This window comes from Dipteris shenzhenensis, chromosome 15, assembly GCF_047967505.1.
Source record: "Dipteris shenzhenensis isolate YYH24624 ecotype China chromosome 15, Dip_SZ_1.0, whole genome shotgun sequence".
NCBI lineage: Eukaryota > Viridiplantae > Streptophyta > Polypodiopsida > Gleicheniales > Dipteridaceae > Dipteris > Dipteris shenzhenensis.
In genome coordinates, this window is record NC_141610.1 from 55,008,026 (window position 1) to 55,068,973 (window position 60,948).

At 44.5% G+C, this 60,948-nt stretch overlaps 2 protein-coding genes across 2 annotated transcripts; one reads left to right on the forward strand and one right to left on the reverse strand.

The window, feature by feature from the left end:
• The first annotated feature begins 18,994 nt into the window (after positions 1-18,994).
• On the forward strand, positions 18,995-20,531 carry LOC147894009 (gibberellic acid methyltransferase 2-like). Its single transcript, XM_087386557.1, has 3 exons — positions 18,995-19,540; positions 19,673-19,954; positions 20,068-20,531. Exons 1-3 carry the CDS (start codon positions 19,019-19,021, stop codon positions 20,416-20,418), a joined length of 1,155 nt encoding a protein of 384 aa, XP_087242683.1. The 5' UTR covers positions 18,995-19,018; the 3' UTR covers positions 20,419-20,531.
• Positions 20,532-42,030: 21,499 nt separating this feature from the next.
• LOC147894010 (coiled-coil protein) lies at positions 42,031-60,566 on the reverse strand. Its single transcript, XM_087386460.1, has 6 exons — positions 60,211-60,566; positions 52,472-52,599; positions 47,673-47,776; positions 42,908-42,995; positions 42,641-42,702; positions 42,031-42,515 (listed from the first exon to the last, which is right to left on the reverse strand). The coding sequence occupies exons 1-6, from the start codon at positions 60,321-60,323 to the stop codon at positions 42,363-42,365; spliced, it is 648 nt and encodes a 215-aa protein (XP_087242586.1). The 5' UTR covers positions 60,324-60,566; the 3' UTR covers positions 42,031-42,362.
• Positions 60,567-60,948: the final 382 nt, after the last annotated feature.

Genomic DNA, 60,948 nt, shown 5'->3' on the forward strand with positions numbered 1-60,948 from the left:
GCGTATGGTATGATTTTCTCCTACTTGGCTAGACGAACTTGCCATGACTAATGCCCTATAAGAATCAAAAAGTTTTTGACATGATAATCAATTCACACATAGTTGTAGATATTCAAGGTATAGATACAAAATTTTAAAGATGCCCAAGAAATAGATACATGAACAAGGGAAAATTAATGATGCTTAGAAACATAAGAAAGATTTAATCACAAAAGTATTCTTGCTAGTTGAAGCATAATACTATTTGCATTTTCATTTTATATAAAGAAGATAATATTTCAAAAACTCGATCAACATGTCAATCTAGCCAAAATGGAAAAATACCAAAGATCTATAATATCATACATGATTAGATCTCAAGGAATGTTTTTCATGATACAAAATAATTTAGTTACAAGTATTTGCTCCCAAAACCATTGCAAGATCCATTTCATGTTGAGGACACATGGTAAGAAACCCTTTGAAACCAAGACCTGCAAAGAAGTTGTCCACTTGTTCTAAAGAGTAACGAATACGTGGATCTCCATTCATCACATTGTCTATAATCCATTCTTTGACCACATTTATAAGCTAGATATTTGAAATTCTAGACACCTTCTCAAGCAAGTATCTAGAATCCTCATAAAAGAGCCACATCTCTTTCAGAATCCAACCTAATGCATAGACATCCGTTGCTCGAGAATAGCATACACTTTTCAATGGATTATGTAGTTCTAGGGCTATTCACTTCATTCCACACCTCCTTTTTACTTCTATTGCAACACGAGCTTGGAAAGTTTCATCACTCTCTTTTTCATTCTTTCTCATTACATCAAATTCCACTCTATCCTCTGTAACATCAAGTGCCCTTCCCCAGTCTATGATGCCTATTCTAGAGCTCCCACTAGAAGTGAAGTCGAGGATGATGTTGCTTGCATGCAAATCAGTATGCATCCATTGTCCATCATGTAATGTGTTCATTCCTTGTACAAGGGCATGCAAGCAGCTTGGTAAAGCCTTACCAAAATTGCAAATTTGCTCAAGGTCCTTTGGTGCAATCTCTAGTTTAGGAAGCTTCCATTGAAACCCTTTGAACTTTCTTTTTTCAATTCCTTTTCTACGGGTGTATTTGATGTAACTCCCCTTGCTGAATGGAATTTTAATCATGAATTGGTGTAAGCTTCCTCCATTAAAGAATGGCTTCATGATTGAAATTGCATCATCCATTTTCTTCCAAAATTGTTAACTCTGACACATGTTTGTAATCTGCATATACTCTTGACGTTTAACTTCACCTTTCTCTTTTGACCAGCAATCACATCTTGAGAGTATAATGTCTCAACCACAAATGGATGCAAATCTTGTAAATGCCTCAACATCAAATAATTTTCATATGATTATTTAGAGAATGGTACCAGTGCCATTCTCCACAACTTCATCTGATCTTATTTTAGAGGAACCTAACACATGATGTTAGGAGAATGCACTGGTTCCATTCTCTAAATAATCATATGAAGTTATGGAGAATGGCACTAGTACATGGATTGTGGAGAAAGGCACCAATGACATTCTTCATAAACTCACAGGGAGATTTGTATCAATGCCATTCTCCATGTAAGTTTGTAGAGAATGGCAGTAGTGTCATTCCCCATAAGAGTTTGTAAGTTTTTCATTGAGAATTTGGAAAACCCTAACACATGATGTTAGGAGAATGGCATTGCTTCCATTCCCCATAACTTCATCTAATCTTGTGAAGAATGGGGTCATTATTTGCTTGGGTGTAGCCATTTTTTGTGAGGTTCAGGGACTTTTTTGTATATCGGTATCTTGCATGACCCATAACTTATGCATTGCTCAATGGAATTCAGCAAACTTTATCTTCAAGTTATAGTAAACATTCCAAATTGAACATGAGAGCAAAAATTTATAGAATAAGGATTTGGAACAATACCGTTAAAGCATTACAAGTGCTATGTTGCAAATGTGAAGCATGCATCCCAAAGACTATAGGATATAGCAATTTATTCAACATCAAATTATTGTTCTATACATACATGCAACCAAGTAATCATTCTAAAGTACACTACGTGAGCTTCTTCTCAACCCAAGAACACACGTAAATGAGATCATTGTGCATGGGTTAATGGGCCTCCAAAGTTGTGCTCAAGTGATTTGAGGGCATGCTCCGTATCTTTCTTTTGATTTATTGAAAACCAAAATGGATTGAAATTTTGGAATTCAAACTATTGGGACTAGTGCATGGTGGTCTTAAAACATTGATAATTGTTGGTATTGGTATCTAGATTCACCCTAAAATGGAAGAAGTTGAAAAAGTGCAATTTGTGCATGTGCAAATATATTTTAATAAATTCAACACTATTTACAATTTTGAATTGTTTCTTTTTCCATGCACTTGCTTGCTATATGGTTCATAAGCATGCCAAAGTTCATTGCATTTAATAATACATAGTATCAAACCTGCCCTATTTGTGTTTTTAAGCATTTTAGGCCACATTGCACTTGTTTGAGATATCCAAGTCTGCTGACGCGTATCGCTCGACGAGAAAAAATCGGCAACTGAAATTTCTCTTCTCTCGTGAATTTTGAATTTTCACACCTCCCTCCCATTAAATCTTCAAGATTAAGTACCTGCAACCTGCCCTCGCCTTGCAACCCACACGCACCTCGACCTGACCTTGCGCAGACTTTGGTTTTCCATTGTCTTCTTTTGGGTAAGTTGTCTTCTATTCTTTGCTTGCCTCACCAACTAGCTTCTCTGGGTGTATTCTAGATCGTTCGATGGTGGCCATGGTATCAATGGCAACATGTAGCTCGCCATGGCTTGCAAGAGAAGCAGACAGAGGTTGCGAGACAGAAAAGCCAAAAAGCCAGGTCAAGGCACAAGGAACAGAGTGCGAGTCGAGGAAAGCACTGGCACGGTATCGAATCGAAAACGGAAGACACTTTCGTAACATCTATGAAGGGAGAAAGAATGAGAAGAAAGAAGACTCCTTGCAGAGCAGCAATAAGAAGCGGTTGCAGATGCATGCATTAAATCATTGCCATCTGAGCGAAGAATACGAGCCATGGTGTCATGATTGGTAGGAGCATTTGAGGCAGCAACATCAGGCCATTGAGGTGATTACCAGTCTCTAGTCTTCACAAGCTTTAGCCTGCTGCACCCTAAAGTTTAAAGAGTGACAACACTACCAACACCTCAGGAGATGCATGCCCAAGAGGCGATGCTCTCTAACCTAAGAAATGGCCTACAGAAAGTGAAAGGGGTGCATAGCTTAGATCAACTAGCTACAAAGAGTGTGACATTAGCTATGTTGGTGTCCCCTGAAACAAAAGAGAAACGGCTTGGGCAAACAATGTCAAAAATGTTGTCAATCAGAAGAGCTCCAATGGTTGAACGTAGAGCAGAAGCAATGCACGATCATCCCAATCCAAGAAGTCTATGGGCTTTAATAGAACACAAGAAAAGGAGAGACAGCCTAAGTGCGGAAGTCATTGCTACAGTGATGACATTTTGGCATGAAAATACGAGAGTTTCTCCAAAAAGAAAGGACATTTGTAAGAAGCGGACGAGATGCAATGTTTGAGGAGCACATCATAAACATGCTAGATACAACACAAGTCAGTGGTGCTTAAACCATCTTGGTAGTTGTTTGTGATTGAGCTTTGGGATAGGGGTCATTGTTTGCTTGGGTGTAGCCATTTTTGGTGAGGTTCAGGGACTTTTCTGTATATGGGTATCTTGCGTGACCCATAACTTATGCATTGCTCAACGGAATTTAACAAACTTTGTCTTTAAGTTGTAGTACACATTCCAAACTTGAACATAGAACCAAAAATTATGGAATGAGGATCTGGCATGAGACCGTCAAAGCATTATAAGTGCTATGTTACACGTGAAGCATGCATCCTAAAGACTATAGGATATAGTAATTTATTCAAAAACATCCAAATTTTGTTCTATACATACATGCAACCAAGTAATCATTCTAAAGTACAATATGTGAGCTTCTCCTCAACCCAAGGACACACCTAAATGAGATACTTATGCATGGGTTAATGGGCCTCCAATGTTGTGCTAAAGTGATGCATACCCATTTGAGGACACACTCCATAACTTTCTTTTGATTTGTTGAAAACCAAAAAGGATTGAAATTTTGGAATCCAAACTATTGGGACTAGTGCATGGTGGTCTTAAAACATTGATAGTTGTTAGTATTGGTATCTAGATTCACCTAAAATGAAAGAAGTTGGAAAAGTGCAATTTGTGCATGTGCAAAGATATTTTAATAAATCCAACACTATTTATAATTTTGAATTGTTTCTTTTTCGATGCACTTGCTTACTATATGGCTCATAAGCATGCCAAAGGTCGTTGCATTCAATAATACACAGCATCAAACCAGATAGCATGTCCTTTGGCATGTTTGTGTTTTGAAGAATTTTAGGCCACATTGCAATTATTTGGGATATCCAATTCTACTGAAATTTCTCTATTCCTGCAAATTTCAAATTTTCACACCTCCCGCCCATTAAATCATGGAAGATTTAAGTACCTGCAACCTACCTCCACCCTACAAATGCCCTGCAACCCGCATGCACGTAGACTTTTGTTTTCCATTGTCTTCTTTCGGGTAGGTTGTCTTCTATTCTTTGCTTGCCTCACCAGCTAGCTTCTCTAGGTGTATTTTGGACTGATCATGGCCATGTCGTCAATGGCAACATGCACCTCACCATGGCTTGCAGGAGAAGTAGATAGACCGGTCAAGGAAAGCGCTGGCACGATATCGAATCGGCAACAGAAGACACTTTTGCAACATCTGCGAAGGGAGAAACAATGAGAAGAAAGAAGAATCCTTGCAAAGCAGCAGAGTAAGAAGCGGTTGCAGATGCACGCATTCGATCATTGCCATCAGAGCAAAGAACACGAGCTGTGGTGTCACGATTGGTGGGAGCATTCAAGGCAGCAACATTAGGCCATTCAGGTGATTACCAGTCTCAAGTTTTCACAAGCTTTAGCCTGCACCCTAAAGTTGTAGAGTAACAACCCTACCAACACCTTAGGAGATACATACCCAAGAGGCGATGCTCTCTAACCTGAGAAATGGCCTACAGAAAGTGAAAGGGGTGCACTGCTTAGATCAACTAGTTGTAAAGAGGGCGACATTAGCTATGTTGGTGTCCCTTGAAACAAAGGAGAAACGGCTTGGGCACACAATGTCGAAGATGTTGTCAATTAGAAGGACCAATGTGGCTCTAGTGATTGAATGTAGAGCAAAAGCAATGCACGATCATCCCAATCCGAGAAGTCTATGGGCTTCAACAAAATGCAAGAAAAGGAGAGACAGCCTAAGTGCGAAAGTCATTGCTACAATGACGACATTTTGGCATGAAAATAAGAGAGTTTCTCCAAATATAAAGGACATCTGTAAGAAGCGGATGGGATGAAAGGTATTTGAGGAGCACATCATACACATGTTAGATACAACATAGGTCAGTGGTGCCTAAACCAGCCCAGTGGTTGTTTGTGATTGAGCTTTGGGATAGTTTACTTGTTTCATTTCTTAAACTAGGCTTGGACTAAATGTGATTGTCCTAAACTAGCCCATGGTTAGAACATCATGCAATCATAGGTTGGTTCAGCTCAATCACCAGTGATGTGATTGTCCTAAACCAATGTGGTTGAACAGACATTAGTTGTTGTCCAGCTCGGTGGCATGGTTGAGCAAAAATTAACATCAATATATTTCGTAATATATTGTTATTTTACTAAACCAGCCCAGTGGTTAGAACATCATGCAATCGTGGCTGCTTCAGCTCAATCACCAGTTATATGATTGTCTTGAACCAGCGTGGTTAAACGGACATTAGTTATTGACCAGCCCAGTGGTTGAAATTATTGTGATTCTTAGTACTTAAATTCATTAAATTTAATTTTCTGCTATTTGACCACTGTTAAATTGTGGAATTCACAAATGAAAAGCAATATATTGTTATTTTCTAATGGCGAAATTTAAAAATGAAAAGCAATATACTTGTTACTGTCTAATATGTGAAGTTGAGACCGTCAGGCTAAACCATTCCGGTGGTTAAAACTGTGACAGTGTCCTAAACCATCCCAGTGGTTGAAATTGTGACTATCCTAAATGTGTCCTAAACTAGCCCGGCTATTGAAATTGTGATTGTCCTAAACCAATGCGGTGGTTGAAAATTGTTTTGCTTCAATATATACTTTAATTAGACTATGTTTTGTATTCTTTTAGTACTAGCAAAAAGGGAGCTCATTGTTCTATTGTTCTCACATGTTGGGTTAGCAAAAGGAGTTGTATCTCAAGTTTGTGGATCGGAATCCGGACATTTCAATTGGGCAGAGGAGCTTTGAGCATTCTAAGCCCTAGAATGACAGGAAACTCAAAGACAGGAATGTTTGTTGTTGCAAAATACACATAGACTTTCCAGCAAGCTATGAATGACTTGAGATTTGGTCGTGTTGGAGCATTGCTCCATGGGGATCGATGCCCATGCCTTCCCAATGATTGCGCAGTCTGTAGGCCATCTAGATCCTCATCATGTGGTATTGCAAGGGAGGGCAGGTTTTGTAGCCTAAGGTCTCTGTGGGAGCAAGTGGTTTGTTGTCCAAAGGGAGACCGTGAGTGGCACAGGATTGAATGCATTCACAGCACATGCAAGCATTGCAGTTTGAAGCTGAAGAAGAAGACATTCAATGTCTGTCTAAATGAAATGAGGGAAGACAACCACGTTGCTCTAAAATGGAGGAGATTTGAAAATCTCAATTTTCAAGGATCCAACAAAAAGAGATGGCTATTGTCATATAAGAGCACCAAGCCAAGGGAGCTTGTAGGTCACATAGTTCAATCCATCCCAAAATATGTGCTTCACAATTTCATGGCCAGGTGGCAAGATAAGCAGTTCAAGATGTGCCTTGCCAATTTTCCCCATGACACTATTGTATCTGTCATAGATTTTGCAAAAAATTATTCATTTCAAGCCTACAAGATGAGATACAAAGTGCTCACTAGTACAACAAGCAGATAACAATTGTTGTGCATATCACGTACAATCATTTGCTTGATTCTTCCATGCCTGATGCCAATCTACTTGCTGACTCATAGGAGTCCAGGTCAGTGCAACGCACTTACCGTTTCTACATTTCAAATGATCATGGAACATGACACCCTATTTGTGCAGCATGCTTTTCTACTGCATTGGGAATGGCTGAAAAAGGAAAATCCCCATGCAAAAAATTTAAAAACAACATTGGGTGTGGTCAGATGGTGCTGCCTCTCAATTTAAATCAGCACGTGGATTCTACTTTGTCTCAAGGTTCAAATCCCTGACCAGGTCTAGACATGATGTGGAATTTCTTTGGGTCTAGCCATGGCAAGGGTGAACATGATGGATGTGTTGCTGTTATTAAGCAAGCCCTGTTTAAACACCAATTAGCATGCCCTTAAGAAAAGCTCAATGATGCCCATGATGCTGTAACATGGCTTACAGCCAACCTCTCCACAGGCGTGCATTCAACATATAGTAAACAAAGCCTTAAGACTACTATAGTATGCAGAGTGTTCCATGAAGTGAAAGTGGATGAAGTGCAAAGGAGAAGACAGCACAATTGCAAGAAAATTAAAGGAGTTTGTGGTTTGCACAGCATATGGGGCTTTTCAAACAACCAACTGATTAAAACGAGAAAACTTTGTTGTTTCTGCAGTGTGTGCATCATAGGAGATCATGACGATTGTGAGAACATTGCAACTGCGAAGACATGGGACCGAGTTCAAGTTTTTCCTCTATGTTAAGATGGAGTCACAAACAATGGAGAGACAAATGACTCGCCACCGTTTGGGGAGAGATTCAATCACCTCAGTAACTATCTGGAAGAGGGGGATAACTTTGTAGTTGTCACAGATTCTAGGGAGAATGAGGAAGATGACCCATACTTCCTATTGCAATACACAAAACCTAAGTACAAGGTTGAGGAAACATTTAAGGATAATTGGGGAACAACCTATGAGAATTGGGATGTAGTAGTCGGACCTTTTGGTACAAAAAAACATCCAAGAGAGGCCGCAATTACAAACTGCTATATAAGAGTCCACAAACATGTGTGTACTCTCATCTAGTAAGCGCTATTAAGTTCCAGATGCAACCTGTGCCACAACAAAAGAAGGGCAAGAGTGTCTTCAAATTGGATTCAGACACACATGAGCACATCTTAGGGTGTCTTGGAGTGGTGGACGAGGGGAGGAGTGAGATAGTACTAAGAAAATGTATGTAGTCTCATTGCTAGGAAACAATATTTCCACTTGTCCTACAAAATGGAATTTGTATTGAGACTACTTTCTTTTAGTATATCCCAAACAACCACCATGCTGGGTTTTTTTAATTATTTTTGTAAATCCCAAACAGTAAAACACATGCTTGTTTTTAGTATAACCCAACAACCACCGTGCTGGTTTTCCATAACGAATCCACATATTCTACAAATCCATTCATCTTGTAATAATAGAAGCAAACCACCATGCTAGTGGCTATTCATATCCTAGTGCAAACCAACCACTGTACTGGCGATAACTTATCCTACACTACTATTACCATGCTATCCCTACACTACTGCTGTGCTATCCTAAAATTTGTTGCACAGTGCTATACTAAAACAGTGCCCTTTACACTATTTATCATTTCGTTAACCATCAAATTGCATCCCACGCTTGCTTTTAGTATATACCAACAACCACCTTGCTGGTTTCCCATAATGAATCCATTCATCTTGTAATAATAGAAGCAAACCATTGCACTGGTGGATGTTCATATTCTAGTGCAACCAACCACTGCACTAGCGATAACTTATCCAGCACTACTACCATGCTATCCCTACACTATTCATGTGCTATCCTAAAATTTATTGCACAGTGCTAGTGCCCTTTAGACTGGGTATAGTTAACCGTCAGATTTCAACCATTGGGCTACTTAAAACATTTAAGTACTAACATGCAAGCAGGTCGATACAAAATCAGGTATTACGAGCACCATGAGAATATCCACAAGTTCAAGAAATGTCTCAATGTTTTTATTATTTCAAGGATATACTTAATGATAGCAGAAAGACAAGAGCCAATGGTTGCAAATGGTTGCAACCTCTACATTTAGAGGGATGCGAGTCTTGTTTATGGCATATCACGAGATGTGTATTGGCAACATTATGTTAAATCATAGTGGTTCTTAATTGTTCATGTAGTGCAAATTGGATTCTGGTGGTTTGGGACCTTGAAGAGAGCCATTGTTGGTTTGTCAACTTGACGGTAGGCTTCCATGACTTAGTGCAAACATAAGTGTTCTATTAATATGTTCTTACTTACATGTTATGTATCTTATGCAATAGACACACTAAGTTTTTTTAATATGTCATGATGGGTAGGTCGGTCAAAAAGTTAGTATCTACTATCAGAGAAATAGGAAAGTACAAAGACTTGCCAGATTTCCAAAGGCATTTAGTAGTGGAGCATGAGGATGGGCAAAGCTGTGGGTGGAGAGTTGCCTATAACTACATGTTGATCTTCAATGAAAAATTCTCACTGAAGCCATAGGTCTCATCAAAAGAACCTTCAAAGCTCAAATATTCAGAGGATGATCTACAATTGTTTAGGGCTGAAACTATTCCAGACTTAATTGCTACCATTGGAAAATAACATGCAACTAAAAGTAGCATCATAGCTTGCAAAGGAGGAAGACTCTGACTCTACTCTAAAAGCACTACATCATGCACAAGAAGTAGAGACTCAGTGTACACCCAAAGCATCACAGCCTCCACTCGAAGCATCACGATAGCTATGATGCATGTATGATGTTATTTTTGTATAATGTTAATTTTCTTGTAAATTTTATGAAATATAAATTTGCATGTCATCTTATTTAAATGTTATTAAAGAAAATAATGGAATCATTGTTCATATTAAATGAAAATTTGCATGTCATCTTATCTAATTTTAAATGTAATTAATGAAATTAATGAAAGCATTGTACATATTAAATGTAAATTTGCATGTCATCTTATCTAATTTTTAAATGTAATTAATGAAATTAATGGAAGTATTTTTCATATTCTCATGATGTTCATGTGTTGTTCAATGCCATTAATGTCTTATCTCATCTCATATTATTTTAAATGTAAGTTAAAATATCATCCCATTTGATTATTGAATGTAAATTTAACTGTAATGTTGTGCTACTTTTTTAAGTGTGAATATCCTATGTGAAGCACTTTATAGCAAATCTTTTACATCACTTTAATAATTATATATAAAATGTCTCATATCCTGAAGCACAATAATTATACAAGTCAAATTCCAAACCATCTCTCTCTCTTTACTGTCTGCTATCTTCATCTCCTTTCCGATTTCCTTTCTTGTTTCTCTCATCTATGTTTTCTCTTCTATAGTGTTATCATCATCTCCTTTCCTATCTCTTCTCCTATTTCTACTCACATAGTCAGTTCAATTTGCATGTCATCTTATCTAATTTTAAATGTAATTAAAAAAACAAATGGAAGCATTGTTCATATTAAATGAAAATTTGCAAGTCATCTTATCTAATTTTTGAATATAATTAATGAAATTAATGAAAGCATTCATATTCTCATGATGTTCATGTGTTGTTCAATGTCATTAATGTCTTATCTCATCTCATATTATTTTTTATGTAAGTTAGAATGTCATCTCATGTAATTATTTAATGTAAGCTTAAGTGTAATGTTGTGCTACTTTTTTAATTGTGAATATCCCATGTCAAGCACTTTATAGCAAATCTTTCACGTCACGATAAGAATTATATATAACATGTCTTATATCCCAAAGCACAATAATTATCTTTGTCTCCTTTCTATAGTGTTATCTTAATCTCGTTTCCAATCTCTTCTCCTATTTCTACTCACATAGTCAGTTCTCCTCATCTCCTCTCCTATCTCCTCGCTAGCTTTTCTCCTCTTTAGTTCTTCCTCTCTCATATTTCTACTCACATATTTAGTTAATTTCTCCTCTCCTATTTCGACGGGCATACTTAGTTCTCATCTCCTCTTCTATCTCCTCGCTATCTTTTCTCTCCATTCTTTAGTTATCATCTCCTATTTCTACTTAGTGCATACTTTGCAAATGGTAAAAGTCTTGTAATTATCAGTTCTTTTGAGCACACGTGACATAATCAACAACTTATCATGGATTTGCTAAGAACAAAAGATAGTTAGAGGAGCGGATCAAGGACCATTGACACAATATGAGAAAGATGAGTTTGCTGCCCAGAAGCAGCTCGAGGTAGAAGAGAACAACAAGATAAGACATTGCAGAGAAGAGCTACGAAAGTACTCTTTAAAAAGAGAAGAGCTTGCACATCTATTTGGAGAGATGTCTTATAGAGTGGCTCATTCTAGACAATATTCAACAAACCAAGCTGAAAGTATTAGGAATAGACAAGAAGCATTGAAAGAAAGACTCTTTGATTCTTTGTGCATCTTTATGTATTATAAGTATATTGATGAAGATGAAAAAAATGATGCAGAGGATGGTGTAATCGAGATGAGATAGAGATTGCTAATTTGATGGCAGGATTGTAGCTTATGTCTACTACTAAAACGTGTTTTTTGACACCATATGGCACTGAGATTTACTTGTACTTGGATTTACTTACACTTGGATCCCTCAGTTATATCATAAACTACTTTCACAAATGTGATGAAGTCTGTTTTTAATGTACTCTACTTTTTATAACATATCATGTACGCTTTCTTAATTTGAATTTTCTTTAGCTTACTTTTTGCTTCAATATTTTGTTTCAAGAGCCTCTCTCTTTTTCCATTTTTTATCCAAAAGTACCTCAAAAAATGAATTTGGACACTGCATCAATCTAAACGAATTTGGACCGGTTACCAGTCCAAAATTAATGAAATGGGTGTTGTTTGCCTTTTTGACCAAATGAGAAAAAGTTATTGAGCTTGCCCTCAAATGGATACAAACAATTGCAACGCAATGTTAGAGACCCCATAAACCATAGCAAAGGTTCTCAACTGTCTCCTTTGGCTTCTGGCAAGCTCAAGTAGTACACTCTTCAAATAAACAATTGCTACCATATATGTATAGAACAGTTATTTGATATTTTTTTTACATTTTGGATATCCTAAGAGGTCCAAGATGCATGCTTCATAGGATTATAGCATTTGCAATAGTTTAATGATCTCATTCAAGATGCCAATTGTGTAATATTTTGATCTCAAATTCAAGTTCATAATATGTAGATTAGTTTAGACACCAAGCTTATCAAATTATTCCATTGAGAAATGCATAACTTACGGATGGAGCAAGTTAGCCATATGCAGTATATTCCCTAGCAACTTCACAAAAAATGGCTAGACCTAATCATGCATCGGTCCAAAGGAGCTTACACACACAAGACTTCAAGGAGAAGGCGAGCACTCATGTTGAAATAAGGACACAAGAGTGGATTCCAACTAGGGCTAGAGGGAATCAGTACTCTCATCACCTAGCTCTCAATATATAAATCAAAGAGGGTATCCTCAATGCCACATGTTATAAAATGAGAGATCACATGAATTGCAACCATAAGATGCGGAGGTAGATAGAATCCTCCTACCCTATGGTCCAAACCATATGATATATGCACACCTAAATGTAGTATAAATGTAGGTGTGCATATGATATATGCACACCTAAATGTAGTACAAATCAATATGATATATGCACACCTAAATGTAGTACATTTGAGCATGCTACTTACTTTTCTAAGTGTCACGAGGAAGCTTTGGTGTTTCAATAGCTTTGGCCGGATACTACTAGCTAAGATTATGCGAGCGCATGCAAAGAATGAGTCTACATGATGATAGTGGTGCTAGGTGCTCTTCCAAACATAACCATCTAGAGGAGAGGCCTGGTAGAGGTATGAGTACCCAAGCCAGTAGGGGTGATGCTGCATCAAAATCGGATCGGACAGAGAAATCTGAACAAGGTGAGGCACTGGGCGCACAGTCCTATGCAAAGATTTTCGAGTAGGTTTCTCCCCTTTGGAGATGGACAAGGTGTCCAGACTATTGCATGCAGAGATCGAGCATCGTGCCAAGGAAACCAAGAAGAAAGGTTGGATGGAGGCTGGCAAACGCCACTCCGTCACATGCGAAATACACTTGGAAGAAGTCATGCCTGAGCTGGAAAGGTTGGCATGAGGCAGGGTCTACCTCTTCTTCATCGGACGCTCTCAATCATTGGATGAACTCGAGTAGATCCTCACGTATGAATTTGATCTATCCCAAGATGCTTACTCAGCCAAATTCCTAGGAAAATACTTCTTTCTTGTCTGCTGTCTCTCAGAACCAGTATGCAACGACATGCTGGGGAAACCTTTCATGTATGCGAGAGCGGCAGTGCTGTCAATCCCTTGGAGTCCCTCCTTCTTCATTGATGAGTTTCTTTTTCATGAATGACTAGTGTGGATTGTTCCCGAGCCTTCCCCAGATGTTGGGAGACACTATCAAAAAGTTGGCAACAATGCTGGGCCCGGTAGAATCTTGCTTATTCCTCCCGCACAACTATGGATCCTTTTGGTAGGAAAAGGGTGTGGATTCTTTGAGATAGGGTGCAACCCACATTGAACTTCATTGAAGTCCAGCACTCAGGAGGCCTCAAGCTTCCAATCCAGGTTAAATTTGGCCTCTTTCTTGATGCATGTTTTATTTGTAAGAAAGTTGGCCATTTTGCTAGAGCATGCCCAGATAAACTAGCAAACACGGGCTTGGCAAGAGGTGACAAGATTGTCCAAGACCCTTCCACAAAGGACAAATGCAAAGATGTTGAGATCGACCTCAAGCCCTCTCAAAACACACAAGCGCTTCCGTCAAGTGATTGAGAGGTCAATTCGGACAATGTCACGGAGGTCATCCATTAGTCGACGGATGGAAGATTGCCGGAAAGAAAGGTAAGTCTGTCCGGGAGCCCCTCCCCATGCATGGCATCCCCGAGAAGCATGTTAAAGAAGAGAATATGGATCCCTCTCCTTCGTCGGGGATGCTTCTGGACATTCCACCGTCCCAGTTGGTGGAGGTGCCGATCTCTTCGCAAGCCTCATCCAACGATGAAGAGGAGAACCTCCCTAATGTGAATCACAAAAAGAGAGTGCATGAAGATAAGAAGAGCGAGGAGAAAGGTCAAGGTGAAAGCAATGGACTACAGAAAGCTCCAACCACATGAAACCTCACTAAGAGGCTCAAGGACATGGCAAGGAGTGCCTGGATGGCCAAGGAAAATAGATTTAACTTCTTTAAAGATGTTCATAAATCCTCGGAGGAAAGTTAGGGGGGGTGAGAGATGCAAGGAGAGGATTCAAATGATGTCGTGGAATGTGAGAGGGTGCTGTGCGAAGTCCAAACAAAGAGGATTTCTCGCAGTAGTCCAAAAATTCAAACCACGTGTGATAATGATTCAGAAGATCAAATGTGGGTCGAATGATGAATTTTGGTTTGCATGCAAGAAGCTGGGATTCAGTCTGTTTGTAAACTGCCCATTTAGTGGTCGAGGAGGCACAACCATCCTCTTGCATCAATCTTTGAAGGTGAAGGATGAGTTTAGGGATGAGGATGGTTGTCTAGCTGTGGTCTCAACCTTGATTGATGATTTTCAAGTAGGGTGCATGTGTATATGCTCCAAACGCCCCTGTGGAGAGAGCTAGATGCTGGTGTTCTTAATTCAAAGTTGGAGGGTGAGCATTGGTTGGTAGGAGGAGACTGGAATTTCACTGAAGATAGATCGCATGCCACAACCTACTCCACCCCGCAGGAGCACAAGTCTTGGGATGATCTGATTCAAAACAAAGGGCTAGTAGATTGCATTGAGTTCGATCAGGAAGGGCTGTAGGGTTTCACTTGGTCAAATCATAGACTCGGTGCTGATTTTAGATCAAGAAGACTGGATTGCTTCTATACGACAGACAAAGGGTGGTGGATGCATGCACCCATGGAGGGTGAATACGTGCTGCAAACAAGCCTCTTAGATCATGTGCCAATGATCTAGAGATTCTCTATTCTGTCGGCCAAGTCCAAGCCGATTGACGTCACGTTTGTCTTCAACAAAAAGTTCTTGCGGTTGAAAATTTTTTGTAAACTCATCAAGGAAGAGTGGACGAAGGAGCATGAGGGAAATTTGGATCCTTGGATAAGATGGGACAATGCAATAAGGAGGATACACATGAAGGCTAAGGACTGGGATAGGGAGTACAGACACAACTGACGAGAGGCGACTAAAGATTCATCAAAGCAGCCCTGATAGAGGCCCCTGCAGATGAGATGGTGGCTACTTTGCTGGTTGAGATCAAGACTGCTATTCACGACATGGAGCTGGTAGAGGTGGAAGATGCTAGACTGCCTAACCGTCAGCCTTGGGGGATTGCCCAAGTAAAAAAAATTTCCAATCAATTAAAAGGAGGCATGAAAAAGAAAAGATTGACCGGGTGATGGACGCTCAGGGCTGCCTAGTGTTTGAGCACTGGCATATTGCAAACACTGTTCCAAAGGAGCTCAGCCAGATTGTGGGTGAGCCTACCACACAATCTACAGACTGGCTTGCCAAGATGGAAGCGCTCTTAATTAGCATTCGACCTCGTGTGTCAAAGTACCATAGATCCTGGGTAGACCCTTCATGATGAAGCTCAAAGAGGCCCTCCAAGCTATGGCATCTGATAAGTCCCCTGGCCCAAATGGCTTCACATCCCAATTTTACAGAGAATTCTGGGACTTGCTGGCTCCAAGGTACACCGAGATGGTCAACTATGCATTGAATAGAGGTACCCTCTCGCCTGATGTGAGGCTACTAAAGCTCTGCCCCAAGAAGGTCAATAGATTGAAGGTCGGCGAGTTTGGTGGCCGATCACAATGCTTAACACATCATACAAGATACTTGTGAAGGCGCTCGCCATCAGAATCAAGGAGGTATGCATGTCAGCAGTCGACTCGAAACAAGGTGGCTTCATCAAAGGAAGGGAATTTTTTGAAAATATTATAAATGTCTCTACTACTATGGACTATGATTGGCAAGAAAATCAAAAGGCCCTGCTATTGGGCCTGGACCTAGACAAGGCCTCAGATAGGACTACCTTTGGCGGTGCTAACCAAACTTGGCTTTAGAGATGGGTTTGGTAGCATGGTTGCCACTCTCTTTGGCAATGCATCAACAGTTCTTTGCCTCAACGGTGGCACGGTTGGATGCTTTGATCTCAAGAGATCCATCCGCCATGGCCCCTCTCCTCTTTGCAATAGGAACGGTTCCTGTCATCCATAGGATTAAAGTTGCGGTGTCTAAGGGTAGAATTCATGGGATCCATCTCCCGAGGGTAGAATTCATGGGATTTTCGCTCATGGGTAAGTGCCTCCCGATGCCTCTTTTTGAGCCCCTCCCCTGGGGTGGAAATTGTAATTCACTTTATTGAAATAGGCCGGTCTAGGTCGGTTGGCACTTGGAAAGAGCTCCCATTAGTACCACAAGGTTGTCTCCGACTTCCCCTCATCAAGATAGTGGGTTCAAATCTCATCACAGGTCTAGTAGCAACGTGGAAGGAATGCAGCGATCAGCTAAGATGGACAAGGCCTGAGAGGTGATGCCAGCCTGGGAGAATCTATATGGTGGATCCGGGCATTCATATGAGAGCCATTCTCTCTTCATGACCTCCCGCATGCCTACAATATGTATAGGAAAGGTTTAAGGAATTGGGGGGACATCTGGAACTCAAGAGCCATGGATTGGGTCCCCCTTGAGCAGCTATGTATTAGGTTTCAGCTTAATTAAGGTGAATTCGACTAGTTGGCTTTCGTGATGGAGTGAATCCCGCGGATGACTAGCCAACTAACCGCATCGCCTCTTTTGAGGGTCGACAGACCCAGTGGCTCATGGGAAGGACATGCCTCAATCGCCTCTTAGCAAGGATTGTGTACAGGAACCTTGAGACAATGGGGCCTCGGTTCGCGACTCTCAACAAGAAATGACAAGTGAGAAGAGGCCACGTATGGTGGCAGAATAGATTCATAGACATTTGGAAGCAGTGTGGGGCAGGGAAAGCCAACTTTATGATGAGGAAGATTACCAACTATTGGCTTCCCGTCAGAGGGTCCCTTGTGAAACGAATTCCTATATCTTCAATTTGCCCTTTATGCGACAAGGCTGTGGAAGCCTTGAAACATTTGTTTTGGTCTTGTCCAGTTACCAGGGAGGTCTGGGGTAGAGTGGAAGCTGCAATCAGAAAGGCAGGGGTCATGTCTCAATTTTATATCAAAGGAAGATGGAGGATGGTGCTACTTGGGGAAACCTTCAGGCTGCCCTCTACCCTCATGGCTTCCTGGCAATATGTTCGTGCGGTTGTATGCCTCTCGATCTGGGAAATGAGAAATCGCTTGGCCTTCAAGGTCCAGATGGTGCTCGGCCATAGGGAGTCCACCATCATAGCTATGGTCAAAGCGAATTTCAAGGATCTCGGTTTGATGTTAGGGGAGAAATCCCCAGTGATTAATCACTATCTCCTCAGTATTAGCTCTCTTGTATAAACACTTTCGGGTCCAGGCTCTATCAGCATAGGCCGCGGGTGTTCCCCCTTGTAGTCGGCCCAATTTTGTAATTGATCTTTTCTTTTTTAGGCCTGACAAGCCCCTTAATATATTCAGCATTTTATTTCATTTTTTTTTATTTTTTTTAAATGTAGTACATTTATGTGTGCATATGATATGTGCACACCTTAATGTAGTACAAATGTAGTGCAAAATGTACACATAATTGTACTCAAACCCATAACTAATCTAAAAGGCTAGAATTTTCAAATTCTAGCTTCGAAAAGACTTGTATATTTAAGCCCACTGAAATATTATCATGGACTAGTATTTGTAAGTCTATATCAGGGAAAGTCTCACCCATGGAAGGTGTGCTAATGACCTTGACTTCTATAGCTATGTTCTCCTCTTTACTTTTGCATTGAGAAGATGGCCCTTCACTTCTATAGCTATGTTCTCCTCTTGACTTTTCCATTGAGAAGATGGCTAAGTTTGGTTTGAAAAAAAGAAATGTGATCATAAATAAGACAAGGAAGAAGATCAGATGACTCAGATCTTACTTCTATTATTAAAGAAAGATAGCAACTAGTTTGGTTGAAAATGATGGACAAAACAATGACAAAGATCATTACACATGGAACCTGGTTTTTTGACATGAACCTCTACCTACCTCTACACCTTCTTTCTTTGACTATTCAAAATCTCTCGATATTTTTTGTCAAACCAAAGACATGAGCCCCTTCCTCTGCACCTTCTTTCTTTGATTGTTCAAAATCTCTCGATCTTTTTTGTCAAACCGATCTTTTTTATTATAGTTCTCATGTCCAATCCACCTCTCTCTCTCCTTCCCTCTCTCACCTCCTCTCTCTCTCCCTCCCTCTCTCTTCTCCTCTCTCTCCACACTACCATTATCACAAACCATTATCATGCACGTGTTCTTCTTGCATGCTTCTCGGATACTGTAGCTAGCATTCTGTACAAGCATCCTTCCTTGACACCTTTTGCTACTAGCTCACATCTTCTGGATTTATCTCTGATAATGCATTCATCTTCGTCGAAGATGACTCGGCAGTTGTGTTCCGTCATTCGACTTACTGACAAGATGTTCTTGATGAGCTTTGGAACGTAAAGTACATCTTTCACCAATCCTTCAGTATCTTATCATCCCCAAAGCATCTTCATATCTCTCTCTCTCCTATCGTCATTATCGTGACTTCGTTTTCTTCAACGAAATACTTTAATGTGGGGTTTGACTTTGGAAATGTTGAAAAGAATACTCAAGTGGGAAATGTTGGGTTGGGGTGAGTCATGGTCGGCTACATGAACGCCACTCTCATGAACAACGTAAACATGCAGCAGAGGAGGAGGATCGAGGTCGGAGGAGGAGGAGGAGGAGGAGGAGGAGGAGGCACAGCCATGGCCGAGGTCCAGGCTGCAAGAGCGAGAAGCATCCCAGTCATGGAGGGTGGCGATGGACCCGACAGCTACGCCAACAGCTCCCACAGACAGAACTTTCACTTCCACTCCGTCGCCAAACCTCTCCTGCTCCAAGCATTCGGCCGCGGCCTCATCCCACCCCATTCCCTGCTTGATGATCCTCCACCTCCCTGCCTTCGCATCGCTGACTTCGGTTGCTCCCATGGCCGAAACGCCCTCGTCTGCGCTGAATTCATCGTTCCAATCATTCAACAACGCTGCCTCCACTCCCATCCAGACATTCAGTATTTCTTCTCCGATCTCCCCTCCAACGATTTCAACAACCTTTTCCACGTCCTGCAGTCCTCCGACCTCCTTGGCCCCCGTCATCGACGCAACCAAGCAGGCCGAGAGCTCCAACAGATTTACAGTGCTGGCGTTCCGGGATCGTTTTACGACCTCCTCTTCCCTAAAGCGAGCCTGCATTTCGCGATATCTTCACTCGCTTTGAACTGGCTGTCTCAGGAATCGTCCATCTCTACCATATATTCATGGTCCATGCGTCACTGTTTCTGCCATTGCGTTTGGAGGGAGTTTCGGATCTTCATTGTACTCTTATGTCTTGACACATACATCTTTCATTGGGTGTTCGTGCAGGTGCCTCCGGCTGTTATCGATCAGACATCCCCTGCGTGGAATGGGGGCCACATTTGGATAGATGGGCGGAGGCCAAAGGTCTGCGAGGCTTACGCCCAACAATCTCTATCTGATCTCAAGAAATTCCTCAAGTGCAGAGCGCAAGAATTGGCGAGTGGTGCAATCGCGGTCGTGTTCTCACTGAGCCGTGCGGAGGAGCATCCAACGGGAGCATATGTTTCTCACTCTGATATTTTCTCGGACATCCTCCAACCTACATGGAACGAGGCGGTGTCTGAGGTACGTTACACCTCATTCATCATTGCTATTGCGCTTTTTATTATCAGGAATTTCACCTGTATCGGACACCACATGTTTCGGGTATTGAACTCAGTGTGCATTTTTCTGTGCAGGGCCTAGTAGAAGCCAACGAGCGAGACATGTTCAACGTTCCCATGTACAACTTCAGTCGAACAGAATTCGAGGTTGCAGTGCAAGACGTGCAGGAGCTGGAGCTACTGAAATTGACGGTTACAAAGAGCGAGAAAGAAGAGAGATTTGATGACCCACATGCATTTGGAACTTACTGGACGAACATCACCAAGAGTTGCATAAGGCCGATGGTGAAATCGCACATAGGAGAGGAGAGAGCTGTCCAATTCTTCACGAAGATGCAAAGGATTGCAACAGAACGTGCGCCCGACCTTACCAAATTCACATTAACTACAAAGCACTTTCTGCTCGCCATTCTCCGGCGTAAATGATTCTGCAATTGATAGAAATGTGTATTTCCACAGTCTCGTGTTAGCTCCAAGCTGTTTTCTGATGTATGAGAAGAGACAACTCCACCATTTGTGGTTTGCCATGTTTATATGGATTACGCACATCTTTAGATTTAAAATCTATCGTCTCATGTGGTAGTTCTAATCTGTTTTCTAATGTATGATAAGAGACAACTCCACCATTTGTGGTTTTCTATGTTTATATGTTATCAGCATTATTATGGATTATTCACATGTTGAGATTTAAGTGACTATTATGGATCTAACAAGTCGCTGTATAAAAATAGAATTGGAAGAGTGTAAAATCTGGAGTACTCTAAAGTCACCCAATCGACGTTGGACCTTGCCCACCCTTAGTCTGTAGAACAGTATAATGTAAGAGGGATACAGTTTCACAAGCCGAACTTAAACTTGGAAGGGTGCAATGAATACCCCGAGCTAGGAGTCAAGAAGCAATGCCTCGTAGAGGCACAACAGCTAGTCCGTGACTTCCAATAAAATTTTGAGGAAAGGCTCACGACCAACAAGGGGATGGATACCATATACCCAAACTACCAGGCCCAAAATAGAGCCCCTAAGTCTAGCCCTGCCCTAGAAAGAGTAGTTGAGAAAGGCTCAGAGGGCAATTCAGTGGGACGGTCACTCTTAAGACACAAGATGTTCGAAGATGACCCTAAGTGGCACCAGGCTACGAAGGAGGACCTTATGTCCTTTAATGGTTTCAAAGAATTGTAGTCGGAAGTCTAAGAACCCATCAACCAACCTTGCGATGTGCTAGGGCTCACGCCGCATTCTTATCCACAAAGGTTAAAATGCCTATAGCGGCCCTATTAAGACTAGGGATAGATGGATGAATGGACAGATGGTCACACCTCAAGAAGTGGCCCCCAAGATAATGGAAGGTCCGAACCTATTGAAGATTCCAATCAACAAACCGGGCCAATACTTTGAGAGTGATGATACCAAGGCTGTGCTCCCAATTACCTACCAAATCAAAAACTCCATGGTGATCTTGGATGGAGGAGTTGGTGTTAGCATTATCTCTAAGCAATGTTGGGCTAAGTTGGGGAAGCTCTGAGATTGAGAACACCAACCTGGTTGTTAAGCTAGCCGATGGCGCAATGGCCCAACTCGAAGGGGTTTTGAAGGACATTAAGATCAAAACCTTTGGCCTCACCTACCGTGTCTGGTTTGTTGTAATGGATTTCCATGGGTAGCCAGATGGATACGATGTCAATTTGGAAAGACTATGCGCAATGTAGGTCTAGTCCATCTCGAATAGGATTTATGTGCGCAAGAATGATCAAATCGTGAGGGTCAACCTCTAGACGTGGAAAGCCCACCCAATGACCAGCAACCTATTCATGACTGAGTTGGATAATACATAAAGGACTTCCTCCCTAGGATGAGAACACTGGTATGCTCGCTGCCAAAACCCAAGTTCTCAAAAAATTTGATGCACGTCCTTGGCCCTTATAGATGCAGTTAAGAAGACAGGGACAAAATGGAAGCCTACGATCCCAAGGTGCTGGGGAACATAGTTCCCTTAAACATGATCAATATCTTAACCACCAGAGGATGGCTAGGGGGTACAAAAGGTAAAGGTGGATCTTCACTGGTTGAGATATGTGGGTGTTGTTACCACACACCATGAGTTCTCAACTAATTGGAGAGCCATGCTAGATAGAATTAACACTCCCCTAGGATAGCAGGCTAGATGAACTACAGAAGAAGGAAATCATCAAGGGTATGATGGTCCAGCTAAGGTCAAGGAAGTGGACCTTGCCTCAAATGGCAAAGACCCAAAACCAGTCTATATAGCCAATGACCTCACCCCCAAGCAAGAAGAGGCTCTTATTACCCTCCTACATGAGTATCAAGATTGCTTCACTTGATATGGATTCATACTATGCATACTCTAATGGCCATCTGGTCAAGCATGCAGGGATCCTCCAGAGCAGCTACTGCTAGGAGGGCTATCTTCTTTAGATTTTGGAGAGGATCTCCCTCCCTTCTTCTCTGAGTCTTCTTCAGGGTTGAGGTGGCATCTTCAACCTCCACCTTCGATTTTTGTTAGCTCTTTTTGAGCTATTTATTTTCTTCTCATGCATGGCATGTTGTACTCCCACATTAGGTCATACAACACACCATCCCTATGATGAATGATATTAGACCGATGCGGGAGAGACCCTACCGGATGAATCTGAAGTATGCGACAATTGTATGGGAGGAGATACAAAGTTAATAGATGCAGGGTTCATCTATGAGATCAAGCATACGGATTGGGTATCCTCCATCGTCATAGTGCTAAAAAAGAATGGCAAGATTAGAGTATGCATAGATCTCAAAACGCCATGACTCATAAAGACCACGCTGCCCTTTACAGAGCATGTTTTGGAAAGAGTCGCTGGAAAGGAGGCTTACAGCTTCCTAGATGAGTTCTCTGGATACAACCAAGTATCTATTACACCAGAGGATCAACGCAAAATGGTGTTTGCCGCAAAATGGGGAGTTTACGCTTCCCGGGTGATGATCTTCGAGCTCACCAATGCTTCTGCAACATTCCAAAGGCATCATGATGATCACGGCTTTCAAGGAATATTTGAGGGTTTTTCTGGAGGCTTTCCTAGATGATCTATGTGATAATTCCAAATGGGATGATGACCTTAAGTACTTGAGACTTGTGTTCAAAAGATGCTGGCTCTATCGGATCTCCCTCAATCCCTTGAAGGGCCAATTTTGGGCTAAACACGGGGTCATTCTCGGACATGTGTCCAAAAACAGGAACTCCATGGATTATAATAAAATCAAACTTATCCTAGAAATACCCCAACCCACCAATGCAAAGGGAGTACAAAGGTTCACTGGACACATGGGCTACTATCGCAGATTCATCTACAACTATGCTGAGATTTCCAACCCCTTGTACAAATTATTAATAATCTTCTAATGGATGGAGTGCCAAACCTCTGAACCCTCAAACTTCTCTTGGCTTCAGCCCGGATTTTGTGAGCACCTAATTGGGACTTGATCTTTTGTCCATATCGATGCCTCCAAGTTTGCAATAGGGTGTGTATTGGTGCAGCCAAGTGAGTTCAATTTGGATTACCCTGATATAATTCACAAAGCCACCAACTGAACGACACAAAAATGAATTATGCCACGATCGAGTGAGGACGACTTGCCATGGTGTATGCTATAAAAAAATTTAGGCATTACTTGCTGGGAAACAAGTTTGTCTTCTTTGTAGATCACCAGGCCCTCCTCTACTTGGTCAATAAACCATGTATGACAACACGCATCATGCGGTGGATGCCCGTTTAGAGTTTGACGTCACCATCGCTGCTGTAAAGAAGGGACATACACACTTTATGGCTGATCACATGTTCCGCATTCCCAATAGAAAACCAGCAATAGGAGTGGAAGATGATCTTCTAGATGCCCCACTAGTTCTTATCGATCTAGTTCTGGAATGGGATCAGGAGATCGGACACTTCTTAGCCAATGGATTCCCTCAGGATAAGGCCTTAATAAAGACCAGGCCAGGAAACTTATTAAGGACACGGCTCCATATCAATTAATAGCCAGTTAGCTCTATCACATGGGCAAGGATGGCATAATGCACTGCAGCATCCGTGAGAGGATGAATTTGTGGAGGTTTTGGACAAAGCCCATTCGGGCATCGCACGTGGTCATTTCGCTAGAGAGCTTATGACCCGCAAGATATTGCTAGTAGGACTATAGTGGCCAGCTCTCTTTGCAAATGTGGCCAAATTTTTAAACATTGTGACCCATGCCAACGGTCCTCCATCCCCCATAACTAGGACTATCCTCTAACAGGAGTCCTTATAGATCAACCCTTTGAAAAGTGGGGTATTGTTTTTGTAGGACCAATCAGTCCAGCAACTAAAGGCACTTAGGCTTGATATTTTATCATGGCCACAGATTATTTTACAAAGGGGACAGAGGATAAGGCCACCAAGAAGGCGGATGCGAGAATAGCCACTAAGTTCCGATACGAGAATGTGATATCACACTTTGACCTCCCACTGGAAATTGTGGGTGACCGAGGAACTCATTTTCTTAATGATATAATCTGCATTCTAATGAGCGAGTTCCTCATCATTCATAGGAAGTCCACACCCTATTATCCTAAAGCAAACGGCCAAGCCGAGAGCTCAAACAAGACCTTGTGCCGCACAATGACATGCACGGTAGAACTCATGGGACGTGGCATCTTCTGGCTTAAGCTCTCCTCAGCACAGGCTGCGAGTGACATGGTCAGGCGATCCCCTACTTCTGTGGGTGGGAAGATCATCCTCATGGTCCCATGGTACAGGGGTTTCAGTGTAGCGGACTTTGATGCCCGCTTTCGCATTCCTCGCCATCCACTTACCCTTATCTTCCCAGGTCTCGCAACCGAGCCCGATCATCAAGGACCTGGGGGCACACCTTGGTTGGCCTATGCAGGACACGTACGTTGATGCAGCGGCAGCCCAAGGGGTGCCACGTGTCAAAGTGGCAGGCTCTGAGGAGCTCAGACAGCAGGAGGTTCGGGCCCAAGCCATGCTAGAGGAGATCACCCAGCGTCGCTCAGAGTTTTCATTTCATGCTTCCAAGTCCTTCTGGGCTAGGAAAGGCGACAGGATCTGCAAAGAGTTCTTCAGGACTCATGGACAAAGGTGTCAGTAGGGGAACAGCTCCGTTCTCTTAGGGCGCAGGATGGTAGTGTCAGGACAGATCCAGACGAGGTCCGGGACAGACTTCTACAGATCATTGTTCCAGCGGGAGCCCCCAGACCCTCGTGGCCGCATTTGCAGGGAGGAGGTATGGAGATCTACACCACGGCTCATGCAGCCCAGCATGAGCGACGCCCTTCTCGCCCCTTTCACTGTGGCAGAGATGCAGGATGCAGTGAGCGCTATTGATGGGCATAAATGCCCAGGTGAGGATGTCCTCTCTAGAGCTTTCTTCACCACCTTTTGGGAGCAGATCCACCGGCCCTTGCTCGCAGCCTTCCAGCACATCTTCTCCAGCGGGCAGATGCCAGAGAGCCTTGCAACAGGCCTGATTTGCCTCATCTCCAAAGGGCGGGACCGCCAGGAGATCAGACAATGGCACACAATCACCCTCCTCCCGACCGCCTACAAAATCCTCGCCAAGATGATCAGCAGCCGCATCCGCCCCCTGCTACACGACTTGATTCATGACACCCAGACTGGTTTTGTCCAAGATCGCAGCATTTTGGACATCATCTTCACTTTCTCAGAGGTGACAGAATGGGCCCAGCACAGTGGCCAGCACCTTGCCATACTCCTCCTCGACTTTGAGAAGGCGTACGACAGGGTAGAATGGTCCTTCTTGGAAGGTACACTCTCTCGCTTTGGTTTCCCGTCGTACGAGTGGATCAGAGGTATTGCTAGCCTTTACAGATCGGCCTCCAGTCGGGTTATCATTAGCGACAGGATGGGGGAGAGATTCACACTCGAGCGCTCGATGCGTCAGGGCTGTCCATTACCGCCCTACCTCTTCCTATTTTTTGCGGAGGCCATGACCCACTTCCTTCGAGCCCGTACCACTGGTCTTCGTAGGGATGCGTCTCCCTATTTGAGATGATGCAAAGCTTCTCGACTCCGAGTATGCAGACGACACAGCCCTATATGTGCAGGATGATGTCGAGTCACTGGAGCGAGTGAGACTGTCCCTAGAGATTTTTTGCCTTGCGGCTAGAGCGAAAATCAACTGGCATAAGTCAGTTGGTTTTCTTACGGATCCGGGAGCTAGCTCACAGTGGGGTATTTTCCTGGGGTTTCAGGTAGGCCTGGACATCACACCGGCTCAGCAGTTCTTGCCGGTCCTAGCCTCCATACGACGGAAGCTTGCTTTCTGGAGCACGGCTCCGCTTTCCTTGGCAGGCAGGGCCCTTGTGGTCAACCAGGTCCTTCTTGCCACTGCTTGGTACATGGCCTCTTGCTGGTGTTTCTAGAGGTCTTGTGTAGCCCATCTAAGGAGACTGGTGCGGAACTTCCTATGGTCTGGTTCAGACGGTTCCGACACCACCAGAGCTAGGATCGCCTGGCAGACATTCATTCTCCCCCAAGCAGAGGGCGGCCTCGGCATCATAGATCCAGAACTGCAGAGTCAGGCACTTCTTGGCAAGCTAGTCATCCGCGGTCTGACCCCAAGAGGGCAGACGTGGAAGCTCTTGCTACAACATGGTCTCAGCGCGTGTACTCCCCAGAGAGGGGGTGTTTGGCAGCCTTCTATCCGATGGATATTCACTTCAGCTCCTTTGACTCAGCCCCGTTCCCCCTTCCTCCGTAGCCTCATCTCGGTCTGGAGGAAGTTGCAACACAGCCTTTCCCAGGTTCCCCCTAGCTGCCGAGAGGAGATAGACAGACAGCCCCTTGATCTGGAGCAGCCAGGTGACAGATGTTACAGGTTGTCAGCTTGGAGAGAGATCCCATATCCCTTGGGCACTCTGGGCGCTCTGGCCTGCACGCTCGCTCCAGGTTTGGAGGGACGTCTACAGTCAGCTGAGCCCAGGCGAGCTAGCAGCAGCAGTAGGTACGGCACGTGGGATCCAGGCTCGGCGAGCGGAGATTGATGCTGCCATTCCTTTAGGTTGGAGGATTCCCATAGTCACCGGACAGCTCTTCCCTGGAGATGAGAGGTGGCTAGGACAGTTCACTCCATGAGGCATTCCCTTGGTGGTTGCAGGCCTCTTCTCGGACTCCTCGGTACACTTCTTCTTCGTCACTGATGACAGTCGCCTACAGAGCAGAGAGGCCGTGATCGACCCCCAACTTCCCTGGCAGCGCCTTCGCATTGTAGGGCTGCAAGGGAAGACGTGGCATATAGACCCCCTGATTATGCAGGACCAGGATTGGAGACTCTGGATATGGGAGGGCCGTTCCTTGACAGAGGTGGAGTGGGACCCAGGAGAGTGGCGTTGGCCACCATCGGAGACCTCAGAGAACCCTATCCCCTTCTTTTCTTACAGTGCACGCACGGGTCGGCATGCTCTTGGGGCTCTCCGGCAAGGGCTACCCAGACAGGCACATAGGTGGTATGCCCAGGGGATATCCTTGGTCTTTCTTCGCACTTTCTGGAAGACTCTTTGGGCTAGCTGGCGTCCAAGGAAGATCTCCTACTTCCTTTGGATGGTGGCACACAAGGGGCGTCCAGTTGGCAGCTGGCTGAGGCAGATGGGGCAGGAGGGGCATTGCCAGATGTGTTTTCAGGAGGAGTCGTCCCTGAAGCATTGCCTTTGGAGCTACTCGCATGCGCAGACGGTTTGGAAGGGAATCATGGGGATCTTAGCGAGGGCTACACCCGAGCTACGACCGATCACTTGGGGAGCCGTTTGCTGGTGCAGCACTGAGCCGGGACATCACTTGGCCTATGAATTCTCTAGACAAGATCCCGTCTTTTTCATCACGCAGGCCACCTGGGCATACATGGACAGCTTCCCTTGGCATCTGACAGAGACAGATGCAGGAGCGATGCCTCGGCACCCAATTTGGGAGATCATAGGGAGCATTGCAGGCTGGCATATCTGGACTTCCAGATGCGCGCAGACTGTAGGAGCTCAGACTACTTCTACCACCCAGACCCTAGCAGACATCTGGAGCACGATCGTTCACATGCTCAAGCGTCAGTGGGATCAGATTCAGGGAGAGTCCCGGGCAGGGAAGGAAAAGAGACGACATTTCCTTCGCGACTAGGACCACCGGGAGTTGTTCTTCTAGCACTCCACTCAGAGTCTTCAGTGGCATTACGCCCCTCCACCGTGGCTGTTTGTCCACTCTCCGATGATTATGCCCTAAGAGGCTTGTATTTAGCATTTTGACTCCTCGGGCTGAATCCGTTTTGTGATTGCAGCCCGCTGGCCTTTAGGCCTTCTTGTACTCTCGCTTTCAAGTAATATAACTAGCACTACTTTTTGCGCAAAAAAAAATGGCATGCACGGTAGAGGCCAGTTCTAATGATTGGGAACATAAGCTCACCACCACTCTATTCAGTCCAGTTTTGAAATGGACTTTATTAAGGTTCAAAAAATCAAAATACGATGTTTCTCCTCCAAAGAATTTACATACACTAGTGGTGAAAAAATCCATTGTGATTGTAGCTAGAACCTTGTGATTGCTCGCTAGCACTTTTTGAATACAGTGTTTCTCCTTCTTTGAATCACTACATATACAAGTGGTAAACAAATTCTTTGTAATTGAAGCTAGAACGTTTTCCCACACTCCTTTGATGGATACCACTGCTTCCCTCCCCTTAGTCTCCTTATACCCACTTGCGAAGGTAGATGAGCTTACTACCACCCTCAACTAGCTTAAGGTGGATCTCAAAACTCCCCTTAGTCTCATTCTCCGTCTGCTGCTGCCCCCTGCCATCGCCCGTCGCCATAAACCAGCCCTTGGCAGCACCCTGCCCCTTGGCCGCGACCTACTCCCTTGGCAGCGCCCTGCTGCCTTGGCCACGCAGGCTCCCTTGGCAGTGCCCCCTGCTCAGGTCGCCCCCCCTTGCCCTCTCGCGTCATGCCCCCCTTTAGCCCGTCTGGCTGCTGCAGGTGTGCCCTAGTGGTTGAGCCGCCCCTTCAGCCCGATCGCGTTGCGTCCCCCCTTCAGCCTGATTGGCTGCTCCTGGTCGTGCCCTGCTGGTCGAGCTCCCCTTGCCCCTTCAGGTCGCCCCTTCAGGCTGCCATCTAGGCTGCCCTTCAGGCCGCCAGTAGCTGCTGTTTGCCCCTCCCTTGCGCTTCAAGCTGGGCTGCTTCAGGGCCCTCTCCGGGACAGTTCTGCTCGTGTTCCGGGGAGCTGAGTTCCTGGGCTGCTTCGAGGCATTGGCGGAGCTTTCTGCTTCTGCATTGAGCGGCCTGTTTTCATTCCACGCAGGCTTAAGTTTGGGGCATTCTTTAACTAGGGGTTTTTTGGGGATTCTAGAGGTTGGTTGCGAGTTCCTGGTGGGTATTTTTAGCAGAGGTAGCTCTCCCCTCAGGACAGCGCAAGCTGAGACAATGGAGGACACTAATGCCACTCCCGTCGCCGAACCTGAGGAGATTGAAGTCACAGTTTCTTTTCCTCCTGACATTGTGCAGATGATTGAGGTAGCAGAGGAGGGTTTTCATTTGATGCACATCATTGGCTTTCTACCCGGTAGAGGCCAACAGTTATGTGATTGGGTGTACACCAGCATGGCCTCATTGGGTGTCTCAGTTACGGTTTTTCGATTGCTTGGCAGAGGGTACTTTTCTCTTGGCCTTCAGTCTGCAGAGCAGGCTCAAAGAGTACTTATGAGCTCACCAATTCAGTTTTAGAGTAGAGTCATCCATTTGTGGCCTTAGCGGAAGCACTTCAGTACTACTTCCCCGAGACCGCGTCAGGTTTTTTTTTGGATGCTTTTCCCTGGACTTCCTGATGATGTCAGCTCTTGTCGCAGAGCTGTGGAGCATATGGCTAGCGTGGCAAGTACAGTCATCCCATCAGGTGCTAGACTTTCCTATGCTCAGTCAGTTAGACTCACTTCAGAGTTCCCCCCTCCTTGACCTTTTCCTACTTTGATATCGTACTCTACGGGAGATGGGGTCCAGATGCACCAGAGGGTTTTGTACGAGGGGCTTCCTGATCAGTGTCTTTTCTGTCGGAAGAAAGGTCACTTTATTAGGGATTGCCCCAGTCGGGATCCTTCTCATCCTACGAGTGACCCAGAGCCTTCAGTTCAGCCTCCAGGGGTCTCTGAGCCTGCTTCGACTCATTCAGCAGAAAAAGAGGAGACTCCTCTGGGGGAGCCTCCAATGGAATCAAAGGACCTAGAGGTGCCTCCAGTGGAACAGCTTTCATGGAGAGCTCGGAGGAGACGGAGACAGAGGGAGAGCCAGCAGTACGGGCAGCCCCAGGTACGAGCTCACAAATGGTAGAGAGTTGAGACATATGTGTAGGAGACCCCGAAAAGGGGAGATGCAGAGGACCCTCCGCAAGCAAGTCTTGACACTGTGCAGGAGACGGTAGCTCAAGAAGTCGAGTCACATGTGCAGGAGACCCCGGAAAGGGGAGATGCAGAGGACCATCCACAGGCAGGTCTTGACACTGTGCAAGAGATGGTAGCTCAGGGAGTCGAGACACATGTGCACGAGACCCCGGAAAGGGGAGAGGTGGAGGACCATCCACAGGCAGGTCTTCACACTGTGCAGGAGACAGCAGCTCAGGATTTGATGACTCTAGACACTACTACCTCGGAGGTTCAGATATTGGTTACGGAGACAGTTATTCAACAGGAGACCGCTAAGGCTGCAGTTACCGGGATGGATGCCTCTCCCCAATAGTCCGTTGAGAGAGTAATATTTTACGACATAAGTCAGAGTCAGAGCCCGTTCCAAGATCTCATGCGCCTGTACGAGGTTCCCTCGAGACCCCTTTCACAGCCCCGTCGCATAGTACCTTCCTTTGTTGCTATGCGGAGCGTCCTTTTAGACATCCCTCCCAGTACAACCTCGTCCTCGCAGCTTTTCACTCCTGGTTTATCCAGATCTTTTGCGAGTGCGGTCACAGATTTTGCTTAGTATCCAGACAGGCGTGAGGATTGGGAGATCCTAGCAGACGAGATCGAGCGAGAGTATCAATCACCCACGTGGACAGGCACCTCGTCGCAGATTCTTCCTCTCCCTCTCACCTATTCCAGGAGCAGAGTCAGGACGGCTCAGCCCTTTTCTACTCTTCTGACTCCTAGACCTGACCCCAGGATGGTTTACAGAGATCTGCCCGTTGAGTTTTGGCCCTTTTTGGCTCGAGGGGTTATCACAGACTCCCTCACTCGATTGGAACTTCTATCAGTGTTTTGCCGACGGTCAGAGGAGATAGAGGAGTACTTAGGATCTGTTACTCTCTCCAGAGAGGGGCACGTTCTTCGTTTCTCCGCAGGTAGCTTTCGATCTCGGGGGAGCGAAAGCTGGTCAGCTGAGTGACTTGACACTGAGATTGCTAGACAGCTTATGAGCATGACTCAGTTTTCATCGGTTCATCGTATTGTAGGCTCGCAGATTCATTCTTGCCCTAGGACTCTTCGACTTGGCTTCGGTGGCAGGGCCTTTCTGTTTCTGTTCTTTGAGATTCAGGGAGACTTTGATTTGCCCAGGAGTGCTGGTTGGTTTGATTTTCAGCTCCTCGGTTCACGCCAGAGTACTATTCCCTTGGATGGAGCCATTTTACACGAGTTGGGGCAGATTTGGAGTTTTATCAGAGACCGACTTTGGATTGCGCCGTCAAAGAGAGAGTTTTGTGCCGTTGCAACTGGCACACCCTCACTTCCATCCGATGTCTAGGTTGTCCATCATTTCTTGGAATGTGAGAGGACTGAACGGCTGCAGATTTACCTCAGATGCAGATGGTCGTAGATTGGGAGTTCCTAGATTGCAGTTGCTTAGGGACTCCCTTCGGTTTATTTCCTCAGGGTCCCCTCCAGACAATGTGCTTATCCAAGAGCATAAGCTCTCCTAGGACAGGATTGACACATGCAGATCCTTACTTAGAGGATAGAGCCAGACATATTGGAGCCCAGTGGATGGCACGAGGGGAGGAGTTTGCATTTCAGTTTCAGCTAGGTGGGCCTCAGAGATCACCCAAGAGGGTACACTAGTGGAGAACAAAGCAATATATTGAGAGCACAGCAGTTGGTGTTCTCAATGTGTATGCTCCCACGGATCCAGCCCACAGACGCGCTTTTTGGAGACAGCTCAGAGAGTCCCTTCCTCAGGCAGCAGACATGTGGATTGATGGAGGTGATTTCAACATGGTTGAATTCGCTGAAGACAAGTCAGGGCAGACAAAGGGTGGCCTTTCTGATAGGGAGAGAGTGGAGTGGGATAGTTTTGTTTTGCATGCTGGACTTCATGATGCAGCTCGATTGGACGACTTTCCTCACTTGGCTCACAGTCTTCAGTTCTCTTGATCCGGGGTTTTCCATGGCTCTCTTTCTTTGGTCATACTTGACAGGTTTTATATTGGCCAATGGGGTCAGGCCAGAGGAGGACAGATTGGGATCCACCCGGGTTATGTTTTATCTGACCATGCTCCAGTCCTATTACAGATTCTTCCTACCTCTCGATTGGAGAGCACAGGCTTTGTGAGAGTTCCGGACTTTGTTTTTCAGGATACAAAGTTCGTGAAACGGTTGAGAGAGACTTGGTTGTCAGTGGACAGTCCTGTGGATCAGGGCTGGTTGATGTGGGTAGAGGGGGCTTTGGCTAGAGTTGGCATGGCCTGCCAGTTGAGGGCAAAAGAGGAGAAGGAAAAGCTCAGAATCAGAGATCGGAATGCAAGAGCGGAGGTATCCAGACTTTAGAGATTGATTCAGAGTTTTCCTCATTCTCTTTTCATCAGAGGGCAGCTTTCGGAGGCTCAAGAGAGACTAGAAGAGATTCGGGGTAGGAGGGCCCAGTTCAGGTTTTACTCCTAGCAGACTTTCTGGATTCAGAAGGGGGATAGATGCTCTAGAGAGTTCTTCAGGGCAGTGGGTCAGAGATACTCTTCGGACAGTCTTCGTAGACTTGTGGATGAGGCCGGGTCTCTTCAGACGGACCCTCAACGTCTTGTTGAGATCACTTCTGATTTCTATTCCACTCTTTACACCGCCGATCCGGTCACCGAGGAGATGATCAAAGCCAGAGAGGAGATTTGGAGTCATGTCCCCCTGATGGTCTCAAACAGGATGAGTCATGTTTTGGATAGCCCACTATCACTCCTGGAGATCACGGACGCATTACATAAGCTGCCCAGAGATAGATGCCCGGGGGAGGACGGTTTGTCGCCACTTCTCTTTAGAGCTCTTTGGGATATGATTGGGCCTCATCTACTCTCTGCCTTTTCAGAGGCCCTCGATACAAGATCTTTGGGTGAGACATTATCCATAGGTATGATTTGTCTCATCTCGAAAGGGGGAGACAAGATAGTCCTACGTAATTGGAGACCCATTACACTTCTAGGGACAGCCTACAAGATCTTAGCGAAGACCTTGGCTCTTCGCCTAAATCCTATCCTGCCAGATATCATCAGAGCTACTCAGACAAGATTTGTCCAAGATCGGAGTATCTTGGATAACATCTTCACTTTTTGGGAGGCCACTCACTGGGCGAAGGAGAGTCAGCAGAAGATTGCAATTCTTCTTCTTGATTTTGAGAAGGCTTATGATAGGGTGGACTAGGGTTTCTTGGAGGGCACTATGAGGAGGCTAGGCTTCAGTGATAGATGGATTTCTTGGGTCTCCTCACTTTACTCCCTCTTCTAGCAGGATGGTGGTTTGTGGAGGCAAAGGACCGGCTTTTCAGCTATCCAGATCGGTATGACAGGGATGCCCGTTTGCATCTTACCTTTTCGTTTTCGTAGCAGAGGCTATCGGATACTTTATGTAGGCTACCAATCATGGCACTTTGGGCCTCCATCTACCTATACGGCAGGAGCAGGAGCTTCTGGACACTGAGTTTGCTGACGACACATCACTGACGGTCAGAGGAGATGCATATAGTCTCGCTACTGCTGCAGATTCCATTGACAAGTTCTGCCTAGCCTCAGGGGGACTTGTCAATTGGAACAAATCAAAAGGCATCTGGACAGGAGCTCAGCAGGATACCCCAGCATGGGGAGGAGACAGAGGCTTTGTATGGATTCCCAGAGGCACCTCCACGAGATATCTAGGCTTCCAGGTTGGCATTGAGGTGTCCCCGATGCAATAGTTTGCCCCAGTTCTCTTGAGAGCATCCGGAGAAAGCTAGCCTACTAGAGCACGGCTAGACTTTCTTTGGCCTGAAGAGCGCTGGTACTCAACCAGGTTCTACTAGCGACTATGTGGTACGTTGCGTCATGTTGGTGCTTTCATGCTGACTCGATCCGTCAGGTGAGGAGATTGCTCTGGAACTTCCTATGGAGTGGTGGCGACGGTTCTGAGGACACTAGGGCCAGGGTTTCATGGGATACTATCACTTTACCCTCCTCGCAGGGAGGACTTGGGGTTCTTGATCCTGAGATGCAAAGCAGAGCCCTTTTAATCAAATTTCTTGTTAGAGGTTTGACTCCAAGAGATCAGCCGTGGAAGCAGTTCCTACTACATGGGATTCACCAGTGCACCCCCAGAGCAGCAGGCCAGTGGGCAGGTAATGTCAGTTGGATCTTCCTGGCAGACCAGCATTCTCAGCCTTCCTCACCACTTGTGAAAAGGCTTATTCAGATATGGGATCACTTTCAACAACACCTCATCAGAGCAGTTCCCTCCTCCAGAGAGGAAATTGCCCGACAGCCACTCTATCATAACCCCTTGGTTCGGCATCAGGGATCTTCCCCTGGTACAGAGCTTAGGACTCCCTTGGCCAGATGGCATGCTCAGGGGGTTGTGACAGTTGGAGATTGGTTCAGAGGAGGTGTGGAGATATCAAAGGAGGAGATCAGAGATAGACACGGGCCACTTGGACAGATTGCTGCCGCCAGATTACTGATCATGAGAGCTATTCCTCAAGAAAGGAGGGATATGCTTATAGATCCAGCCCATAGTTCATCCCATCTCTACTTGGTCAGGTTGTTTTAGTGAGGCTGGGCTATGCATTGGAGTTCGTTTAGGACCGGCACCATTTACTTATTTTGAGACGGACTCCTCTCATAGATTGTATCCCACTCAGCCCCTGGATCGACAGGAGCTCCTTTGGCAAAGAGTCAGGGTCATTGGTTGCCTAGGTAAGGAATGGGCCACAGATCCTTCCAGGTTGACCATTGCAGAGGATCCTAGATGGAGACTTTGGATTTTTCAGGGTCGACCTCTTGCACAGCTCGACTGGGACCCAGGTGAGTGGGCGTGGCCTGCTCCGGTGGCAGGCGTTCGTCCTCTTTCTTTTTTTCAGTACTCGACGAGGGTAGGCTACAGGCTTCAGCAGAGAGACTCTCATCACCTACCATTTGCCTCACAGCATTGGCACGCACAGGGACTTACTGCAGAGCTCTTGTTGAGCTACTAGACTCACTTTTGGGGCATCAGTAGAGCCAAGAAAGTCTCCTACTTTCTTTGGCTCACTATACATAGGGGTATACCTGTGGGTACTTGGCTTCAGCAGATGGGTAGACCCTCCTTGTGTATGCGTTGTCAACTTGCAAAGGAATCTAGTAAGCATTGTTTATGGAGCTGCCCCAGCTCTAGAGTGGTATGGACAGGTATCTTCAAGTTGTTCTCATATGTTACATCCGAGTCCTTTCTAATGACATGGGGCGCTGCCCTTTGGGGGAGAGGATCTGGAGCCTTTGCTCTCTTTGAGTCAGAGCCAGGAGACCACCGTTTCTTCATGCAGCGTCGCCAGAGACGGGGTCACACAGATGTCAGCATCATGGAGCCGCAAGATTTACTTTTGGTACCTGTACCAGCTCAGGATTCCACACCTACTTCACCTGCAGGGTCAACCTAGGAGGTGATTTCCAGCATTACCCTATGGTGGATATGGTGTTCGCGATGTTCTTTTGTCCTTGGGGGCCATTTATGCACGGAGGCTGACACTCTCGCTTCCATTTGGGCAGAGATTATCTTCACTCTCAGGAGTCAGTGGGAGCAATGTACAGGTACCTCTTTGGCAGCTCGTGGGAGACTTTTATCCTTGATGAGGACATGGGACTGCTCATTATTTTTTCATTTGACCCCTTTTACGATGTCGTGGCATTTTAGACCACCACCATGGCTTTTTTGCCACATTGTTGAGGCTAGGGATAGAGTACTTTCTCTCCCACCTATTGTATGATTCGTTTTGAATGGAATATATCACTTTTTATATCTAAATCATCTCCTCTGAATCTCCTACCTCCACCCCTTATCCTCCTATCCAACATTCGGACCCACCGGTCTCCTCCACATTGGCACCACTCGGTGATTACCCACTTAGTGTTGCCATATGATTCTCCAACATTGATTGATATCATGGCACTCAAGCTAATTGTCATCCTTAGGGGGGTCACTCATGTAAGCATAGCACGTGGGTTCAATAGAAGGGATTTTAAAAACCTTTTTTTTGCACATTTTAAAAAAAAATAAAAGCATAAAAAAGGGTATCATTTGAAGGGGTATTCATAGATTGAATACAAAAGTGGTGTGTCTTTTCATGAAAATTTCATAAACAAGGGACTTTTAAATTAGGCCTTGAATGCAGGTGATACAGAGGTTTTACATATATTTGAGTCCCCCCGAGTTGTCATCCTTGATGGAGTCAAGCTCGAGGGGGCCATTGTGGATGGTAATTCCAAGGTGAACATCCTTCTTGAAGCCACCCATGTCAAACTTGTGTTTGGCATGAGAGCATTGACTTTTTTGGACAATCTAACACCATATTAGGACCTTGATAATGGTAACAATGTAGTGAAGATCTCCATACTATGTTATCGATGTCTTAGCCTTGCAGTTGTGTGGTTGTGGCTTGATACTGGGATGTGTTAAATGATAAAATAGGTTTTTATCGATGAACCATTGTCCCATTATGGCTAATCAATGCCTATACATAGCCATCCGCTCTTCTCATTTCTTTGCTTCTCACATAATTTATGGGAGCTAGGTACCAATAGTGGTGGCAGTTGTTGTGGTAAGGTTGGCAATGGCAGTAGGACCATGCACTTGGATAGTGGCATCGGGTGGTGTATTGGAGTTGCAATTCCTATCTATGATGGCAACTCATTCATTTGGATCCCAAGGGAGGGTGGTTTGGATCCAAGTCTCCAACACAAAGAACCCCCATGAAGACCACTATTAGGCCATACATCAATAGAATCAATCATTAGTATGGATACCCAAGCGTAAGTAGTCAACCACCCATCAAGAGGTCGAGGGAGTAGACCCATAAGGACCTCTCCCCCTTTACAAAAACAAGTCGATAGCTAAGCACCAATGGAAGCTAAAAGCTTCACAATGCCAGGGGCTTTAAGAGATCCAAGGGACAGTCCCATAGAACCTACCTCCTTGGATGAAAATATGGTTAGGGATAGTGCAGAAGAGATTTGAGGGGCAATCCCACAAGAACCTATCCCCTTGGATAAAAAGGCAAACTTCGCCATCTTTAGTGAAGCGACCAAGGAGGCACCCACAAGAACCTACCCTCCTTAATGGAGAGAATAATCCCCTCTTGGTTGTAGCCCTTGATGTCTTGAAGGATTATATAGCAAAGGAAGCCCCCCTATACCCCACCTCACTTCTCACTTAGACGATTGCACCATGTATGGTATGAGCGCAAGTAGACAAATAAGAACCCACTTCAACACGAGTCATGGCTAGGTTGTAGCACATGCCTATCCCATGGCTGACACACACCCTTTGCACCACAAGTAATGGGGTGATTCCCCCAAATACCATGATAAAAGTATGGAGTCCCCTCCCCCTAGTTGATATCACGCTGGAGGGGAAGTACCATTCCGACACCAACCTACTTGAGCTATAAGAACAAACTCTGGCCATGGCCCCTCATGACAATTCCTTTACCCTAATAACACCAGGACTAGACATAGGAATCACAAAGGTAATTCTTGAAGGACCACAAGAACCTATGCCTTCACGCACATAACCGCACAAACCTTTGGCAACATGATGCCAAAATGGCCACATGCATGAAGATATGGGTAGATGGAGCACATCTCATCAATAAGCAAAAGGACAAGGTGGCGCATGTGGTTAAATAATGCCTTGCATGGATAAGTAAGCAACTCAATGCAACAACCCAATAAGGATTAGCCACCATTAGTTCAGGTATATCAATGAAGGCATTGTTTATGATGACTTTTGTGAGTGCGATGATTATCTTATCATCTTCCAATTTTATTAAGTTGACCGTCGGGTTTATAATCATGAAGGCCCTAACTTGGATTTTATCATTTTGGCCATAAGCTTTTGCCCTTGATTTCCTTTTACACTACTACAATCCAAGCCTATTTTCATACTTTGTATCGATGCTTTTTAAAACAAAATTGACATGCATCAACAAAAGCATGAAAACACCCGTTAGAATTTTGTGCCATGTGAGCATCTAAACAAGCATCTAAATAATCATGTAAGTAAGAATTGAAAACGATTATAGGAAATCTCTAAAATTGCAAAGTTAAAAATTTATCCATCTCACTAAATTTTTTCATATACCACTTTTTTTTTCCTTTTTTTGGGGGCGTATAAAAAAGAGGATATATTATTTATAACTTATTTAACTGACATAAAATAAAAGGCACTATAGGACCAATGTCTAATTTTGTATGTGTGGGTGCATGTGTGTAAGAAAAATACACATTGCACTTTACATGAGAATATAGAATCTAGATTTGGCTATAAACTCTCACATGAGAAACTCTAGCAATTTTTCTAGAGTTTCTCACAAGAAAAACTCTGGCTACTCCATTGAACTATTGGTTGTCATTAACTTTACTTATTATGCATTGCACTCAAAATGAATAACTTCATAGAAAAACCAAACATTAACTGTAAGCATTGCACTTAACATGAAAAAAAGGGTTTGGCCAGAATTTATCTTATGAGAACTCTACCCATCAATGAGAGTTTTCTCAGAAGGATAATCCTAAATGCAATTTGATTTCTCAATACATGTAATACTCAATGCAATGATCTAATACCATATATCGCTTATGACTCATAGATCCAAATACTAAATACATTGCCAATTATCAAACCATTAAGTACTGCAAACAATGAATTCTCAATACATGTACGTGTCAAAATTCTAAATTCAACAATCCACTTAATACATGAATACTGAATTTAATGATAGCATCCTCTAATTTGATGGAATTGGGTTGTCCCTATAAACTTAAGAGGTTCTTCTAATTTAAAACAATTGCGTAGTTTTCTAATTTGATTGAATTGAGTAGTTCTTATAATTTGAGGTGATGTAACTAAACCAAATAACCATACTAGATGATTAAATCCAATGCTAAATGGATTATTTTTTCCCAAAATAACAAAATGATTGTAGATATAGTAGCAACAAATCACATGGTCTAGTAATCAATGATCAAAGTAACAAACAAACAAACAACAACAAGGCCGTGGATTTCGCATTATTCTTGTTTCAGTATAGGTTTGAGGATGGTTGTTAGATTATTTTATTCTTTGGAGTGTCTCTAAGTAGATTCCAAATGTGTTTAGTAGCTAACAGACGTGCAACAACCAACACAATGTAACTTGGGCTTCTCCATGATCTGATCAATGCAATCATCACAATCTTTGATTTTCTTTTCTCATGCTTGATATACTCTAAGAGAACTACACCTCTTTTTTAATGTCTTTGTTGTTTTGAAACATTTGATGAATATCATATGCATCCTTTGATAACAAGCTACAAAATATGGTTTGTTACCACACCCCTTTAAAACTAACATCTCCTTTAATATCTCATCTAGAAGCTCTAAGTGTCTAAAGCATATTGCAAGTGAACCTATTGTGAAAATTTAAATTAGAAGGTCAATAACCAATTGCAAATATCACTCTTAAGGCATAATCTTTGCATTATTACCCACAGTCTTAGATGATGGCTTTGGCCATATCGACATGTTCCCATGCTCATCGTATTATCCATGTGTTTCCATGACTTGATTTCCTAGCCCTTTGCTCATAAAAAGCTTTGTACCTATGAAAGGAAGGGTTGTCTCACGTGACAAAAGATCCAATTGCATGCTCTAAGAACGAAGCATCTGTTGTTGGTTAAGGATGCATGGCATGCTTAACTAATGCCTTTTCAATGACCTTTTACTATTCTTTAAGAGTTTGCTCAAAAAATTCATCAACTACAATTACACTAGCTAAGGGTCTCTTGAATATGCAGAGTATTATGGTGAACTTTGTGACAAGCTATATTAAAAGAGATTCAGTACTTTGATCGCAACAGTGTGCTCCGGTGTTGGAGAGCATAGGAGGAAACTCCTTTTTTGGAGTTCAGCCAGGTTGGGCCTTGCATCCAGGCTGTGATTGTTAACTAGGTTTTCCTGGCCGCAGCTTGGTGTGTTTGCTCTTGTTGGTGCAGCTCTAGAGATTGCATCACTCAGCTCATAAGGCCTATGAAGTGGGCTAGATGGCACAGCAGACGCTATTGCCAAGGTGTCTTGGGAGACCTTGATCCTTCCCACACAAGAGCGGGGTCTCAACATCATAGACCCAAATTTGCAATGTAAGGCCTTGCTTTACAAGTTTGTGGTTATAGGTTTTATGCTTGGGGATGAGCCATGGAACTTTTATTTTATTCATTGCATTCAGACCTGCAGCCTAGTTTGATCTTAAGATCTTTAGACGATATAGGTTTGATAGGTGACCACATGGCTTGCTTATAGCTTGATCTTTAGGAGCTATAAGAATGCTGCAGTGCCACATAGATTCCATTGATTTTGCCAATAATTCATATAACCTTCATTTTTTTGCATGAACATGGTATGCCAGCCTCCCACAGAATTGAAGCTGAGCATCACTGCATGCTCATGCTTGGGCTTTATACAAGCATTGCAAAAATATGTCCCCACAAAGGCCAACTTGATTTCAGGTTAGACTTCATGAGGCCTGGCAATAATATTGCAGGCTGTCTCTGCCGCAAGATCACAATCGTTTGGACCTATCAAAATGTTCCGGCACTGTAATCTCTCTTAGACTCCTTTACACTCTTTTATTTCTGATCTTAAACCATCGCATAACCCTTCCTGAGCTTTGCAAGCTCACTTTGCAGCAAAAACTCCCTACTTATTGCATCCCTCAACAAGACACAATCAGGCTCAATAAAGCTCTAATACCATGTTGGAATGTAAATTAGGGCTGGACACTTGAAGAGTACAAGACCATCAACACAAAAGCAGCATATCCTGTAAAGGTCTCTGATGTGAACTGATAACAATCAATATGCCACAGAAAAGACTTAAATGTTCATGTACATGCAACCCAGATTCAGCTCTGGACCACACGGGGCAAATTAGTGTCAATGCACTGAAATATAAATACAGCTCATATGCTGAATCTAAAGAGCATTCATGATATCATATGCTGACACGAGTGCCCTCGGAACACTGAGAAATAAAAGGTATAAACAGCTCAATCACATCTGTTGGGCCTTCAATATAATGATGAAACACTCATTACGGATAGTTCTTTCTGGCAGATCAATGTCCAAATTTAAAGCCTGGGCATGTCACATATAAATGTGAGCAGAAATATTCTTCGTAAGGAATCTCCTATTCCTTCTGTTTCAGCAAGAATTTAGACACTCACGAGGAGTTGGCCAAACGATTAACAGCAATTCTTACCATTCTGGAATGTTTTGTGGAGAGTCATGCCCACTGTCAAAACTCAGTAATAACCAAGCTGGCCCCACAGATGTCCATTCTCAGCTTCCATCAATACAAGAGAATGTCTTGCAGTAACTATTTCAGAACAGAATTCTGCTTTGTCATTTGCAAAAAAATGTAGGGACGTGGTATTCATCACAAACACCTTTAGAGTGATACTAGCTCTTTCACTTGTGATTTGCAAATACAATAGAGACCTGATATCACCACCTCATTATTTCAGTAGATATGCCACCAGGTACAACAAGGCATTACAGGCATGTGCTGCTAACCCAGTATGAACCATAGGTTCATCGGGGCATAACATCAGACTTTACATGCAAAATACATTAGGTACCGTTCAAGCAAGAGTTCAGAGTCTTTAGAGGAGGAACCTAGACCTCCTAGAAGACAAATAAGAATCATCCAGAATCTTGCTCATATATGCAAGTAAGATACATTTTATGATCATTACACTGACTTCTAAGAAAATCCATACAATACCAGCTAAGATATTGCCTCCAGATTACCCCTGAACATAAGCCTGCTAGAAATTTGTTTTCAACTGAGACCATCAAAGACAGTTGAGAATATGCACGATGCCAACCATACCAATCACATGAAATCTTCTTCCAGCTCCTGAAGAGATTTCCCCTTGGAAGCAATATCCTTGTTGGATGTCATTTTTTCAGACACCATGAGTCCTTTGTAGCTCCTGATTTCAGCCTGCTTGTCCTTCTCCATGCGCTCCAACTCTTCCCTTCGTTTCTGATCACAGTAAAATTACATTAACTACAAGAGGAAAAAATGTGTTACACAGTACATCTGCAAAGCACAAATCCCTTTGAAAGGTGAGAGAGAGCTCGTATTTCTTGGTTGACAAGATGAGCTACCTTGTCCCTGAGTTGCGTTTTTCTTTCAGCTCTCTCTGCTGCATTGTATGCTTCTCTTTCAGCTGCATCAATGTTTTCAGATCGTCCCATTGTCATGTTGTTATATACATTTTACAGCAACCATTGACAAGTCACAAATCGCAAGCAATTACTGTTATAAATAAAATACCTTTAGAGAAGAGGCGTGGGTGTCACTAAAAGTAGTCCAGATTAATGGTAGGGCTAATTATCATATTGTTTGTTGGTAACAATAAAACAAAATGCTACCTTTCAAGTCGGGTGTCCTTTCCACCTTTGTTTTATTTAATCTGTTGACAATCTCATTTATGCGCTTCTCCACCCTAACTGTGCGCACCTGAGAAATCAACACGTAATAATAATTCAAATATCCATACAAGAGGGCAAGGCCTCTGTATGTAACATGCATAGGAACTGCTGCAACGTTTTCCATAGATGTACGACTTGTCTATCCTTGTCTAGATGCAGAAATATGAGAAACACTGAATGATAAAATAAGATGAATGCATGCAAAGAAAGAAAACAGAAACGGGGAGGCCTGCTAGAAATTATAATGTAAGATGAAAGCATAACTGGAAGTTCTAGAAAGAGATGTGGTTAGCATATCAGACACCTCATCTTCCATCATAGAGTAAATAAGATTGCTCAGTATCTTTCACATATTAACTGATGTTGCACGTCAATGTGCTTTGTCCGAGCATGAAATACAGGATCCTCAGCGAATTTAAAGGAGCTTTGATTAGTCAATAACAGAGCCAGATCTTTTTGAATAAATCCATAAAATTTAAGATCCTTCACCACAGAGCCTCACAGGCAGCATTAGTGGATGCTCTATATTTGGCTTCCATGGACGATAAACAATAGTACTTTGCATTAAACCCACGTGGCTGGTTCATATAGACCTCCCCTTTCAGATCACCATTTAGTAAAGAGGTTTGAATGTCCATCTCATAAGAGGCCCGCCATAATGAGTGGCAAGGGCTACTATCAATCTGATAGTATTCTGTTTGGCTACTGGCTCAATGATCAATGCCTTCTTTTTGGGCATAACCCTTTGCAACGCAGCCTAGCTTTATACTTTTCCACACTTCCATCACTCCTCATTTTAATCTGGTAGATCCATTTGTTACCGATGTCTTTCCTGGTCAGATAGATCTACTAGCTCCCAAGTTTTATTTTGCACGATACTAACATACTTCTCTTTCATAGCTTCTAGCCACTTGGTATTATCCTTGGCATCCTCGTATCTCTCAGGTTTGACTAAGTTGTCATTAATCCATGACTCACATTGAGCTATCAAGTGCCCTTTGGACCCTTGTAAATCTTCTCAGTCTTTCCTCACTATTTAAGGGTTCATCGTCCTTCTTTGATGATTTCATAAAACCATCTCGATACAGTCCTTGACCCAAGGGCCAAGTACAACCTCACCAATACCTGATGAAGGTTCTTTAGGAACAGGTGATTAGGTCTCTCTTTCTACCACTTATTCATATATGATGAATCTTGTTGTGAAGTATAACCAGTGAAGTACACCCAGTAACCTCCTCCATCAAAGGTTCCATCCCTGCTAGTGATGCCAATTGAGTTTTCAACCATGGCAGCAAATTCCTGAAAGGTTGCAGACCTCTCCTTCTATGATACTCCCATGTCTTCCTAGAATAGTCATCTATGAATGTCAAGAAGTCAACCTTGCCACCTACTAATTAAGGGTATCGTCTTTTCTTAAAACCTTCTTTGGGAGCTAAGCATTCGCATGATACATCCTTTGCGAATTACCTTCTCATGTCGAAGATGACGCACACCATTCACCAAACATGAGAACTAGGCTTTTCATCTTGAGGTGGCCAAACCTTTCATACCACCAAATTTCTTTTCTATTCGATGGTATCATATTTTTCTCTCCGGACCTTACACAGTAGTGAACAATGTGGAACTTGAAGTTAGGTATAGACGATGTCAATATATAAAGACCTTCCTCAATTCCCTTGGCTAGCTTTTGAAATCATCAGCCTTGTCCTGAATGAGATATTCCCCTTCATCAAATTGCCCCTTTTTGTTTGTTTACTAATGGCACTAACACATAGAAAGCTTTATTTCAGACCTAGAACATACAAAACGTTATGTATATCCCATATATCTTTCTTTTGCATTAGTATTGGTATACTACTAATACCCTTGATTTGATGAAGTCCTGAGCTCCTAGTTCTACACTATCACTATTGTCCAATTGAGAGAACCACTTCATACAAGGAGTGAAGTGACTGGAGACTCCGGAGTCAATTACTCATGACCCATCAGCTTAGTGAAACCAGCCTTCAAATAAACTAAATTGCGGTAAATAAATATTAACCAGCAAGTACTAATATTTCAGCCATTTAGAAAATGATTCCAGCAACACAAGAGAACACAAAACCCTCAACAGGGAGTTAAATTGCTCCTGCTCAAAAACCGGACACCCGATTGGCACCAAACTAGACGCCTCTTTCAGTATTTCTTTATTTAGAAGGAAAATTTATAGCAGGGCTAAATGCCCTTGCACCTGTCCCAACACAGCCCAACTGAATCTCAACACTGGCAGGCACAAGCAACCTGCTACTCAGCCAATCCCTGGCTCAAAAAGGCATCCAAATCCAGTGCATAATCCATGGCCAACAGTTCCAAAAATCCCATCAACACCTACAAGGCGAAATCACCATCTTCCTGGCTGTCCATGTATCAATCCCTCAGACACAACGTTTCACACAGCCCGGAGCTGCTACTAGCAGCCCAACTCAGCCACACAGCTCTCACAGGGTGTTACTAGTGCCAACCTTTGCTGCCCTCTTGGGGGTACTCTAGCTGATAGAGAAAAGATTTCACTTCTTGACAGCTTCTTGGTTGAAGGCGAATTCACATGGCAGTTCCTTGGCTGAAGGCGAATTCACCTGGAAGCTCCCTGGCTGTAGGTGAATTTCGTTTTTTAGCTTCTGGTAGTCCTGGCAGCTCCCTAGTTGATGGCAAATTCTTCTGGAGGCTCCTTGGTTGTAGGCGAATCTCGTTTTTGAGCCCTGGCAGTTCCCAATCAGCCCACAGACTGCTCTAGTAGTCAAAAATCAGCAAGGCGATTTTTTAGAATAGCCCTGGGGAACTTTCCCAGCCTGTGACCTGCCTCTCCCTACCTCAGAGCTAATTTCAACTTTTCTGCTTGCTTCCCAAGCCAACTTGCCAAACGTGGCCCATGGAGCTATTTGTAGCAGTGGGATTTTTACCCCTCTCTTGCCCTTCAGCTCCTTGCCTAGGCCCATGGAATTAGTATACTGGATTAGCCCTTTTTACAATTCTAATCAATGAGAGGCCAAAGGTATTCACAGGTCTAAAAAGTTCATGTCCGCATGGCATATCCCCCTCTTGAAACCTCGCGAAACGACCTCGTTTTGCACTTGAGACTACAGTACATGAACAATAATAATAATAACACTGGCACACAAATAGCATTGAAGGAGCAATGCATAACCAACATTGCAGAACGAGCAATGAATAACCAACATTGTAGAACGAGCAACGCAAAACTAGCATTGCAGAATGAGCTATACATAACCAGCAGTGCATATATAATTCTGTAGAGCTCGAGATACAAACCATATACCAATGCATAACAACAGTGACTAGTACACTGATCATAGAAGTCCCATGGCGAGATATACCATTAGCAAGTGGTACCTTGGGTGAGACATGACAGCAAGAAATCCAAATCGAGAAGAAGGGACTTTAAAGAATTTACTACTTTTGATGGAAAGTATGGGGCAAGTGAGAAAGCTTTGAACTTCATTCAACAGTTCGATATAGCTTTTCGACCAGGTCACTATCATGAAAAGTCGAAATTAAAGATTGTGAGTCTCCACCTGACAAACAGTGCCAATGCATGGTGGGGAGCTCTTCTAGTGGTAGATGAAGCAACCAAGAAGTGGAAAAGATTAAATCGAGCAATTCTTGCCAAAGACTTTTATAATGATGTCCATACATATTAGGAAAGTGTGGATGACAGCCATAGATACGGTTGAGATTTATAACTAGAAGTTCTTTTCAGCTTATCTCCAGATTACCCCTCCCAAGGAGATCTCAAAACAGTCAAAGCTTTGGAAGTACATGGCTGGTCTGCATCCAAGTATTCATACCCAAGTAAGCATTAAACGCAAGACGTAAGCATTAAACGCAAGACAAAGCTACAAGATTTGCTACGGACAATGCATATCTCAAAAGGCAAGGATGGGGAAACCATATAAAAGGAATATGACCCCAATAGTTCAAGGTCAAAAACATCTCCAATTTCAAAAGCTGAGGGGTCCATTGAAGCCCTATAAAGGGAAAACAAAGTTTACACCAGAACAGATCGAGGCCTTCTCAAAGGAGGACTAGTGTTTTCATTGTGGAAAGCACAGTCAGTTCTTTCAACCCGTCCAGAACCCTCCTCACATCCTCTACCTACCATCTCCCATTGGGGTATGGTTAGGGTTGTCACTCTCTTGCTGGTTGGCTCATTCTCAAGGCATTTGCAGCGAGCTGAAGCGGTTCGTGGCTGTTTCGAGCATTTCCATCGTGAGAACTTTGCATTTGGCGCGGGTTTGTTGATACTTAATAGAAGTCTTTTTTTCGGTTTGGGGGGGGGGGGGGGGGATCTTGTGTGCAATCTTCCTTTGATTCAATAGTAGCTGCATATTAACAGATTTAGGTCCTATCTGCACTGAAATTTTGAATTGGGCAACAAAAAAGATGCAGTGATAGCATTGTGAAAAAAACATAATAATTGAATTGAAACATGTCATCGCAATCCCTCATGGACTAACATATAGGCAAACAAATTTCAAGCCCTTCTATCCAAGCTTTCAAGAACCTGAATCATTGAGCAGCAAAATAAAAGAACCCATTGATGTATACTAACTGGGGGTAAGGGTGCCTTAGATTATCCAAAAATTTGTAGACAAGAGCCAATTATGCAAGTACCATTTTCACACTGATGCAGGTACAGTTTTCTTACAAGTTTGGGGTTGTGGAAGCCCACTTGGCCAACATCCATTGATGCAGTTTTCCTCAAGTTGGACCAAGGTGTATAAACGACATCCAAGTTGTTCAGCTTGTTGCCTGCAAAACACGACAGCAAACCAATTATTCTCACAAGCTCCAAGTTTTTCGCCCTGGAATCTTTAAAATTCAAAAGCACTTTATTGCCTAATTATATGACAAATTGAGGATACTAGCTATATGACACTTGCCACAAACTAAGAGTTTTGACCATTATCAAACAATTGCTGCTCCGATGCTATCTTTGTCAACCATGCTTCTTTGCAACGAGCTTTCAAATTCTCGTCAAAAACTACATGCACCAGCTTCATCATAACCCTTCATACCATCTCACGTAGCATATTCCTTCTACATTGTAAACAAAGAAAATTCCTTCCGCATTGTAAACGGAGGCATAGCCACATTAACAAAGAACAACCATCTAAGTACAACAAAGTACAAGGCCATCACCACTACAAGCCACATGGCTTAGAAGACTCCTTAAGGAAGTTCAATATTTTAATGGTTAATCACCAATTACTATCATCATTGTGACAATAAGTCTCCATAATGTTTATCTAAGAACCATGCCTTTCTAAAACACGAAGAAACTCTCAGCATGGACAAAAAAAGAGGCTCCTTTAGTTGAGGAGTACATTGAGTGAGGGCGTTAGGTTTACATCATCCTAGCTTTGTTGCGGAAACCCCTTCATAGGTGCAACTTTGGAGGCTGCAAACTTGGACATAAATTCTTATACCATGTATGTGAAAAATGTCAAATCTCACGACACAAAGTGATGTCCTTTACAAAGTAGCACAAAATAGATTATTGAATTGCCTTAGTCCGCCATGCAACCTCTCCTACCCGCGTGGGACCTGGACTCGCCCCCTCCTATGGTGTATTGCCTTCGCGCCCCTAGGGGCTAGTACCGCTGCCATTCACGGGCTGGAGCTTGACCTCCAACCGCCTCTACCACATGCCTTAGAGGGACCTCAAGGGTCGACCCGCTACTTGTGTGACTAGATGTTGAGCAGAGCCTCAACTACTCCCTTGCTCAATTGGGACGCGTTTCAAAAGATTTTCTCAGCAACCTTCAAGGGTACAAGTGGTGCTCAGCTGGCTGGGTGCTTGTACTAGACCCTTCCGCTCCCCCTCTCAGTTCTAGGGCTGTTAGCAAAGCTTTCTTGGCCCCCATTGGTGCGATGTGACTCATAGGTAGTTTTTGGGATCACCTTCAAGGAGCCCCTTCCGTGTTGGGACTCAAAAAGTAGAGTTTGTTGGTGCACTCTTTGGTGGTGTGCTTTTTCGGAGGGCTACAAGCGTTCCTTTCTTCCTTCTTCCTTTCCCATTTCTTTCCTCTCAAGCAGCAAAGACACGAGTTTGTCTTTCTTGGGATTCAAGTCTTGGCAGTGACCCTTGGTCTAGCAAGAGGAGCTCAAATGGCAGCATCCTGGACTCCCTCAATTGTTAAGGTTCGCTTATCCCCAGAAGACAAACAATAGGTGAAGAAAGCAGTGAAATCTTTACAGGACATAGCAATAATGGGCAAGATAGTGGGGCTCTCACCCATGAGGAGGAAGGTATGTGATTGGATTCAGGCGAGCCTTGTTAAAAAATGAAATCCCACCAAACTAATAGATTAGAATAGGAATTACAAGCGGAAGTGTTTCACTATGGAATCAAGCTTCAACAAGTGTGTGTACTTCACAAACATTCATGTGTGTGCACACAAGCAAATAGATTGTGCTCAAAGACAATATAGAAGCAACTCTTATATATTTCCGTCCTACCACAAACTAGACAAGATACAATACCAAAAGGTTCTCCTACTATATGCCTAGCACCTCTAGATCCCTAAGCCCACGTGCTCCACTCAGCTTATGTAGACTCTCCATCCAGTGATCCCCCCACCTTGCTGTCCGAATACTCAGCCTAGGTGGGCAGCCCCTCTCAGCTTAGTTTGCAGCTTCTCTGTATCTCCTTCACCTCTTGGATAGGCCCAAGGAAGGTCTTTTGCTGCTCGCTTCAACAAACAATAATAAAGAAATGATTGCGGCCCATGAGGGTATCTTCCCAACTGTACCCTCATAATACAAAGTGGTTGTACTCCTCAACCGCTTACTAGCTTAATTCTTAGACACATAATATGCAATTGATTTGTCATGAGTTGCCTGCAAAGAAAGGTTGTTTCCTTTGATATGCCCTCATAACAATGCCTACTACATTTTCCTTTGTACAAAAGTCCACTTTCTCTTGTCACCACATTCCAAAATTCTTGGTCGCAATATTGAAAATTAATTAAGAAACAAGGGCTCTCCTAGGGCTCTCCCACTCATAAAGGGCACGTCTACGTCCAAGTGCCTGCATCTGTGCATTGCTCTGTTGAATTTCATCTATAGTCCAAAGGACCCACCCCTGCCATTGTTGAGCCTGGTTGATTTCCCAAATCGTGTGAGGATTGGATTTCCCAATCTTCCGTAGTGAGTGGCCGAGTGTACCTCCTCCTCATAAAGGTTGTTTGCGACCCTAACACCCTTTTTTGGCCCCGGCCCCTAATAGAATTGGTCAAGTCCAAGAAAGACGCCCCCCCTAGCTTATCCTCCGAAAATTCCAGGTTGTTGAACTGCATTGATGCACATGGGATGCTTCTCCTTGGGACACAAGCTACTAATGGCAACACGAAGGATGATGAGGGGTTGGACTTCCTCAAATGGCAAAGGATGGTGGGATAGTCACGGAAGAGATGGGATATTGATACCCAACACAGCACTCGATGGAAACTTTGAATTTGGAGGGACGCCCTTTGAGGAAGCTGTAGTGAAATCCTAGAGAGTAATTTTGGCCATCAAAGGTGAGGCAATCCGCTTCTCTCCTACACCGTGTACATAGGTGCCTAGAACTAGTAGCCTCTCCTTGGACCCCATCACATAAGAGACATTGGCTTAAGCAACATGTGCCCCACAAGGTTCTTAGCAAGTTCTCGTCAGACATGGACTAGGCCCCATCCAAAGAAGATCTACTTCTTTTGGTTGCTGGCGCATGGAGGCCTCCTAGTAGGACCACACTTGGTGCAAGTGTAGATAGATGGGGACTTGGAAACGATCTGGCTGCCTGTGGAGCTGATGGGTAGCCCACGGGATTTGGTAGTGCTCTCTCACAATTGTTACATGGCTAAGGCATTCAATGGGTTTTCACAAGGTCCATGGTAGCCTAGCTGACAAAAGGGCGACATGCCTTCTGCCTCAACATGATCTCCCTAGCGAGCCATGACATTCAAGATTTGGTGCTACTGCTCAACGGGGACCCAAGTTTTCACCTAAGGACATTGAATGGGAGACAATGGCCAACATTACTGCCTAAAACATTTGGGTTCCACCGTGCAAGTCACTGATGGGGACTAGCACATTCATCTTGTAGCCACCCTAGTCAACATCTGGCTTGATATTAGCCATACCAACAACGTTGACACAACCCCATGATTATCGATACCAACTGAATACTTAAGCCAACTAAATAGCCTTCAAGTCTTCATCCTAAGCGTGCTTCTAGGTCATGTATACCTCCATAGGCCGCTTTCAATCGCAGGCCATCCTCAATCACTGCTCTTTTATGATCTCAACAGACCTCTCAACTACTAGGACTCCAAAAACACAGAGCCAAATTCTCTACCTTATGCACTCATTGACAAAGCCAAACATGGCCTCTACTCCTAACACATCGGGAAGAAATCGGTAAGAATATATTGGGCAAGCATTAGTCAAGACATCTAATGACGGCACTTCTCTTTACATAGCTACAATGTTCTTTCATTGCCAAATCAGACTGACACATTCAACCAGGAAGATAGGGTGAACAAGAATAACCAGGAAGATAGGGTACACAAGAATAACCTATCAGAAATAAGCTTTGGCAAACCCCAGTCCTCTATTATGAGGTCTAAAGAAGGATTGTTGGAGGGTAGAGGTCCACTCCCCACTTGCGAGCTATGAGGACAAGGGGAAGTCACACCAATAGATGGGATGGACAGAGAGAGGCTGCCATGTGAGCTGCACACAGGCTGCCATATGGGCAGCTAGGGATCTTCCTAATTGTGATTGATTGGACCCTTGAATAGTACACACGGCACTGCCATGATCTTGCCCTCCGTTGGAGCTGCACATGGGCCTGTAAGGAGATGCCAATAGGCTGGTCACTAAGGGTGAGAGTGTGCAAGAACACAAGAGTGGAGTGAAGACACTACCCAAAAAGTACAGAATGCTTCTTATTTCGAGTTTTGTGACACTAGTTGAACTCCTATGCAAAGCTCATAAAATTGAGCTAATTGTGTAGCTTTATTTCTCTCTTTATTATACACACATGTAAATATTTATAGCTTGGACAAGAGAAGTGCATGAAACACATGTAATCCCAATATTATACCTCCCCATAGCAAAACTTCATCAAACAACGTCTCGAAGATTACACGATTTTTGCCAAAACATGACGAGCCTATTTTCCCGAAGTGCCTCATAGTAACCATGTCTTCCATTGTACATATACATTTTCTTTCAGATTTCCAAGAATGCTATATTTAATTACTGCCATTGCATTTCATAAGCATCCAATGCTAATCACAACAAAACCCAAATATATCTTCGTACTCAAATAATGCCAACACTACAAATACTTTAGACTAAAATAACTTAGCAATCACTTCAAGCAAAAAAATATTAGAAAAGAAATGCTTGTTCGATAGCTTATAGTCAAAAGAGTGATATTTGCCAACAAAAGAACACCTTGTATTGAATTTGCCTTCACAAGTTGAGCACAATCCTCTAAAAGTTCCGGAGTTATACTTTCCATTGTCTTGCCTTTGTGCAATCTTAAGTAGACATGTGCTGATGATAGTTTGTCAACATGAAACCTGCCTAGCCAAATAACCATGAATTAGAAATACATTCCATCTGTAAGTTGTAGCTCAAAAAGACTACCTTCAAACCTTTATAGAGTGACACCAAAAGCTCCCTATGTAAAGCTTTCCTTAGTACTATTCCTAAAAGGTCTCTGTGGAAGGATCAAAGAAGCACGTGTAGAAGCATAGCACACAAGACTAGATCAACAAAAGAACACTTGCACAATGATGAAGTCGAAAAACTTAATCACATACCTTCACAAACCTATAATAATTTTTCAAAAACGAATAAAAGGAAGAAAAGAAAAGCCAAACTTGGGCCCAATTAAGAGGGGGGGTTTCCATTTTCCGAGCGAAAACCTCCGAGCAACAAGCGGACAAAAGGGGTGGGGTCAAAATATAGAGTCTCAAGTCATTTTTGGGGAGCACAAAATTTCAATTTTTTCCAAGGAATATATTAGTATGTACGAAATGTTGATGAATAGAGATAGATATAAATATACCTTCATAGAATGTCCAAGTGATGGCTTGTTTTATGACTTTCAAATATCCTTTTTCTTTCTTTCACCATTGGATAGATCATGAAATTTTGAGCAAATCTCCTCTTTACAGTTCCTCAGGCTGAGCTAAGAATATGGATTCAGGTATGAGGGTTTTCTTCAATCTCTCTTTCCTACTCATCCAAGGAATATGGTATATATTGCTACATGAAAGCTTCTCAATACTTCAAATATGGGATTGCTAAAGCTAAAAACTCTTCAACTTCATCAATACAGGAGTTCCAAGATCAGAGAGAATTCTGGTGCTCTGATACCATATTAAAAATGGCAGCGGAAGATGCAAACAAACTGAAGCTACAGAACCACACAGAGAACACTAGAGACAACAAGATGTGCCACAAACAGATCTGCTGTAACTCAGCCCATAAACCAGGGCAGCAACTGAAATACAAAGTATCCTGAACAGGATAAGAAACAGGAGCTGCAGGAGGGGCTGAACTCAAGCAGAGGAAGGGGGGCACAAGGAGGCTGCAGAAGGGGCTGAACTGAAGCAGAGGAAAGGGGCACAAGGAGGCTGCAGCCTGAGAGCACGGAGGCTGGAGAAGCCTGAAGCGAAGAGGCAGGGCCCTGGGAGCGAAGAGGCTAGAGGAGCCTGAACCGAGGAGGCAGGAGCCTAGAAATGAGGAGGCTGAAGGAGCCTGGGCGAAGAGGCAGGAACCTTGGAACGAGGGGACTGAAGAAGCCTGGAGCGAGGAGGCAGGAGCCCGGAAAGAGGAGGGATCTGCTGAAGGAGCGTGGGCAGCCAACAGAGCAGCTGAGGGGAGGCTTAGGTGGGGATGGCTGCTGGAAGAAGTGAGTGAGATGAGGAAGGGGGAAGACCCTTTTATAGGGAAGGCCAGGAGGGTCGGCCAGATGGCCTAGACCGACCAGCCTGGTCAGTCAGCCAACTGGGCCGACCAGCTGGTCGGCCAGAGGCTGGTCGGCCAGGACCTGGTCGGCCAGGGGCTGGTCGGCCAGCCTACCCCCTCTGGCCCCCCTGCTGCGTGGGAGCTGGTCGGCCAGCCTACCCTGGAGATGTCAGTCTCAACACCCCCTCTCAGCTCCAGGGTGTGGCACAAGACCCAGAGAGCTGGCATGATGTTGGAGAAGGGGAGGGGAAACAGGTTTGGTAAAAATGTCGGCGACGTTGTCGGTAGTGGTGCTGAAGAGGAGCAAAATGGTACCGTCAAGAACCTTCTCTCGCGTGTAGTGGTACTGAATTTCGATGTGTTTTGTCCGAGCATGGAAAACCGGATTGCGAGCAAGGGCAATACAGCTTTGATTGTCACAAAAAAGTGTGGTAGGAGCGGGTTGCTGAAAACCACAATCGAGAAGAAGGCGCCGAAGCCACACAGCCTCACAGGTGGCACTACACATAGCCCGATACTCAGCCTCGGTGGAGGATAGGGCGACCGTGGGTTGGCGTTTACTGGACCAGGAGATAGCCGCAGAGCCAAAGGAGAAAACATAGCCCGTGGTAGAGCCGCGAGAATCGGGGTTGCCAGCCCAATCAGAGTCACTCCAACCTCGGAGAGTGAGCGGGGAAGGAGAGGAACCACCAGCAGTATATAGGAGCCCGAAATAGGAGCCCGAAATAGGAGCCCGAAAGTAGAGGTCCCCTGAAGATAGCGGAGGAGACTTCGAGCAGCCTGCCAATGAGAAAGCGAAGGGGTTTGCATGAAGGTACTGAGGGTGCCGACAGAGAAGCCGAGATCCAGTCGAGTGTTAAGTAGCCAGAGAAGAGAACCAACAAGCTGGCGGTAGAGGGAGGCATCAGGATAAGCAGTGGACCCAGAAGCAGAGAGTTTAGAGTTGGGATCCATGGGAGAAGTGATGGGCCGACAGTCAGCCATGTGGAAAGTTTCGAGGAGCTCGTGAACATAGCGTTGCTGAGAGACAAAATACCCCCTCTTAGTCTGCCAAATCTCAAGACCCAAGAAAAAATGGAGGAGGCCCATATCCGTCATCTCAAATTCAGTTTGAAGAGCAACTTTAATGGCAAGGATATGATTGGTATGACTCCCAGTAAGGATTAGATCATCCACATAAAGAATGATGAAGGTATGAAGCTGTCCTTCATGAAAGAGATAAAGATTGGGATCAACCAGAGAGCGATGAAGTCCTTGGCGGCAGAAGAAGGTATCAATACGCTGATTCCAGGCCCTAGGAGCTTGCTTGAGACCGTAGAGGGCCTTGCGAAGGTGACAGACCATGGAAGGAGAACGAGAATTAATGAAGCCGGGTGGCTGATCCACATATACCTCTTCTTGAAGATCACCATTCAAAAATGCAGATTTGACGTCCATTTGAAAAATGGGCCACTGATGGTGGGCTGCAAGAGCAAGGATCGTTCGGATGGTGCTCATCCGGGCGGTAGGTGCAAAAGGTCTCCCCATAGTCGATGCCGGGTCGTTGGGCATAGTCTTTAGCCACCAGCCGAGCTTTATACTTGTCGACAGAACCATCAGAGGCGTACTTTGTTTTGAATATCCACCGGACACCGATTACGGAACGGTGTGAGGGACGAGGAACAAGGTCCCAGGTATGGTTCCGAAGAAGAGCATGAATTTCTACTTCCATAGCCTGTTTCCAATGAGGCTGGGCCAGAGCCTGAGGAATGGTAGTGGGCTCGCGAGTGGCGAGGATGCGAGACATAAGGGCGTAATTGACATGGAGGGGATCAGATGAGGACGGTGGGGGGTGGCGATGAGGGCGACGAGGCCCATCATCAGGGTGTGGTTCGGAGTAGGGATCCTCAAGACCGGAGGAGCGGAGAGTATCAATGAGCCATCGCGGAACACGTACCGAGCGGGGTTCCAAAGGAGGAGCAGACGAGGGTGGAGCCGGAGAAGGAGGCGGAGGAGAGAGAATAGGAGGTGATGTAACGGGGGACGAGGCAGGTGGAGGGATAGAGGGCTCCGGGGCATCGGACAAATCTCCAAGAACAGGAGGAGAGTCGGAGGATGGCGGAAGGACCTGCTCGTCGAAAAGGACATCCCTGCTCACGGAGATAATGCGGCGGCAAGGATCATATAGGCGATATCCAGTGGAGACGGAGTTGTAGCCTACGAACAAGAGCTTGTGGGACTTAGGATCAAGCTTTCCACGATCAGATTTAGGAATATGAACATAAGCATCACAGCCAAATACCCGAAAATGGGAAACATCGGGCTTAGATCCATAGTAAGCCTGATAAGGGGTCATGCCTGGGACTGCTGATGTCGGAGAGCGGTTAAGAGTATGGATCGCGGTCATCATGGCCTCGGCCCAGAGGGACTAAGGGAGTTGACTATGAGTTAGCATGGTCCGAGCCATTTCAACGCCGGTACGATGCTTACGTTCAACCACGCCATTATCAAAAGGGGTACCTGTGTTGGCAAATTCCCGTTTGACACCATGACTACTCAAGAACCGATCAAACTCGAGAGAGGTGAACTCACCACCCTTATCAGCACGAAGAATTTTGAGCGAGTGGTTGGATTCTTTTTCGACCAGGGCTAGCCAGGTCTGGAAACGACTGAAAGCCAGATCCTTGTGGGAAAGAAAATAGATCCAAGAATAGCGACTAAAGTCATCAACAAGGAGCATGTAGTACGAGGCTCCCCCCAGTGACATAATCTGCATAGGGCCACATAGGTCGAGGTGAACAAGACCAAGCGGAACGGTGGCACGGCGAGAGGCATGATGGGCGAACGGCTCGCGATGTTGTTTGCCCAATATACAAGAGGGACAGAGACCTTAGCGAGTGCCGACGTTAGGGAGGCCGAGGACAAGCTGATCACGGAAAGCACGATGGAGAGCATCAATGTGTAGATGACCAAACCGATAGTGCCAAAGGTCACCAAGAGAGGTTCCTGTAAGGGAGGGAAGGGTGACAAGCTTGTAGATACCATTAGTAGAATGGCCGGTCCAAACCGGCTGTCCGGTAGCACGATCGCGGATGGTAACAGAGGCTGCTTCAAACTCAACCTTCATATTGTTTTGACAAATCTGATGAACCGAAAGGAGATGAAAGCCGAGAGACGGAACATAAAGAACACGAGAAGAGTGTTTACCCCCTTTGCCATTAGGAATAATATCAAGAGAGCCCTCTGAATGAACAGGAATAGAGTGCTTGTCGCCGATGCAGACACGACCAGAATGAGGGGTGAGATCCTGGAGCAGCGAGGAGGAGGGGGTCATATGCCAAGAGGCCCCACTATCAACGATCCATTCACAAGCATCGGAACTATGGAGAGCCAATGACTCTACTGCAGGAAGGGGTACCGAATTCAAGAGCTCAAGGTGAACAAATGCAAGAGTGGGGGTAAGGGAAGCATCAGCCGCAGCGGCCAGGGGTGCGTCAGCTCGTTTGTGTTTGCGGTAGGGACAATTGCGCCAATAATGGCCAGGAGTGCCACAGTGATTGCAATTACCTTTGGGAGCAGGACGGTCACTGGAGGGATCTGAAGAAGATGAGTTAGTGGCAGAGGACGGGGCATTCTTGGATCGAGGTTTGGGACGGTGGGCCACAAGAGCCTCATAAGAACCATCAGAGGTTTTAATGAGCTGTTCCTCCTGATCCATCATCATGGGGACAAGTTCCTCCCAAGTGATGGTGCTGAGGCGGCCAGAGGTAATAAGAGAAGAATAGAATGCTGCATATCGACTATCAATAATAACATGAGATAAGAGAGTAATAGCCATATCTTCGGAGGAGATAGCCTTGCCTGCATGGAGGATGTCCTGATGCATGCTCTGCATTTTATTGATGTGGTCCCGTATGGAAGGGGAAGTAGCCGGATCGAGGCGACGAAGCTGAACTTCCAAGGAGATACGTTTCATGGGAGTGACGCGAAGGTACATGCCATCAAGAAATTCCCAAATAGCACGTGTAGAAGTAAGGTGCTTGATATGATTGAGAACCCCTGGTTGACAATTGAGAAAGATGAACGAACGTACACGAGCATTCAATTTGTCCCAGATAAGAGAAGCATGTGGATCCTCCTCAGGAGACGGACGAGGGATCCCGGGATCAACAAACTCAGCAAGATCATAAGATTCCAATACAGACGCCATCTGAATTTTCCAAAGGGAATAGTTGGTCCCATCTAACTGCCGAGCATCTGGAAATGTAGGAAGAGTGGGGATGCGTACAGGCTTGTCAGACTCTTGAAAAAAACTGGACATAGGGGGAACGCGAAGATCCGGAGTAGAATCCTTTGTTTCATCAGCCATGACTGAAACCAGGGAGTGGACAGCAACCAAGGGCTGAAGAGAACGGGGCTGGTGAACAGATCGAAGTCTAGAACGGGGCTGCCGACAGGCAGCAAAAAAAAATATAGGGGGAAGAAGAGAGCTCTGTAGTCAGCGGGAAAGAGAGTTGCCGACGAGGACAAGCTTCTTCAACTTCATCAATACAGGAGTTCCAAGATCAAAGAGTATTCTGGTGCTCTGATACCATATTAAAAATGGCAGCGGACGATGCAAACAAACTGAAGCTACAGAACCACACTGAGAACACTAGAGACAACAAGATGTGCCACAAACAGATCTGCTGTAACTCAGCCCATAAACCAGGGCAGCAACTGAAATACAAAGTATCCTGAACAGGATAAGAAACAGGAGCTGCAGGAGGGGCTGAACTCAAGCAGAGGAAGGGGGGCACAAGGAGGCTGCAGAAGGGGCTGAACTGAAGCAGAGCAAAGGGGCACAAGGAGGCTGCAGCCTGAGAGCACGGAGGCTGGAGAAGCTTGAAACGAAGAGGCAGGGGCCTGGGAGCGAAGAGGCTAGAGGAGCCTGAACCGAGGAGGCAGGAGCCTAGAAATGAGGAGGCTGAAGGAGCCTGGGCGAAGAGGCAGGAACCTTGGAACGAGGGGACTGAAGAAGTCTGGAGCGAGGAGGCACGAGCCCGGAAAGAGGAGGGATCTGCTGAAGGAGCGTGGGCAGCCAACAGAGCAGCTGAGGGGAGGCTCAGGTGGGGATGGCCAGGAGCAGGCTGAAGACTAGAGCCTTGAGGAGCTGCTGGAAGAAGTGAGTGAGATGAGGAAGGGGGAAGACCCTTTTATAGGGAAGGCCAGGAGGGTCGGCCAGATGGCCTAGACCGACCAGCCTGGTCGGTCAGCCAACTGGGCCAACCAGCTGGTCGGCCAGAGGCTGGTCGGCCAGGACCTGGTCGGCCAGGGGCTGGTTGGCCAGCCTACCCCCTCTGGCCCCCCTGCTGCGTGGGAGCTGGTCGGCCAGCCTACCCTGGAGATGTCAGTCTCAACAGCTCAGAGGCTCCACCCCTTGGCTCATTGTATCACGTTTTTAAGTCTCATAGACCCTTTGGTCTTCCAAAGACTCTTAATAAACTCTCTCTCTCTCTCTCTCTCTCTCTCTCTCTCTCTCTCTCTCTCTATATATATATATATATATGTGTGTGTGTGTGTGTGTTCATGAGTTTCTATATATATATGTGTGTGCGCATAATACATGTATACACGTATATACATATGTATACATGTGTGTAAACTCATGAACACGCCCAAACACATCCTTTATAAAGGACACTAACAGTGCATTCCAATCACCCATAAGCTTAGAAACCACAACACAGGAGCGCAGGTGTGTGTGCGCGTTTGAGATAGAGTGCGAGAGAGAGAGAGAGAGAGAGAGAGAGAGAGCGTGTGTGTGTGTGCGTGTGTGAGACAGACAGAGAGAGATCGCCAAGAAACCCTAACCGGAGAATTCATCTCATTTAATGAGGTTCAACGTAGTGCTATGAAATATAAGTAAGAAAGTTGGAAACACTTCCACACCTTAAACTAACACTTTTTTATTTTCGACATTTTCTATCTGCCATTCCACAGCTTTGCTTTTCCGCTTATACGATAGGCAGGACAAATACGTTGCTTGAGACAGGGATGAAGAAAAATGAACACCGCCGCAATCTGATTGTGAATTGCTTCACCTCACTGGCTTTACAGTATTAAAGGGTGCATGTCGTATATTCTAGGCATTTCAGACTAAAACTTTTATGCGCGATCGGCCTCCATCTGAAGATGAAAAAGGAGTACTTGATTTGCAACCAAAACCAAGATCTATTCATAAGATCAAAGCGTACCAGACGTCTTCCGGAAAACCATATTTGATGAGATCCTCGTTTTCGTACTTGTCGAGACCCATGTAAATGACGTAATCACCAGCCTCTGGCCGCGCGTTGAAGTAAAAGACCATCTTGGTAGGCTGGCAAAAACCTGGCGAAACGATGCTGAGCGGCAAGAATCCTTCCGAGGATTGATACGGCTGGCGTAGGGCGTCCCGCCCAGACTAAATGGAAATTATGAGGCGGACTTTCAGCATGGGAAGATTGGAAAGAGAAGCAAACTGAATTGCTGAGCGATGGCTGCCTAGCCTAGACACCACGCTTTCAACGATGGATGCGCCTCCAATAATTTACAAGTTACCGGGCAACTTCGAGTATAGTTTTGCCTCCACTAAAGGAAGCCCTACACCTTGTCTATTAATTCGCTAGGCATGTAGATGTAAATCTTTGTAATCTTGGAATGATATTGTTTTCACTTTAGAAATGGCATAGACATTGGTTGGAAGCATACACTAGCATGCCTAAACCACAGTTGTTTGTAGATGCTTGTGGACGGCACCAAGCAACTTAATGGAACTTAAAAGTTGAAGGGTCATCATTCAACGTAGAATATGAAATATTCAGACGTCCCATTGCCCGATACATGGCTTAGTGTGGTATTTACATCATGGGCCAAAACATTTCAGATCGAAGACCATGATCTTGGTAGTTAGACCACTTCTGGGGAATACCACACATTTTCTCTTCTTGGGTACT

Bases quoted from the DNA above. Each gene is read 5' to 3' on its own strand.
- LOC147894009 (XM_087386557.1), top strand. From the start codon at position 19,019: ATGGCCGAGGTCCAGGCTGCAAGAGCGAGAAGCATCCCAGTCATGGAG. The intron at 19,541-19,672 runs CAGGAATCGTCC...TGGGTGTTCGTG, and splicing joins TCGCTTTGAACTGGCTGTCT to CAGGTGCCTCCGGCTGTTAT. The intron at 19,955-20,067 runs GTACGTTACACC...TTTTCTGTGCAG, and splicing joins GGAACGAGGCGGTGTCTGAG to GGCCTAGTAGAAGCCAACGA.
- LOC147894010 (XM_087386460.1), bottom strand. From the start codon at position 60,323: ATGGTCTTTTACTTCAACGCGCGGCCAGAGGCTGGTGATTACGTCATT. The intron at 42,996-47,672 runs GTAAGAAAACTG...TTGATTTCTCAG, and splicing joins GCTTCCACAACCCCAAACTT to GTGCGCACAGTTAGGGTGGA. The intron at 42,703-42,907 runs GTAGCATTTTGT...ACATTGATGCAG, and splicing joins AAGGACACCCGACTTGAAAG to CTGAAAGAGAAGCATACAAT.